The sequence below is a fragment of the Hermetia illucens genome, chromosome 3 (assembly GCF_905115235.1).
Source record: "Hermetia illucens chromosome 3, iHerIll2.2.curated.20191125, whole genome shotgun sequence".
In the NCBI taxonomy this organism is placed as follows: domain Eukaryota; kingdom Metazoa; phylum Arthropoda; class Insecta; order Diptera; family Stratiomyidae; genus Hermetia; species Hermetia illucens.
This window is the reverse complement of record NC_051851.1, coordinates 126,499,921-126,572,009: the sequence shown is the minus strand read 5'-3', so window position 1 is coordinate 126,572,009 and position 72,089 is coordinate 126,499,921. Positions and strand designations below refer to the sequence as shown.

At 41.8% G+C, this 72,089-nt stretch overlaps 3 protein-coding genes across 7 annotated transcripts; all 3 read left to right on the top strand.

Moving 5' to 3' along the window:
* The first annotated feature begins 7,615 nt into the window (after positions 1-7,615).
* On the top strand, positions 7,616-8,443 carry LOC119651200 (protein G12-like). The gene is made up of 2 exons (XM_038054642.1): positions 7,616-7,742; positions 7,810-8,443. Exons 1-2 carry the CDS (start codon positions 7,691-7,693, stop codon positions 8,394-8,396), a joined length of 639 nt encoding a protein of 212 aa, XP_037910570.1. The 5' UTR covers positions 7,616-7,690; the 3' UTR covers positions 8,397-8,443.
* Positions 8,444-13,081: 4,638 nt separating this feature from the next.
* LOC119651192 (protein G12-like) lies at positions 13,082-62,560 on the top strand. 5 transcript variants are annotated; one of them, XM_038054632.1, is made up of 2 exons: positions 13,082-13,198; positions 13,266-13,866. In XM_038054632.1, the coding sequence occupies exons 1-2, from the start codon at positions 13,147-13,149 to the stop codon at positions 13,850-13,852; spliced, it is 639 nt and encodes a 212-aa protein (XP_037910560.1). In that variant the 5' UTR covers positions 13,082-13,146; the 3' UTR covers positions 13,853-13,866. The 5 variants fall into 5 exon arrangements, with proteins under 5 accessions (XP_037910560.1, XP_037910561.1, XP_037910558.1 ...); XM_038054633.1 differs by lacking the exon at positions 13,266-13,866 and adding an exon at positions 61,931-62,560 and having other exon boundaries at positions 13,105-13,198; XM_038054630.1 differs by lacking the exons at positions 13,082-13,198; positions 13,266-13,866 and adding exons at positions 25,686-25,785; positions 25,854-26,489.
* On the top strand, positions 20,514-21,321 carry LOC119651199 (protein G12-like). The gene is made up of 2 exons (XM_038054641.1): positions 20,514-20,620; positions 20,688-21,321. Exons 1-2 carry the CDS (start codon positions 20,569-20,571, stop codon positions 21,272-21,274), a joined length of 639 nt encoding a protein of 212 aa, XP_037910569.1. The 5' UTR covers positions 20,514-20,568; the 3' UTR covers positions 21,275-21,321.
* Positions 62,561-72,089: the final 9,529 nt, after the last annotated feature.

Below are 72,089 nucleotides of genomic sequence, written 5' to 3'. Positions count from 1 at the left end.
TCCGAGTCTATATTGGCCCCCCTATATGTTCTGACATTCATCAAGGCTGAGACGTGGCGGCGTTCGATCAACACGTGGTCAATTTGGTTGAAAGTGGTCCCGTCTGGAGAGGCCCACGTATGTTTGTGGACCGCTTTGCGCGCAAACCAGGTACTTCCAACAACCATTTCGTATGACCCTGCTAATTGAATAGTCCGCAGTCCGTTATCATTTGTTTTTTCGTGTAAGCTATGGGAGCCAACGTATCGCCTGAATACGGGCTCCTTCCCTACTTGGCTGTTAAAATCCCCAAGTATGATTTTGATATCATATCTGGGACAGGCTTCGAGGGTTCTTTCTACTGCCTCGTAGAAGGTATCCTTCTTCGACTCTGCAGTCTCCTCTGTAGGGGCGTGAACGTTTATGAGGCTTACATTTCTAAACTTGCCTCGCAAGCGCAGAGTGCATAGCCGTTCGCTTATGCTTTCAAAGCCGATAACAGCAGGTTTCATTTTTTGGCTGACTAAGAAACCTACTCCGAGCACATGGTTTACTGGATGACCGCTGTAATATATGGTGTAGTGGTTCTTCTCCAGGAAACCGGTCCCTGTCCATCGCATCTCTTGCAACGCTGTTACATCAGCCCTATATTGGGACAGGGTATCGGCTAGCTGCTTATCAGCTTCATCTCTGTACAGGGAGCGCACGTTCCAAGAGAAAATGCGCAAATCGTTGTTCCTTTGTCGTTGCCGGGTCCGTCGTTTTAAAATCCGTCCTATCCGAGGCTCCTGCTGTGGCTTCGTAACATGCTGTTTTCCGGATGCGGATTATACAGTTATCAGTATAACACGAAATGGTTGCTGGAAGTACCTAGTTTAGGCGGAAAGCTGTCCACTCACAAATGTGGGCCTCTCCAGATGGAACTATTTTCACCCAAATTGACCACCTCCTGATCGGACGCCGCCACCTCTCAGTCTTGATGAATGTCAGAACATATAGGGGCCAATATAGACTCGGACCACAAACTCTTTGGCACAGTACTCAGAGCTCTAACTACTACACCACCTACAATCACCTCTCACAATCAGGTGAGAGTGAATACTGAAGCCATCCACAACACAGCCCTCTGCAACACCTATAAGACGGAAATGGATGTCGCAATAACAGCAGTCAACAGAAATCCAGAGATGAAGCAACAACAAATGATCTACAAAACCACCTGAAGAACGTAATCATTGATACGGCTCACGGAACGGCTGATTTGACGATGAATATAAGCTAGCTACGGAACGGAAGAATGTTGCACACCGAGTAATATTGCATTCCCAAAGAACGCGGGCACGCGTAGAGATTTACCACGGACTTCGTCGAGCGGAGAAGTGACTTTATCAATATCATCGTGATCATTCGCGGCGCAACAACCGGTATCCGGTCTAGGCCTACCTTAATAAGGAACTCCAGACATCCTGGTTTTGCGCCGAGGTCCACCAATTCGATATCCCTAAGGCTGTCTAGCGTCCTGACATTCGCCATCGCTCCATCTTAGGCAGGTTCTGCTTCCTCTTCTTTTCCTACCATATATATTGCCCTTATAGACTTTCCCTGCTGGATCATCCTCATCTATACGGATTAAGTGACCCGCCCACCGTAACGGATTGAGCCGGATTTTATCCACAATCTGACGGTCATCGTATCGCTCATAGCTGTCGTCGTTATGTAGGCTACGGAATCGTCCATTCTCATGTAGGGTGCCAAAAATTCTTCCAAGGATTCTTCTCTCGAACGCGGCCAAGAGTTCGCAATTTTTCTTGTTAAGAACTCAAGTCTCCGACGAATACATAAGGCCTGGCAAGATCATTGTATTGTACAGTAAGAGCTTTGACCCTATGGTGAGACGTTTCGAGCGGAGCAGTTTTTGTAAGCTGAAATAGGCTCTGTTCGCTCCCAACAACCGTGCGCGGAGTTCATCATCGTAACTGTTATCGGTTGTGATTTTCGACTCTAGATAGGAGAAATTATTAACGATCACAAAGTTGTATTCTCCTATCTTTCTTCTTCTCGTTTGACCAGTGCGGTTTGATGTTGTTAATTGGCTGGTTTTCGGTACTGACATTGCCACCATATACTCTGTCAAGTTAGCAGGATGAAGCCTTACACACCTCAATGCTTATCATCGAGACAAGTATTGAGGTTGAGTATTTCGATGATCTGCTCATCAACAAAAATATCGGCGGGTCGGCGGTCCCGCCAACTGGAGACGACGAATAAATGCTGCCAACCCCAAGTGTAGAAGAAACAGTCTGTACAACTCATCGGCTTAAAAAACATTACAGCCGAATTGGTTAACTATGGTGGCGACCTGTATAGACCGAATGCTGTTGAGCAGCCAGCCGATACCCTGTCCCAATATAAGGCTTATGTAACAGCGTCACAAAGGATGCGATGGACAGGGACCGGTTTCCTGGAGAAGAGCCGCTACACCATATATTATAGCATCCAGTAAACTATGTGCTCGGACTAGGTTTCTTAGTCACCCAAAAAATGAAACCTGCTGTTATCGGCTTTTAAAATATAAGCGAAAGGATATGCACTCTACGTTTGCGAGGCAATTTTAGAAATATAAGCCTCATAAACGTTCGCGCCCCTACAGAGGAGACTGCAAAATCGGAGAAGGATACCTTCTACGAGGCAGTTGAGCGGACCGTCGAAGCCTGTCCCAAGTATGATATCAAAATCATACTTGAAGATTTCAACAGTCAAGAAGGAATGGAACCCGTATTCAGATCCAGTAGCTTACATAGGGATACTAACGATAACGGATTGCACAGTTAGCAGACGGGGGGCCTTTCCAGACGGGACCACCTTCAACCAAATTGACGACATGCTGACTGAACGCTGCCACCTCTCAGCCTTGATGAATGTCAGAATTTGTAGCCGGGCAAATATATACTCGGACCACTATCTTGTTGGTATGGTGCTCCGAGCTTGAATTACGACGCCACCTACAATCCCCTTTGACAATCAGGTGAGAATAAATACTGAAGCCATCCACAACACAGTCCTCCGCAACACCTATAAGGGGGAAATGGATGCCGCAATAACCGCAGTCAACAGAAATCCTGGAGATGAAGCATCAACAAATAATTTTCACAATCACCTGAAGAATGTTATCATAAATACGGCCAGAAAGTGCTTGGCCCCAGCCGCAAGAAAAGTCGGAACGGCTGGTTTGACGATGAATGTAAGCTAGCAACGGAACGGAAGAATGCTGCATACCGCCAAGTCTGTGAAGTAGAAAAGTACAGGTAGCAACCGCAACAGGCGCGGAAGTTTCACCAACAAGTCACCAGGATGAAGCCTTATACACCACGATGCTTATCTTGCCGAAACAAAGAGGGAAATCTGATTACCGACAGAATGGGTATGTTAGAGCGATGGGTTGAGTACTTTGATGTGCTACTGGACAACCAGAACATCGGCGAGTTGGAGGTCCCGCCAACTGAAGACGACGGACAAATACTGCTACCACCAAGTATGGGAGAAACAGTCCGTGCAATTCGTCGGCTTAAAAATCATAAGTCGCCAGGAGTTGATGGAATTACAGCCCAATTAGTTGAATATGGAAGCGACCAGTTACACCAAGTGGTTCATCAACTTGTGCTCAAGCTATGGGACAGCGAATCAATGCCTGACGACTGGCAACGGGGCATTATCTGTTTCATACATAAAAAGGGGAATATCACATAATGCGGCAATTATAGAGGTATCACGTTGCTGAGTACCATCTATAAGATATTCTCATCTATCTCGCTAGGCCGGATAGCCCCATACGCCCAGAACATCACTGGTCCATACCAAAGAGGCTTCAGTCCAGGGAAATCAGCAACAGATCAGATTTTCTCTCTGCGGCAAGCAAAAAAGATTGCGAACTCCTGGCCGCGTTCGAGAGAAGATGGATGGACGATTCCGTTGCCCAAATAATGACGAAATCTATGAGCGACACCATGACCGTCTGTTCGCGGATAAAATCCGGGTGAACAGGTTGCGGTGGGCGAGTCACTTAATCCGTATGGATGAAGATGATCCAGGCCGGAAAGTCTATAAGGGCAATATCTATGGGATGAAAAGAAGACGAGGCAGACCCTGCCTGAGATGGAGTGAAGGCGTAGATCAGCATGGCAGACAGCTTTAGGGATATCGGCGGAAAACCGGAGTGTCTACAGATCCTTATTAAAGCAGGCCTAGACCGGATACCGGTTATTGTGCCGTTGATGTGACAGCTGGATTGTCTCGAAACTTTCCAGAATTGAGTCTCATATTGTCATGAAACATTTTGAACTAGAATGAATTTAAGGGGGATTTTCGGATTTTTAAATTTCTAAATTATGGTAATATGTTATTACTGACTCTATTTGAGGAGGAATCAGCGTATTCTTTGCATAGATTAGGGAATAAAAGTAATGATAACCGTTGGGGCGTCATTCCAATTGGGTCAGGGAATTGAAGCGTACTTTATTCAAGGCCGCAACGGTAGACTACAGGAGCGCAGTAACCTATAAGAGGCAATGTGGTTAGATTTTACTCAGGTTCGCAATTACAGCTGAGTCGGGTGGTAGTCGATATCGTCACGGTACAATTCGCACGGCCACCAGTAAGATTTGAACCGCGAACTTCTGCTCTGACCACTAAGCCATCGGGACGCTAATTGTTATTAAGGAATAAAAGGATATTTTAGCGACTGAGTCCCAACCATAGACTGCAAACAACCCAGACCTCAACCCTATTGAAAAGGAAACTAATAAGAAAAAACAATTATCTGAAACATGTCTTCTCGAATGCAAACTGTTCTAAAGGCAAATTGCGGTTATACCAGCGAATAAGGACTGAAATGAAATCAAAACAAGTCGGGATATCGGAAGCTCGTCGTTCAGGTGTAAAGGTTTTATGTTCATCTTATGTGGAGAACTCTCAGTCCACATGTTTCCATTCTTCATAGCTAAACATGCAAAATATGTCTTCATTTATTGCCAAACTTCAAAATATGGAGATATGACATACAAAAACAAACAAACATTGTCTATTGCCCTGTGCTATTGCATATACAGGGTGCGGCAGCATAACTTCCTTTTTTCAAAACTCAATAAAAACTATTGTATACATCGGAAAATATTTATTTATTTTTTATAATGTAGGTACATGTCTAAAGTTTTTATTTACATTGTTTTGAAGATCAAATCTGTTAGGTGACGTCCCCCATTCTCCATACATTGCGTAAACCGATTTCTGGCGTTTGTCATGACTCTTGTTAGCATAGCAGGTGATATGTTGGCAATTTCTTCTTGGATATTGGTCTTCAAATCTTGTAGGCTTCTTGGACGGTTCACATAAACACGGGATTTCAAAAAACCCCATAGAAAAAAATCACAAGGGGACAGATCGGGAGAGCGTGCCGGCCATTCCAAATCGCTTCTAATTGAGATAAGGCGCTCTGGAAAGTGTTCCCTCAAAACAGCCATCGACGCTCTTGAAGTGTGCGCTGTTGCACTGTCTTGTTGGAACCAAGTGTCCCCCAAATCCAAATTTTCTAGCCGTGGGGAAAAAAATTCTGTAGCATGTTTACATACCGGTCCGAATTCACTGTCACTGTAACCTGATTTTCCTCAAAAAACCAGAGACCAATAATTCCAGCTGAGGAAATTGCACACCACACTGTGACTTTGGGTGAATGCAAAGGCTTTTGATGCAATTCTCGAGGGTTGGTGTCAGCCCAGTAGCGCATGTTTTGTTTGTTAAATTAAAGCGATTCTGAAATGCACGCTCTGTTGCAATAACCGAACATCCGCTTGAAAAGTAAACCTCAACGGCAAAGGCACGCTCCTCACTATTCCAACGCATGGTGGCGACTGAACCGTGTCGGGACAAAACTTTACAGTATCCCCTCTTGAACGAGACCACTAGCGCTCCGCTATGACATCAACTAACTGAGTGGCGCGCATTTTAAAAAAGGAAGTTATGCTGCCGCACCCTGTACTTGCACATATATAAATTAATTTAACGCATCTCCACATATTTCTACTTTATCCCATACTTAAATTAAATACCGCTGGTGCTTACATATGCGCATGCCCATCTTATTTTACACTACTCGCAAATTTCATTAGCACATACAAATGCATACAGACGTCGATCTGCAGTAGTTGATACTGATATACAAATAGCTAAAACTAACTACCGCTAACAAATTTTGTACTTTTAAGATCAACTTAAGGAAGGTTCTTGGGTAAATTTCTAAAATATGATGATATACAATAATTAACTTTATTTCTGCAGATATCAGAACGGGTTGTATTTTACGGCCTAGATTACATATATAGTAAATGCACCGTTGTGAATTTTTCAGATTTTTCAGTAGGATAGGTTCTGAGAACGGCCTGTTTCACTTTTTGGGGCACACATTTTTAGTGTGTTTCACTTAATATCGAAAATAAGACCAGTTTCGATAAATGTCAATCGAGTCCTTTCATTTGATATCCCACAAAACAATATTTGGTGAAAAAAAATTTACACCACTTTTCGCATGTATGAGGAGCCCCCTTAATCCTAATGCAAAATGATGCCACTTGCTGCATGTAAAGGGACATACAAACCACATGTTCTCGCCAAATTTCGTGTCAATCGAGTCAACCATTCCCGAGCAAATCGGATGTGACAGACAGACGGGAAGACAGACAGTGTACCGCTTTCAATGAGGTTTTTTGTGAAACAAAAACCTTATTAAAAAGAAATAACGAAAGGTTGAAGTAAAATAGGCTCCACATAAACATGTGTTTCTTTCAGTTTTTCACATTAGTCTTAGTTTTAGTTTTAGCTTACAAAAATCTCTTTTTGAAAAGTAATTATTGTATTCTGAATCCCCTTCAGTCTGCACCCCGTGAGTCCCTATTTGTAACCAGCTAAGATCCGCCCGTGAAAGGACTAATCAGGACCTTCCACTTAACATCACATGGAGCTAAAAAAAATTACGCCGTCTCCTCTATATACTCTAAACGTCGCACTGTTCATAGCCCCTATTTGTCCACGAAATTCCGATAGAATCGATGTAAGGGCTTTGAGAAAATTTTGGGTGGCAGACAAACAGTAAATTAATTTTAATAATACTTTAAAAATTTTGAATTGGTACCAAACTCTCCAAAGGACAGATAATTTTATCCATTGCTGAAGAAAATATCAGGTATACAATATTTCAAAGTTTTTTATTGGAATAAAACTTTTTTTTCCAGAACAAAGGATGATAGCCAACTTCAATATATATATCAAACATATATCTCAACTATCCGCAACCATTTACGTATTTTCTATATTACTACTTGATTTTGTCTTTTTCCTGTTCGACTGTAACTTTGATTTGCTCAACAAAAATTGGCCTAAACTAAGCTTAAAATACTCGATAAGCCGTGGTTTATGCGGACTCCAAACTCTCTTAACGCACTCAGAGTACAACAACAATTAAGAAATGATCTCAAGGATTAATCTGTCATTATTGTTTTCTCCTCTATATTACAATCTGAAGTGAATGAATTTGAGATTTACGAGTCTCTAATGATTACGATCATAATAATAGATAAGATATTTATTCAGGAAATTCACCTATAAATATCGAGTATTGTACCAGCATCATTCAGTTTCAATTTGAAAAGCGAATTGAGCAAACATGAAGGTCCTTGCTTTGGTTTTGGCTGCTGTTGCCCTCTGCTCCGCCGCCCGTAAGTTTCCCTTCACGACGCACAAGCTCATTACAAATAATACAAATCAATTTTCGTTTCCTAACAGCCCGTGAGGAGGGTCCAGGATGCCGTGCTCCAAATGGTGGTGGTCTTGTTCCAGTCCTCGAAGAATTCATTGATATGATTCCACTTGATCAAGTCTTGGAAATCCTTTTGACCGCCATCACCTCTGACCCAGAAGTTCAAACCGTAATGGAGTACCTCTCAGGAGAAGAATTCCACGGAATCCTTCTCAGTATCAAGAACGATCCTGAATTCAATGATTTGATCTCCTTCTGTTGTCAAGAATTGTACATTGATGCTGCCTACTACATCAACTTCGTTCTCGGTATCCTCGGATTCCCTGAAATCCGTTCAGACCGTGCCTACCGCGCTGGAGGATTGAAGGGTATGTTGGATGAAATCCTTGCCCTTGTCCCACTCGATGCTTTGGAATCCCTCCTTAACGAGAAGTTGGCCACCGACTACTACCTCCAATTGGCTTTCAAGAAAATCAACTCTGATGAATTCGGTGCCGTCATTGAACGCCTCCAAGCCAACGTTGCCTACGTCGACATGAAGGACCGTCTCCGTGGTTATGGAGTTGATGTTGATGGAATTATTGACTTCATTAACAAGATCTTCCACCGTTAAATGTTGTAGCTCAAAGAATTAATTAAAATAAACGCTTATTAAATAAATACCCTGGTCTAATATATTCAATGCTCTATAGAATGCCAAATACTCTTGTATTTTCAGAATAGATAGAATGAAAATTGATTTCTAGCGGGATGACACCATTGTTCTATAATTTGTGGTGCTACAACAATGATTTTATAAAATTCTTGGAAACAGAAGTAACAAATTAAAGAAAGAAAAATAAGGAACGGACAAGGTGATGTATAGCAAAAACTCAATGGTTTCAAGAAATGCGAATTTATTAATGGAGAACTCAAAGCGGCAACTAAAGGAATTCTACTAATACTCACTTGGTATACCAGAGTGAGTTCAAAGATGTAGCTTCTCCTGCAGTGTCATATCCTCAATAACCTTGAGGCAACAGTATTTATACCGTGGTATACAGCGGAACCCTCTGTCGAACCTCATTGATAACGTATTGGAAACGAACGAAGAAAAGTGTACTTTAATATTCGGTAGTGTGACTTAGATGATACATATATAGTTGCGCTCCAAAAAGCCGACAATAACTATCCCTCAGTGTAGGTGCTTCTGAGCTGCTCGCCACTGTTATCTGACGAGTATTCTTAACGTTTTATGTAAAACAAAAGCTTATTAAAGCCGAGTTAGGGGGTTTTGCAGTCAATTACTAAAAACTGTAGTAATATAATATTATTAGTTTTCTTTGAACATATATCAAATATTTGGGAGCCTAGGCATCATATAGTGACAGCCTATTGATTTTTCAGATTTTTTGGGTTGGGTAGTATCTGAGAATAGGTCCGCCCAAGAAATTATTACTTTTGACCCTCACTCCCCACCTTTCCAACAAATGTCAATGGCTTCGGAAGGTACTAACTGAGACCTTTCATTTGATATCCCACATGGGTGAAAAACAATTCACAGCCCCCTTTTGCACGTATTGGTTTCCCCTTAAATTTGACGTAGAAGGATGTAACTCACTGTATGCGTCAGCATTCACAGTTCCCACCTTTCCACTAAATGTGGTGTCAATCGCTATAACCGTCTCCGAGAAAAATGCGTGAGGCAGACAGACAGACAGACAGACAGTAAACCGAGTTTAACAAGGTTTTGTTTTACACAAAACTTTAAAATAGGCAACTGTTGCTATACTTATCCTAATAAAGACGCGTTTTTCTCGAAAACACATTTTTCCTATTGGTGAGGAGCACAACTAAAATTCTGTTGAAATTTTTAAACATTATTCTTCGGATCAGTAGCAAGTATAGGGAATAAGAAAATGTTTGAATTTTCAGATCGAGATTACTACAAATGAAAATATTCCTCTCACCAGCCACCGACAATTTTCTAACAAAGTTAACTTTGACCACAGAAAACACATAAAAACGATTATCAAATTCGTCAATTGGAAATTTTGTATCATAATTCAAGGCCCCAATAATAATATATAAAAAGAAAGGCAAAGTTACATTTTTTATTCCAAAACCTTAGCCCCCATACTTGTAGGAACCAAACGAGTACACGAATCAAAATAACTAAAACCAAACAAGCGATATCCCGTACCGCACACAAACTGGCCAACCAGGTGGTAAAGTGGTACTTGCGTTATCTAAAGGCCTGAATCCAAAAGAGAGCCTTAAGAAAGGCCAGGAGAGACCTAAGTCCCTAAACTATCTTTATCCGATCCAAGAAAGCAGAGAACAGCTAAGATCAGCTCACACCACGGGAATCTCCGAGACCATAGAGGTGGAAAAGACTGGAGCAAGCAGAGCAGTCTTCCTGCTCCCTAGACCTTAGGGTGGACAGCAATGTGCAGAAAAGTACCATGTCGGAGTAAGAGGATGATACTCTGATAGTGGAGAAGAGCTCCAATCGCCAGCGCAGGTATACCTCCACCACGCAAAAGCTACAACTGGGGTAATTGCAAGGGCAAGTTTGAAGGATAACATTGCAATAGTTCTGGCTCAAGAGTCTTGTGTGTACCGGGGACAGATTCATGGTCTACCAGAAGGAAGTATACAGGTAATTTGGGACTCCTCTTGCGAAAAACCAAGAGCTTGCATCATTCTTAAACGGATGACGGAACAGGAAATCAGCCAGAATAGGAATAGAGGTGTGAAAACTCTTCAACCGGGCAAAACTAGCCAGAGACTCGCAGCGGTACAAAAAAGCAATGATTAAGTATAGCAACGAAATCGGGGGAACAAAACGGAAGTATGTGAAGGGATCAAATAAACAACGGAAGCAACCAGCCTATAGAAAGCCATAGCCAACGGCAGGGCAATTTCTTTTGTCCTTCTGAAGCAGGAAGATCGAACATTTACCGAGAATAAAGACGACAGAGAACAGCTTCACAGAACTCAATTTCCGGGGGTTTACCCTAAGCCGGAAGGCGACAACATTCTACTTAACACACCAGCGACAAACAAAAGAGGAAGAAAGGTGAAATGGAAATTAACAAAAGACGTATGCTTGGAAGCTAGATTAAGGAAGACAGTGCGAACTTAACACTGAAATCACCTGGAGCAGATGGCATCTTCCCAGCACTGCATCACAGAGGCCTAGAAATAACCTTAAAGGCTCTTCAATGGGTGATAACGGGCAGCATGGCGGTAGATAGCAGCAAAGACAACTATATTAGAACTAACGTTCTAATGCGCAATCCCCTACATCAGGTGAAACAACAAACAGAGGTCAAATATTTTTGAATTACACTAGACCAAAAATCACTCTGGAAGACACATGTCGGAAACATTTGTCGAAAGCTAGGAAGCCTCTGATGACAGTCGAAAGCTAGGCAGCCTCTGATGGTAGGTCCACAGCATGAAAACTTGGAGTTGCACCCCGAAGATACTACCTTGCACATACACTGCAGTAGTAAGGCCAATGATTACCTATGGAGCGGTAATTTGGGCAGAAACAAATGAACTTAGCACAATAGCCAGGAAGTAACACAAACTGTAAAGTCTGGCTTCCGCGAGTGTCAGAGGGGCAATGACGACACGCCCAACGGTATCACTGAGGGTCCATCTGGGATTAACACCTTTCCATCTGTACACACAAATGTAGAGGAGGGTAATCTTCAGGATGACTGGGAGTATCAATGAGGTGGGGAAGAAAGATTGATGTTCTTTCTAGGCGGAATGCCGAATTATTGATAGTTGATGTGTGATGCGAGCGCAATGCTGACCACATTGCCTCCTACAGTGTACTGTAGTGTATCGTTATGGTCTTGAATGAAGTGCTCTAACACACTAAAAGGCCCTGATCCAATATGGATTGTTGCGCCAACGGTTATTATTATGTGTGATAGTGTGATGACAACGAGGTTTCACTTCGACAAGAAATTTGAAACACGTTGGAATAACTTAAACCAACAGCTGACTACCTGGTACCCTGACGGATCCGTCACAGTACACAGAGCGGGCACGAGGATTATTAGTCCAGGGAAAACATACTTGGAACCAATGGATAAGCACACTAGCATATTCCAGCCGGAAATATGCGCAATAGACAGATGTACCTCCTTCAACGCCGAAAGGAGCACAATATTGCTCTTCTGACCAACAGCGAAGCGGCCATCAAGGCACTTAGGTCCTACTAGGTGAACTCTATAGTTATGTGGGACTCCGTGGGTTTCCAGAAGAGGGCAGGGACGCCACTGCACCGCCCAGAGCCCTTCTGTGGAATCGGAAACGAGTTCATAGCTGTGACATTAGAAAATGAAGGAGAACGGCTGACGGAACTGTACTCGGCGAGCGTATCAGTAATGGAGAACGCCAGGCAGCTCATGGAGAGACGAACCTAAGCAGAAGTGTTTAAAAAATATTTCATTTTTCGCCACTTTTTCACCTTTAAAAACATGATATCATCCCAAACTTTTTAACTGGCGCATTACTTTTTGATTTAGAATCCCCGCAAATGTGAAAAACGGCATTTTGAGAAAACAAATTGATTGTTGCAGAAGGGACTGATACCAAGTACTTATAAATGTTATTTACATAGCGCTACAAGATTACGTAAGGACATAAAGCGACTACCTCCTAGGTGGTGGATAATTGCTCGCTTCTACCCCTATAAAATCTGGAGGACCATGAATTTCTGTTTAAAATTTCTCCAGCGTATATTATTGGTAAATGATCTGAAAATCTCCGTGTAACGTGTAAGGAAAGTTTTTCACACAAGATGAACACCAAACTTTTGCCATATACCCAACGCGTCCAGCTTTTGGTATTCTGACTTGAAAAATATGAGAATTTTATCCAATGCTTGGTGCTCAAAGTTGACAATCTCATTGAAATTTCATTTTTTCCTAGGAGGAAGGGCGGTAGCCTACGGCAATGTGGACAACTCGAACCAGTTAGATCAGTTCAGATCAATTCATTTTTTGTCTGTGCTACATTCCTTATTGACTTTTCTTTTTCCTCTTCGATTGTAATTTTTTTGTTTTGCTTTTTGCTTTTCAACAGAATCTGGCTTAAGCTGAGCTAAATATACTCGAAAAGCCGTGGTTTATGTGAACTCAAAACTATTTTAACAACAATAATCTCATCTCAAAGATTAATCTGTCATTAATTTTAACCCCCCTATATTTCAATATGGGGTGTATAAATTTGGGATTTACGAGTATCTATGATTACGATCATAATAATAGATAAGATATTTATTCAGGAAATTCACCTATAAATATCGAGTATTGTACCAGCATCATTCAGTTTCAATTTGAAAAGCGAATTGAGCAAACATGAAGGTCCTTGCTTTGGTTTTGGCTGCTGTTGCCCTCTGCTCTGCCGCCCGTAAGTTTCCCTTCACGACGCACAAGCTCATTACAAATAATACAAATCAATTTTCGTTTCCTTACAGCCCGTGAGGAGGGTCCAGGATGCCGTGCCCCAAATGGTGGTGGTCTTGTTCCAGTCCTCGAAGAATTCATTGATATGATTCCACTTGATCAAGTCTTGGAAATCCTTTTGACCGCCATCACCTCTGACCCAGAAGTTCAAATCGTAATGGAGTACCTCTCAGGAGAAGAATTCCACGGAATCCTTCTCAGTATCAAGAACGATCCTGAATTCAATGGTTTGATCTCCTTCTGTTGTCAAGAATTGTACATCGATGCTGCCTACTACATCAACTTCGTTCTCGGTATCCTCGGATTCCCTGAAATCCGTTCAGACCGTGCCTACCGCGCTGGAGGATTGAAGGGTATGTTGGATGAAATACTTGCCCTTGTCCCACTCGATGCTTTGGAATCCCTCCTTAACGAGAAGTTGGCCACCGACTACTACCTCCAATTGGCTTTCAAGAAAATCAACTCTGATGAATTCGGTGCCGTCATTGAACGCCTCCAAGCCAACGTTGCCTACGTCGACATGAAGGACCGTCTCCGTGGTTATGGAGTTGATGTTGATGGAATTATTGACTTCATTAACAAGATCTTCCACCGCTAAATGTTGTAGCTCAACGAATCAATTAAAATAAACGCTTATTAAAGAAATACCCTGGTCTAATATATTCAATGCTCTATAGAAAGTCAAGTGCTCTTGTATTTCCATAATAGATACAATAAAAATTGATCTCTAGCGGAATGACACCATTGCTCTATGATTTGTGGTCCTAAAACAACGATTTTTGCAAATTCTTCGAAACAGAAGTAATAAGTTATAGAAAGAAAAATAAGGAACGGACAAGGTGATGTATAGCAAAAACTCAATGGTTTCAGTAAATGCGAATTTATTAATGGAGAATTCAAATCGACAACTAAAGGAATTCTACTAATACCCACCTGGTATACCAGCGTGAGTTCAAAGATGTAGCTTCTCTTGAAGTGTCATATCCTCAATAACCTTGAGGCAACAGTATTCATACCGTGGTATACACTCTGTCGAACCTCATTCATAACGTATTGGAAACGAACGAAGAAAAGCGTACCTTATTATTCGGTAGTCTGACTTAGCTGATACATATATAGTTGCGCTCCAAAAAGCCGACAATAACTTTACCTCAGTGTAGGTGCTTCTGAGCTGCTTGTCACTGTTATCTTACGAGTATTCTTAAGGTTTTGTGTAAAACAAAACATTAAGAATACTCTATTAAAGCCGATTTAGGGGGTTTTGCAGTCAATTACTAAAAACTGTAGTAATATAATATTATTAGCTTTCTTTGAACATATATCAGATATTTCGGAGTCTAGGCACTATATAGTGGCAGTTTCTTTAATTTTTTCAGATATTTTGAGTTAGGTAAGATCTGAGAATAGGTCCGTTCAAAAAATTATTAGTTTTGACCACCACTCCCCACCTTTCCAACAAATGTCAATGGCTTCGGAAAGTACTAACTGAGACCATTCATTTGATATCCCACATGATTATATTTGGTGAAAAAAATGTACAGCCCCCTTTTGCACGTATGGGTTTCTCCTTAAATTTGACGTAGAAGGGTGGCGCAGCGGGGTTAACAACATTAGGAATTCTGCAAGGAACCCATGCTGGAGTTGGTGATCTGAAGGATGCTCTGGTGTCCGAATACCTGCGACGTGTAAAGCTGGTGCTGAAATCGCATCTCTCGGGGAAGAATAAAATAAGCGCGTTGATTGTATTCACTATGCCTTCTTTGGCTTATGCATTCGGAATATTGCCGTGGACGAAGACTGATCTGGAAAACGTTCAGCGGCGGATACGGACAACTATGTGCAAATTCCGAATGCATCATCCAATGTCTGCCGTGGAGCGGATGAACCTGCCTCGTGACATCGTAGGTAGGGGCGTGGTTGACGTGTCGGCACAACATCATCACCAAGTCGCCTCGCTGCACGCTTATTTTTACAGCAAAGAGCAGGCGAGTCCCTTGCATGCGGCTGTCTGGAAGGCAGACTGTGGACTGACTCCACTTAACTTGAAGGATCGATCTTTCAATCCTCTGAGTGGGGTGAAGTCAGACCAAGAGCGGATCGATGAATGGAAGTCGAAGGCAATGCACCGTAACCTCGTGAATTGTCTTTGGCAGCCATTTGTCGATTTGCGTTTGTCGTACAGATGGCTGCGTGCTGGGGAGCTCTTTCCTCAGATGGAAGGGTTCAAGTATGCCATTTAAGACGGCGTGGTCGCCACCGGAGCTTATAAAAAGCTCATCATGAAAGAACGGGTGCAGAATGACCAGTGCAGAATGTGTGGTTCGGCGTTAGAAACGGTGGACTATCTCATTTCTGGCTGTACTGTTATAGCACCGGTGCAATACATCACCAGGCATTATGGTGTATGTATGGTTATCCATCAAAACCTTGCATACAAGCATGGGCTGATTACGGGAACATGTCCGGTTTACCGATATGAGCCGGAAGCAGTACTTCATAGTTCTGCTTACAGCATATATCGGGACCGGCAAGTTCTGACTGACCGCCATACTCTAAATAACAACTCTACATAATAACGCGTATATTATTGATGTTGCTATCGAACAGAAATACGTGGAGAAGAGGGTGAAATATGCACCACTCGTTCGGGAAATCAAAGAAATTTGGCGCCTCGAGCGGGTGGTTGTAGTTCCCCACAGCTACAGGTATTCTACCTAAATCCCTCATGGCTTCCCTTGATTTCCTGGGACTTTCGCACAGTCTGGTTCAAACCATGCGGAAGTACACCATTCTGCATACATGCTCGATGTTGCGACGGATTCTCCCATTAACCTACCACCGGCCACCACTATCAGCGCCCCTTTAGCTTTTAAGTAGGTAGGATCGTCCGAGCCTAAATGCTTGGCACTTAGTGCTAATATTAGGTACAATCCGGCATTTGCCCAGATTGTGATAACTCGGAAATAATAACTAATATTATAAATACTTAAAACTTAAATTTTTCCTTCGGTGGTCAGTCAGCTGGTTGTTGAGTTTGTTTCGCCTAACTGGCTACAGTCGATTTGCTGTGAAATTATATGATACCGACGACCGGACAGTCGCTGTTAGTTCGTGTTCTCAACGCCGCTTACGACACACAAGATTTCAAGCACAAATTGGGTGAAAATATACAAATATCACCGGGAAGGTAGTAGACTTCTGCAAAAAAAAATGCAGACACCAGCGTGCAATGCCGTTAGGCAGAGCCTCGAATTCGAGGAAGGGGCAACGAAAATGTCCGCCGGTGGTACTTTGAAAGTTTGGGCAGTAGTTGCAGCTTTTCCTTACTCTATTCGGGCGATCACGTCGAGGTCACCACTTTCGAGAGAATCTTGAGCTCCTCGAAGACTTACGGGAGTCTTCAATGCAACTCGCTCGAGGAAATCTTGAACTTTCCGCACGATTTCAATGCAACTCGCTCGACGGGAACATCTGAGACCATAGAGGTGGAAAAGACTTTCTACTCTCCTACTTTCTAGGCCTTACGGTGGACAGCAATGTGGAGGAAAGTGCCAAGTCCTGAATTTATTCTTAGCAATAAGTTAGAAATATATAGCATAGGGAACACTCCCCTCCCCAGCATTAAACCATAGGCACTATGTTAGACATAACTCTAGGGAATACTGTGATGAAAGGGCTGGTCAGGATTTGGAGTGTGTCGCATGAGCCCTCTATGTCGGATCACAAAATAATGAGATTCGGTATTGAAGGCAGATACGAAATAAAAAGAATAATAAGGAATCCTAAGAGAACGAATTGGGAATCTTAGGCAACGCGCCTGAACAACAACATGGAACGAAGAGACGGTTCTCCTTCTCACTGACGCATTTGAGGCCAGCTGTTTCCCTAAGGCTGCGAAGCTATCAAGGGATGTACCCTGATGGAACAGGAACCCAGCCAGAATGGGAATAGAGGTGCGAAAACTCTTCAATCGGGAAAAACAGACCGGAGACTGGTACAAAAAGGCACTGACTACGTATAGCAACGTGATCAGGGGAACAAAATGTAACAGCTTCAGCGAAGTGTGTGAAAGGATCAAATAAACAAGAGAAGCAACCACGACATAAAAAGAGGTAGCCAACGGCAGGGCAATATTTTTAGTCATTCTGAAGCAGAAAGATCGAACATTTACTGAGAATAAGGCGGACAGAGAACATTTGCTTCTCAGAACTCAATTTCCGGGGTCTTAGCCAACGGCAGAAGGCGACATGGAAATTAGCAAAAGAGGTACGCTCGGAAGCTAGGGTAAGGAAGACAGTGCGAACTTAAACCTGAAATCACCTAGCATCTTCCCTTAATGGCTCTTCTATGGGTGATAACGGGCAGCATGGTGGTAGATAGCAGCATAGACAACTATATTAGAACTAACGTTCTAATGCGCAATCCCCTACATCAGGTGAAACAACAAACAGAGGTCAAATATCTTTGAATTACACTAGATCAAAAATCACTCTGGAAGACACATGTCGGAAACACTTATCGAAAGCTAGGAAGCCTCTGATGACTTGTAAGTCCACAGCATGAAAACTTGGGGTTGCACCCCGAAGATATTACTTTGCACATACACTGCAGTAGTAAGGCCAATGATTACCTGTGGAACGGTAATTTGGGCAGAAAGAAGTGAACTCAGCACAACAGCCAGGAAGTGACACAAACTCTAAAGTCCGGCTTCCGTGTGTTTCAGTGAGGTAATAGCGACATGCCCAACGGTATGACTGAGGGTCCACCTGGGATTAACTCCTTTCCATCTGTACCCACAAATGTAGGCAAGGAGGGTAATCTTCAGGGTGGCTGGGAGTATCAATAAGGTGAGGAGCTGCCTAAATCGAAGCAAGATTGATATTGTTTCTAGGCGGAATGACGAATTATTAATAGCAAGGGATAAGATGATAACGAGGTTTCACTTCGACAAGAAATTTGAAACACGTTAGAATAACTTAAGCCAACAGCTGACTATCTGGTACCCTGACGGATCCGTCACAGTACACAGAGCGGGCACGAGGATTATGAGTCCAGGGAAAACGTACTTGGAACCCATGGATAAGCACACTAGCATCTTCAGGCGGAAATATGTGCAATAGACAGATGTACCTCCTTCAACGCCGAAAGGGGCACAATATTGCTATTCTAACCGACAGCCAAGCGGCGATCAAGGTACTTAGGTTCAACCAGGTGAACTCTACAGTTGTGTGGGATTCTGCGTGTTTACGGCTATATTGAAATAGAGGGCAACCAGGTAGCAGACGAAACTGCCCAGAGACCTTCTGTCGAATCGGAAACGGGAAAGCTATGACATTAGAAAATGAAGGAACTATACTCTGCGAGCGTATCAGTAATGGAGAACGCCATGGAGCTCATGGAGGGACACGAATCTAAGCAGAAGTGTTTAACAAATATTTCATTTTCGCCATTTTTTCACCTTTAAAAACATGATATCATCCCAAACTTGTGGTAATTTTATAAGAATTCAAGCTTCCAAATGTCTTAATTGGTGCATTACTTTTTGATATAGAATTCCCACAAATATGCAAAATATCATTTTGAGAAACCGCGTTTAAAAAAATGGTTTGAAGGGTCGCCTTTTGGATATGAACACATTTACCAGTCTTAATTACAAACAAGACACAGGTACAACAAATGCAAACGCAGTTGCAGAAAGGACGGATGCCAAGTAATTATAAATACCATACCAGAATATGAACCTCAATGCAATTGAAAATAATCAAATTACCGAAATTTTCAAAGTGATAAAAAAATATTTCGATTTTTAACATTTTTTCACATATTACGCAAACGAGCCACCCTTAACAATAAGTTTTCATTTCAGAAGATAATTACGACACAATTACAATATAATACAAATACAATTAATTACGAACAAAATATGTACAGTTACCAAAACGGGGGGGGGGGCCTCAACTATTTATAACTACACTATTCACATAGCGCTACAAGATTTCGAAAGGACATAAAATTGTTTATTGTTCATAGTTCCTATATGCCCAAAAAATTCTGTTAGGATCGATGTAAAGATTTCCGAGAAAACTTCGCGTGGCAAACAGTAAATTAATTTTAACAAGGTTTTATATTACAAAATACCTTAACAATTGTGAATTAGAAGACCAAAAACACTTTTAAGGTCTTGTATAAAACAAAAAGAGTTGAATCATTTCGTCTCGGGTTTAGGATGGGAGGTTACCTATATTTGCGAAAGAGGTGGGCACATTTTTTTTAAAAAATATGCAGTGATCTTACTTCAGATATTTGGTGAAACACGGGGGATTGAGGATTCAAAATGTGTGCCCAAGAAAGTTAAGCAGGTCTCGTTCTCAGAACCTATCCAATCGAAAAATCTAAAAGAAAATCGGTGATCCATCTATACAAAATCTATGCCTCAAAGTACCTCCATAATTTTGAAAAGTTGATAGGCAATCCGACCATTATTACCAACAAAGTAATCGAGGACCAAACATTTTGAATTTCAGGTGAATTTATTACACTCTAAGATGTGTATGACGCCATCATCACACATATAAAGTGAACTTATATGAAAGACGAAGTTGGAGTTCGGAGACATATCAAGGAAAACTTTGATTTTTTAGCTGTAGGGAAAAACGTGGAAAGAAAGTTTTTCACACAAGATGAACACCAAACTTTTACCATATATCCAAAGCGTCCAGCTTTCGGTATTCCGACTTGAAAAATATGAGAATTTTATCCAATGCTCGGCGAGAGAACAAACTACAGTATTTTATGGAGAAGAATACTTAGTATGCTATATTTTGATGCTGAAAGTTGACACACTTCATTTCTTTCTAGGAGGAAGTGCGGTAGCCTCCGGCAACCAGTCAGATCAGTTTAGATCAATTCATTTCGAAAGGTTGGCAAATCTGTATTTCTCTAACATTCAAACCGTTTTTGTATTTGCTACACTCCTAATTGACTTTTCTTTTTCCTCTTCGACTGTAATTTTTTTGTTTTGCTTTTTGCTTTTCAACAGAATCTGGCTTAAGCTGAGCTAAATATACTCGAAAAGCCGTGTTTTATGTGAAGTCAAAACTATTTTAACAACAATAATCTCATCTCAAAGATTAATCTGTCATTAATTTTAACCCCCCTATATTTCAATATGGGGTGTATAAATTTGGGATTTACGAGTATCTATGATTACGATCATAATAATAGATAAGATATTTATTCAGGAAATTCACCTATAAATATCGAGTATTGTACCAGCATCATTCAGTTTCAATTTGAAAAGCGAATTGAGCAAACATGAAGGTCCTGGCTTTGGTTTTGGCTGCTGTTGCCCTCTGCTCTGCGGCCCGTAAGTTTCCCTTCACGACGCACAAGCTCATTACAAATAATACAAATCAATTTTCGTTTCCTTACAGCCCGTGAGGAGGGTCCAGGATGCCGTGCTCCAAATGGTGGTGGTCTTGTTCCAGTCCTCGAAGAATTCATTGATATGATTCCACTTGATCAAGTCTTGGAAATCCTTTTGACCGCCATCACCTCTGACCCAGAAGTTCAAACCGTAATGGAGTACCTCTCAGGAGAAGAATTCCACGGAATTCTTCTCAGTATCAAGAACGATCCTGAATTCAATGGTTTGATCTCCTTCTGTTGTCAAGAATTGTACATCGATGCTGCCTACTACATCAACTTCGTTCTCGGTATCCTCGGATTCCCTGAAATCCGTTCAGACCGTGCCTACCGCGCTGGAGGATTGAAGGGTATGTTGGATGAAATCCTTGCCCTTGTCCCACTCGATGCTTTGGAATCCCTCCTTAACGAGAAGTTGGCCACCGACTACTACCTCCAATTGGCATTCAAGAAGATCAACTCTGATGAATTCGGTGCCGTCATTGAACGTCTCCAAGCCAATGTTGCCTACGTCGACATGAAGGATCGTCTCCGTGGTTATGGAGTTGATGTTGATGGAATTATTGACTTCATTAACAAGATCTTCCACCGTTAAATGTTGTAGCTCAAAAAATTAATTAAAATAAATGCTAATTAAATAAATATGCTGGTCTAATATATTGAGTGCCTCATAGAAAGCCAAGTTCTCTTGCGTTTTCATACTAAACAGGATAAATATTCATGCCTGATGGAAGCCATTGCTTCTATAATTTGTAGTCCCGATAAGACCACTTAGCTAGAATGACAGTCGACAATTTGAAATGCGAAGATTTGCTTTGAAACCCAGAAAAACACTATAGGATTAAATCGCCAATATAAAATTCGAATCGTTTGAGTTGAGTCTGATGAAAGTAATCACATTGGCTCAAATAGCGTTACTAAAAACAGGTTGTGGAATCCTGTACTAGAAATACCTTTAAATCCTTAGTAGTTTGGTAGACAGTTCCTCTGCGCTGCGAAACTTTGGGAAAGAGTCTTACTCTCTTCATGAGTATGTAAGTTAGCAATGCACATCCGGTCAAACGAGCGCATCCGCAAAGTACGAGTAGACTCACTCCATCAGTAAAATACACCGACACATTTCCTCACAATGGGGAAAATGCAATCTGCCGACTAAGAACACACAGGACAATAAACAACATCAAACCGGAAGGTATTTGCTTTTTTTTTCGTCGCGAACAGAAAGTTAACTGGCGTCCGAGCAGGGACTGTTCATAACGTTTGTACATCGGGAGTGTTAATTGCCGTGATTTACGTATTAATAGAAACGCGACGTCGGAATTAAACACAAATGATCAACCAAGTCACTAACCTGATAACGGAAGAAGGAAGTGGCCGCCCAGCGGCTCAGGAGAAGCAAAAAGGACAGCGAGGGATGACTAGCCTCTAGCCGCCCCTTCGATACGAATGTTCCACGACCCGAGCATGCTAGCGACGCCATACATTGTTACCCAAATGTAAGTAAGCCATTTTTATTTTCCCTAAATTTTATTTTCTTGAATATTGGATTTAAAGTGTTTAGTGTTTGTGTTGTTGTTATTCCGTGTTTCGATTCACATTAAAGGGCAGTGATAGCGCGCTCGTTGGAAATGCGCGAAAAATTCGCCAATTCATTTGCCTACCAATTCGGATCATTTTTTAATATCGAAACCTCATGTTTTTTTTTGTGAATATCTAAACTTTTAAATATCTAAATTGAATTTATTTCCAATCATGTCGAATCCATCAAATCTAATCCGACCTGCCAAATTGGGTGATGCTGCCGTTAGTACCGCCTTTACGTCTAACGCAAGTAACGAAGGCCCGAACGGGTATCCAAATGGCGAACTCGTCTCAAGGATAACGAACATCGCGTGAGATGCGTTAAGTATCCAAGGACATGCGCTATTTAATTCGCTCATGAATTCTGCATTGGCTAACAATGAAGGCAATGACGTGCCAATCAACGTCAGAGCAGTTAGGGCAGTATCCGACATGGACAGAATCCCGGCTGACGTGAGGAGCCTTGGGGAGTTCTCAGGACATTCCGGAGAATTTAACTCAAGGAAGAAAAGTGTGGAGCGTATTCTAAGGATTTACCAGCACCTCAAGGGAACGCCCAAGTATTATGGAATACTTTCCGTAATACGCAACAAAATTGTCAGCTAAGTAGATATGGCGCTTGATTCGTATAACAGACCCCTAAACTCGGAGCGAATCGCGATTATATTTGTCGCTGCATTATGCCGACAAAAAGAATATCGATACTCTGGAATACAGAATGTCTATCCTCGTCCAAGGTCAGGACACTATACCCGAATTTTATTAAGCAGTCTTCCATCAATTGATCCTTAATTAACTAGGTTCTATGGACCTGAGCCAAGATGCTCTAAACGCAATGACTCAGTCATACAGGGCAAAGGTCCTAGATATGTTTGTTAGGGGACTGGAAGGCAACCTACCAAAACTCTTGAGTATACACGATCCGGCCGATCTGCCACAGGCCCTTACCTACTGTAAGGGACAAATTCATGAAATTTGGCCAGGCTAAAATAATCGCGTCCAAGTCCGCTGGAGATATAAGGCTACCTTTATTCGACTTGCTTTTCTTCTTTTGCATCCCGGAGAGGATTGTCATCGAAAATGAGGGTTTTCTTAGGTCAGCTTGGATAAGATCTCTTATGGAGAATGAACTAAAAATCTCTGTCTACATACCATCGTCATCAACGACGCAATAACCGGTATCCGATCTAGGCCTGCCTTAATAACGAACTGCAGGCATCCCGATTTTGTGCCGAGGTCCTCCAATTCGATATGCCTAAAAGCTATCTGGCGTCCTGACTTACGCCATCGCTCCATCTTAGGCAGGGTCTGCCTCGTCTTCTTTTCCTACCATAGATATTGCCCTTATAGACTTTCCGGGCTGGATCATCCTCATCCATACGGATTAAATGACCCGCCCACCGTAACCTATTCAGCTGGATTTTATCCACAACCTGACGGTTATGGTATCGCTCTTAGATCTCGTCGTTATGTAGGCTACGGAATCGTCCATCCTCATGTAGGGGGCCGAACATTCTTCGGACGATTCTTCTCTCGAACGCGGCCAAGAGTTTGCGATTTTTCTTACTAAGTACCCGAGGAATATATGAGCACTGGCAGAATCATTGTCATGTACAGTAAGAGCTTTGACCCTATGGTGAGACGTCTCGAGCGGAACAGTTTTTGTAAGCTGAAATACGCTCTGTTGGCTTCCAACAACTGTGCGCGGATTTCGTCATCGTAGATGTTATCTGTTGTGATTTTCAACCCTAGATATGATGCAGTACACACTTATACGACTTTTTTTTGCAACAGCGCACATTAGGGTTAATTTAGCTAAATTTTACGCGGTCTCGGCAATTAAGCACAACGTCTTCAATGACAGCTGCAATAAGAGCCTTTAGTTCCCTACCCTGCGAGGATTTGGTTTTATATCCTGCAAGACAGTCAGATCTTATGATGCCCTTTCGGGACATGACGAAAAACCTCATTTGCGGCCGAGGGAAAAGCCCTGTTGATAGTGGACCAGCGTCCATTAATAGTGTCGGGGGAGCTAACCAAGATGTCTGTCGCCTGTGGAGCAGCAGTGTGTACTCACTGTCCAACAGTAGCCAGGTCCTGTGAGCGAATCTTATTAAGCCTCGCGAATCGAAACTACCCGTAAGCGAAGGTAGATGACCAACAAGTGACGATCTCTATTGAAACTGATCTCAGCAGTCTCTTCAGAATACACCTCCTTAATCTGGTGTCGATGATGATGTCGTAGATCTGAAGAGATATATCTAGCAGATCAGTTCAGACCCGACGTTATGGCAGGCCCCGTGTTCGAAGAATGTGATCTTTCGGAAATCTCACCCGAACTGCATTAAGTTGCTCATAGAAAGAAGGAAGCTGCCTTTTCCTTTATATCCGAATTCTCGGTTGGTGCGAAACAATGCGCTATTGAGATGCTTCTCACCCATGACCGAAATCTAGCAACGGCACTTAGGCTTGCCAGAATGCAATAGCGTAATGCCGCAAAAGACAAAGAGGCCATAGTCTAAATCGCTGAAATTCTCGCTGAAGTTGAAGCAAGCAAGCATGCCGGGGGGGGGGCTTAAATGGCGTCCTTGAGAAGTGGTCGCACATTTTGAAATCCAATCATAAACCGCTGACAAAAGCAAAAGGTCGTAACGGAAATATCGGTCCAGTCGGTCTCGATCCCTTTCAGTCAGCTTTCGTTACAAGTAGGGAATTGAGTGAATTCTATAGCCCCAAACTCACATGATGAATATACTTGAATCATATTATCTTACTAGAGCGAGTAAATTATTCTATTAAAATTGAAGGAGGTGAAGAATGAAAAGGTCATAATTTTTCAACCATCGGAGTTAAGAATTTTTGGTGGTGGTTATTTATTAGATGGGAACCACATACGCACATTCCGTTTTATTCAGTTTAGATCTAATTTCCAGAGAAAAGATAATGGTGACAATCTCCGCATGTACGACAGTTACAATTGCAAAAAAAACATCTACACCAGCACTTCATTTTGGAAACTACTGTATCGATAATTGTCCATGTACACAGCCTATTCCAAGGTAGATGACTGAAACCGGCTATACCATTTTAAATCCATTCATTCCGAAAACCTGGCAAATATATTTCTATTTTCGTAATTTCTATATTTCTAATTGCCATTCCTTTTTTTGTGTTTAACGGGAATTCAATCAAATTAAGCCTTCAATATTCGAAATCCGTGATTTATTTGAACTCAAGACCATTTTACTGCATTCAGACCACAATAACAATGAGGAAATGATTGCAAGGATTAATCTGTCATTAATTTTAACCCCCCTATATTTCAATCAGAGGTGCATAATTGGAGACTTAGGAGTAGCTATGATTACGATTATAATAATAGATAAGATATTTACTTAGTAAATTTCGCCTATAAATAGCGAGTACTGCACCAGCATCATTCAGTTTCAATTTGAAAACCGAATTCAGCAAACATGAAGGTCCTTGCTTTGGTTTTGGCTGCTGTTGCACTTTGCTCCGCCGCCCGTAAGTTTCCCTTGATGTTCGCGCAAGCACAATCCAAATAATACAAATCAATATTCGTTTCCTTATAGCCCGTGAGGAGGGTCCAGGATGCCGTGCCCCAAATGGTGGTGGTCTTGTTCCAGTCCTCGAAGAATTCATTGATATGATTCCACTTGATCAAGTCTTGGAAATCCTTTTGACCGCCATCACCTCTGACCCAGAAGTTCAAACCGTAATGGAGTACCTCTCAGGAGAAGAATTCCACGGAATCCTTCTCAGTATCAAAAACGATCCTGAATTCAATGGTTTGATCTCCTTCTGTTGTCAAGAATTGTACCTCGATGCTGCCTACTACATCAACTTCGTCCTCGGTATCCTCGGATTCCCTGAAATCCGTTCAGACCGCGCTTACCGTGCTGGTGGATTGAAGGGTATGTTGGATGAAATCCTTGCCCTTGTCCCACTCGATGCTTTGGAATCCCTCCTTAACGAGAAATTGGCCACCGACTACTACCTCCAATTGGCTTTCAAGAAGATCAACTCTGATGAATTCGGTGCCGTCATTGAACGTCTCCAAGCCAATGTTGCCTACGTCGACATGAAGGACCGTCTCCGTGGTTATGGAGTTGATGTTGATGGAATTATTGACTTCATTAACAAGATCTTCCACCGTTAAATGTTGTTGCTCAAAGAATTTGGTAAAATAAACGCTAATTAAATAAAAACGCTGGTATAATGTATTCATTAATTATAAGAATAATCGTTGGCGCAACAATCCAATTGAATTAGGGCCTTGGAGCATGTAGAGCACTTTATTCAAGACCGTAATGATAGACTACAGGATTATAGTAGCCTATCGGAGGCAATGTGGTCAGAATTGCGCTCTTCCGAGATTACTACCTTGATTTGGCTCAGGTAGTCATTCACAATTGAGCCGACTGGTATCCGACGTCAAATCATCCAATAAACCAAGTTCTCAGAGTAGGTTTCTAGGTCAGTCAAAAAAATTTAACCTGCTGGTATTGGCTTTGAAAACATAAGCGAAAGGTTATGCACTCTGCGTTTGCGAGGCAAATTTAGAAATATAGTATAAGCCTCTTTAACGTCCGCGCCCCTACAGAGGAGACTGTAGAGTCGGAGAAGGACACCTTCTATAAGTCAGCAGACGTTTGAAGCCTGTCCCAAATATGATAACAAAATCACACTTCAAGCTTTAAACAGTTAAAAAGCTTATATTATAGGAACATATAGTGGGACCAATACCAATACTCGGATCACTATCTCGTTCGCATAGTGATCCGGGCTCGACTTACAGTACCGGCTGGAATCCATCCACAGCAAACAATTATAAGGGTGAAATGGATGCCACGATAATCGCAGCTAACAGAGGGCCTGGAGATGAAACATCAGTAAATGAACTTGATAGCTACCTGACAACATACTTGCCCCAGTCGGAAAAAATTAGGAACGGCTGGTTCATCATTGAGTGTCAGCTAGCAACGGAACAGAGGAATGCATACCGGGCAATGTTGCAATCTCAAAAAACGCGGGCACGTACAGAGACCTATCACGAACTGTGTGGAGTGGAGAAATGACTCCACAGACAGAAAAGAGAAGCCTGGAAGAACCAATAGGTCTGTAAATTAGAGAGGCACAGAAAGCAGCCGTATCAGGCGCGGAAGTTTTAACAACAAGTCAGCACGATGAAAATCTAGTCACGATGCACATCCTGTCGGGGCAAAGAGGTGTGGGCATATTGGAGCGATCAGTTGAATACTTAGGTGAATTGCTCAACAACAAAAATATCGGTGAGTTGGAGGTCCCGCCAACTGAAGACGACAGACAAATACTATCACCACCAGACATGGACAAACCAGTCTATGCAATTCATCGGCTTAAAAATCATAAGTCACAGTACAGAAGAACAGGAACCAGATTTATTTGGAGGCCTAGATTTCGTACTCGTCACTACTGTGATTTTTTTCAGATTTTTCGGTTGGAAAGGTTCAGAGAATGAAACCTTTTACACTTTTTGGGGTCATATTTTGAGGCACCACTCCCTTATGCTTCCCACGATATCAAATATGGGACCAGTTTCGAAAAGTATTAATTGAGCCCTTTCATTTAATATCACATACGACCCCCTTAAACTTAACACAAAACGGCGCCACTGCTGTATGTAAAGGGAACAACGGACCACACGCTCTCACCGATTTTCATGACAACCGGTCTAGCCGTTTCCGAATAAATCGGGTGTGACAGACTGACAGAGAGGTCAACCATTGATGCCACCAAAATAGTTAGTGGCTTGGCCGAAAATGCATTCACAGAAAGGGTTGTAACAGCAAATATTGTGTGGTGGTGACCCTGGATGCGAGGAATGCATTCAACTTGGCCAGTTGCAACCTCATACGAAAGTCTCTGGCGACGATTGGTGTTTCCACGTACCTCGCCGCTATTATCGATAGCTACATGCGAGAGCGGACAGAATACCGATGATCGACCGGGCTTGGTTAGAGAGTGCTGGACTGGAACTCGCGGAGAGAAAGACCAAACGCCGAAGAGAAATTACATCTGCATTTGAATCGGGAATCGTATGATCACTTCCAAGCCGGCCACCAAATACTTGGGGGTGATGATAGACGAAAAACTCAATTTTAAGCAGCACATAAAGCATACTTGCGAAAAAGCATCTACCACCAGTATGGCTCTAACAAAGATGATGACGAACGTAGGAAGACCGCGGCATACTTGCAAGCTGCTCATAGCCAGGGTGGTGAGTTCAATCATGCTGTATGCAGTCCCAGTTTGGTGAAAAACGCCGCGTATTCTACGCAATGCATATAAACTGAGTACGGTTTACAGAAGAACAGCCTTAAGGGTGTGCTGTGCTTTCAGGACCGTTTCAGAAGATGCAGCTTTCGTCATCTAGGGAATGATGCCGATTTCCATCCTGGCAACCGAAATGATGAACATTTATAACACCAGGTCCATTTCTCCGTTGGACCTACAGGTTGATCCATTCCATCGGGGACTGGCTGGAGAGAAAGCATGGGGAGATCAATTATAATCTCATCCGGTTTCTCACCGGCCATGGCGGATACCGTCAATACTTGTACAGGTTTAAGTTGGACACCTCACCTAATTGTCCAAATTGCGACGGGATCCCAGAGGACCCAGCGCACGTATTCAGGTGCACGAAGAATGGAGGAACCTAAAGGAAACTCTAGATGAAGTGCTATTACCAGAAAATTTTGTACGGAGAATGATAGCTTGCCAGGATGCGAAAAGCAGAAGAAGTGAGGAAGGTGCGGTTACGAATACCGCGACTCGAAGAAAGGAGACCTAGCTAAAGTAAGCCCCGTAGTTCCACGGGGTAGGGGGGAGTCGGGGGCGGTTTTAGTGCGTAAAAATCCCACACTCTGACGTGCCCACGTCGGAGTCTTTTCAAGATTTCCATCTCCAAGGAAAATAAAAAAAGAGCAGACGGACAGGGAGACATCGAACCGGTTCTAATAAGGTTTTATTTCACACAAAACAAAAGGGGATATCACGCAGTTTCATTATAGAGGTATCACGTTGTTGAGTACCATCAATAAGCTATCTTGCTAGGCCGGATAGTCCAATACTGAACATTATCGGCTAATACGAAGGGCGCTTGACTCTAGCTAAATCAGCAGCAGATCAGATTTCCTCGCTAGAACCAGCGAGGATCAGCCAGGGTAGGACTTTACGCGACCATGAGCGAAAAGGTATCCCGACGAAATTGCTTACACGCACTAGGCTGACCCTACCCAATGTGCGAGGCCAGAAAAAAGCGGCAGGATCTCTCTCCAGACCATTCAAGAATAACAAGGGTCTAAGACAAAGGGCATGACAGAGCCATGCGTCCTCTTTAACCCTTGGAAAAAGTGATCCGCGATCACCGCGAGTCACCACCATCTTCTAGTCCAAGCAACTACTAGGTTATACTGGCGATGTTGAAAAGCGAGAACCAACAGCATGAAATGGCACTGATCAAATAAAAACAATAAAGATAGAGAGACTGTTGAAAATTTCTACTAGCTAGAGTCGAAAATCACAACCGACCGTCTCGTTGTAGATAAAATCTGGCTCAATAGATTGGGATGGGTGGGTTGCTTAATCCATATGGGTGAGTATGATCCAGCCCGGAAAGTCTATAGCGGCATAATCTAGGGTAGAAAAACAAGACAAGGAAAATTCTGTCCCATTTGGAGTGATGGCGTAGGACAGCACGACAAACAGCTTTTAGGGGTATCCATTTGGTGGAGCTCGTCACTATTCCCTTCCTGAAGGATGCTTTATTGGTTTCATCTTGATACGTTTCTTTGAAGGTTTGCTTATCGTAAGCTTTTGCAGATCAACCTGAAATTTTTTTTCAATTTCAAACATGCTACCGCGTTGCTTTGTAGTTCCATCCGTAGTACAAAGGAAATGGTCTGGTGATCACTGTGAGTATAGCTCTCTCGCACCGGGGCATATGATGCATCAGTGCAAGGCTTACAAAAAAGGCCTAAATGGTAGTGGTCGGATCTATAATTGGAGAAGATCCTCTTCTGATTGATGATTATGATGATATGATATGATATGATTTAAGTGGTGTAAAGGCGGCGATCTTTTTTTTAGAAATTTTGATCCCTCTTATAGCTAAAGGGTTGAGAAATTGTAAAAAAATTAGTATTTTTTACTTAGCATTACGTGAGAAATCGCTTGACATACAATCTGTCGTGTCGTGTTGAAACACCCTGCATATCCTACTACACTGACTCGATCCAGTTCGATCAATTGAAATTCATTCGTTCCGAAATATTGGCAAATACTTATATGAATATCTCGAATATCATAACCTTTCTTTTTCTTAATTGAAACTTGAATTAATTCTATTGAAATTCCATTAAACAAAGCTTCAAATATTCGAAAAGCCTTGATTTATGCGAATTCAAAATCATTTTAACGTGCTCAGAGAGCGAAAATCAAGAAATGATCTCAAGGATTAATTTGTCATTAATTTTATACCTCCTATATTTTAAGCAGGAGTATATGAATTTTGAACTTACGAGTGCATTGCGATCATGCTAATCGATAAGATATTTATTCATTATATGTCTCCTATAAATATCGAGTACTGCAGTCGCATTTTTCAGTTTCAATTTGAAAAGTGAATTGAGCAAGCATGATGGTCATCGCTTCAGTCTTGGCAGACGTTGCACTTTGACCCGGCCCCCCTGAGTTTCAGTTTACACCCTTAACACTTATCTCAAATAAAAAATATTCGTTTCCCTATAACTCGTGAGGAGGGTCCAGGATGCCGTGCCCCAAATGGTGGCGATCTCGCTCCAGTCCTCGATTTGGTCCCACTTGATCAAATCTTAGAAATCCTTTTGACCGCCATCACCTCTGATGCAGAAGTCCAAATCGTGATGGAGTCTCTCTCAGGACAAGAATTTCATGGAACCCATCTCAGTATCAAGAACGATCCTGAATTTGATTTGATTGGTTTGATTGCTTTCTCTTGCCAAGCATTGTACCTCGATGCTGCCTACTACATCAACTTCGGCCTCGGTATCCTCGGATTCCCTGAAATTCGTTCAGACCGTGCTTACCGTGCTGGTGGATTGAACGGCATGTTGGACGAAATCCTCGCCCTTATTCCACTCGATGCTTGTGAAGCCCTGACGGCTTTTCGCAAACTGAGAGTAGACTCCTCCGTATGTTCTTCGAACTTGGAGTGTGACTTCAAGACAGGGTTGATTTCCCCAATTCGATGTCACTTCATCAAGACCGTTACACTATATGTAGATGTTTTTGGGCACGCACTGCGCTTTTAACTTGAGTGCGAAAATCATCAATTCTGTCCACACCGGAACTTTTCAGCTCGAGACCCCCTTTTTTGATTCTGTTCACATTTCCGTTCAAATCTTTAACGTCGGGATCAGCTTTGCTCTTTTTGAGTATCTCCGGGTGGGATAAACTGCTCATGCTGGAGATAATAATTGCCTCTGGGTAAATTGAATTTACTTTCCTTTTCGCGTTTTTGTTGATAACTTTAGTCCATTCAGTGTTTTCTTTCTCCTTGCGTTTCGCTACGCTGGCCGACGTTCGGAATTGGACCATGTGTTTTCCCCCTTTTGGACTTTTAGTTCTGCTTTTCAGAAGTGCCTGCATTCCCTTATTCCTCTTAAGGAATTACTAATTCCCTAAAAAGTTCCGCATCCTTTCTGTAATCTCTTATTGGTAATGGCAGTATGGTCAGGTGTTATTTAAATGACCTGTGGCGCTGTTGGAACAGGAAGTTCCGGCTTCTCCTTAAAATTTCTTTCTTCCTCCTGCGATCTGATTACCATATTCCTTAAGGCTAAGTGAACGTTGTGCTTGTCTTTTACAAACTTTGACAGCTCAACTAATTTTGTCGCAAGCTGTTTGAATGGTCATTTTTCCGGATCAGGCCTCACAATGAGCCTCGACAGGATTACTCCTTTTATATGCTTCTCCAGCTTTGATTTGTATTGACTTTCGCTGTACTTTCCATTATGGTCTTTGGGATTCATTCATGCAAAAGAGGGGTGCAAAATTTGTTTTCACCAAATGTTGTCATGTGGAGTATCAAATGAAATATCTGGGTTATTACTAGTCGAAATTTTGACATTTGATGCAAAGCATGTTGACACTGATGTAGGGGATTACACATTAGAGCGTTAGTTCTAACATGTCCTCTATGACCTTCTCCACCATTTTGAGTACAAACGATTTTAGGCAAATTGGTCTGGAAGATTTAGAGAATTTTTACCAGCTTTCAGAATAAAGACCACTTTTGCCCGCCTCCATGCCCTTGGTATATATCCTAAGGCTGTGCTGCCCCGTTCCACCCTTAGAAGAGATTCTAGGATGGCCTCTCTTACCCTAGCTTCCTAGAATACCTCTTTAGCTTGTTTCCAGTTCTTCTTTCTTCCCCTGTTGTTCGTTGTTGGGGTGTCAGGCAGAATGTTGCTGTTGTGGACCCCGAGAAATGAGTGTCTTCCTAATTCTCGGTCAATATCCAATCCGGGTCCCAGACCCATCTTTGGCTTTGTATAGCCTGCTTCCTTTTGTGGTTTGTTCCGGCTGCAAAATCACCATCTTTGCATCACTAATATCATAATAACTCAAAAACTACGACCGATAAAGCCTTGGAATAAACTCTGAATGGTAACTAGGGCTTCATTATAGAATACAAAAGTTTACTTGTGAAAATAGAGTAAACCGTGTAGATGGAATATCTTTTTGCCAAAATGGTGTTTTTTCCCCAAAAAAAGTTAGAGGAGTTTAAGGGGGTTATCCCGTTTGAAGGCCGTTTTTTCTTGGCTTTTTTTAGAATTTTTTTGTGAAGAACTGGATAAAGATACAAATACGAATTCTTCACCACAGATTTATTAATATCTTGAGTGTGCATAGTAATTACAGCCCGATCGCATAGCTCCTTATTGAAATACAGAGCAATTTATACACCCATCTCCAAAAAAAATGTGTTTTTCTGCTGCCACGCTAGAGGGCGCTGAGATCATCCTAAAGAAAAACCATAAACGACATTTTAACGTACAGAATTAACTACAGTCCGCAAACTAGGATTATTAAAAAATATTAAAAACAAAATTTTTGGTTGTTTTTTGTGAATTTTGTTTTTTTTTTCACGGCTTCTTCAATGAATCAAAAAAAAATACTGAACGAAACGCAATTATCCTAGTTTGCGGACCTGAGTCCTGAAAATTTCAAAGAATTTCGTTGGATAAGTTTTGCGCTATGATGGCAGCCGATTTTCAGTTAACTTTTCTCGAATTTTATATTTTCTATGTTATTTTTGTTAGTTTTGTAAAATTAAAATTAGTAAAAAATTTGTTAAAATTTGAGAAATTTGGGATTCACGGCAAAATTTGGTGTAGTAAAGTACAATTTTTGTATTTGAGAAACCTAGACTTACTTATTCTATTTTCACAAATATTTTCCATTGAAGTCCTGCGTACAAGTGAACGTTTATTCCAACGCGCTAGCCATCATAATCATTGAGTTGTTATGATTTAAGTGGCGTAAAGGCGGCGATCTTTTTTTAGAAATTTTGATCCCTCTTATAGCTAAAGGGTTGAGAAATTGTAAAAAAATTAGTATTTTTTACTTAGCATTACGTGAGAAATCGCTTGACATACAATCTGTCGTGTCGTGTTGAAACACCCTGCATATCCTACTACACTGACTCGATCCAGTTCGATCAATTGAAATTCATTCGTTCCGAAATATTGGCAAATACTTATATGAATATCTCGAATATCATAACCATTTACATATTTTCAATATTTCCAATTACTTTTCCTTTCTTTTTCTTAATTGAAACTTGAATTAATTCTATTGAAATTCCATTAAACAAAGCTTCAAATATTCGAAAAGCCTTGATTTATGCGAATTCAAAATCATTTTAACGTGCTCAGAGAGCGAAAATCAAGAAATGATCTCAAGGATTAATTTGTCATTAATTTTATACCTCCTATATTTTAAGCAGGAGTATATGAATTTTGAACTTACGAGTGCATTGCGACCATGCTAATCGATAAGATATTTATTCATTATATCTCTCCTATAAATATCGAGTACTGCAGTCGCATTTTTCAGTTTCAATTTGAAAAGTGAATTGAGCAAGCATGATGGTCATCGCTTCAGTCTTGGCAGACGTTGCACTTTGACCCGGCCCCCCTGAGTTTCAGTTTACACCCTTAACACTTATCTCAAATAAAAAATATTCGTTTCCCTATAACTCGTGAGGAGGGTCCAGGATGCCGTACCCCAAATGGTGGCGATCTCGCTCCAGTCCTCGATTTGGTCCCACTTGATCAAATCTTAGAAATCCTTTTGACCGCCATCACCTCTGATGCAGAAGTCCAAATCGTGATGGAGTCTCTCTCAGGACAAGAATTTCATGGAACCCATCTCAGTATCAAGAACGATCCTGAATTTGATTTGATTGGTTTGATTGCTTTCCCTTGCCAAGCATTGTACCTCGATGCTGCCTACTACATCAACTTCGGCCTCGGTATCCTCGGATTCCCTGAAATTCGTTCAGACCGTGCTTACCGCGCTGGTGGATTGAACGGCATGTTGGACGAAATCCTCGCCCTTATTCCACTCGATGTTTGTGAAGCCCTCCTTGACGAGAAGTTGACCACCAACTATTACCTCCAATTGGCTTTCAAAAAGATTATCTCTGATGAATTCGGTGACATCATTGAACGTCTCCAAGCTAACGTTTCTTACATCGACATGAAGGATCGTCTCCGTGGTTTGGGAGTTGATGTTGAATTATTGATTTCATTAACAAGGTTGTCCGGATAGTTGAGTGGTTAGAGCGCAAGGCTGTCATACGAAAGGTCGCGGTTCAAATTTCGCTGGTGGCAGTGGGATTCGTATCGTGATTTGACGTCGGGCACCAGTCGACTCAGCTGTGAATGAGTACCTGAGTCAAATCAGGATAATAATCTCGGTCGAGCGCAATGCTGACCACACTGCCTCCTAGTGTACCGTTACGGTCTTGAATGAAGTGCTCTAACACACTTCAAGGCCCTGATCCAACATGGATTGTTGCGCCAACGATTATTATTATTATTATTATTAACAAGATCTTCTACCATTAAATGTTATAGCTCAAATTACTAAGCAAAATAAATTTTAACAAGATAAATATGCTGGTCTAATGTGTACATTGTTTCATAGAAAGTCTAGTCGTCTTGCATTGGAATAACAGACAGAATAAACACCCATCTCGAGTGGGACAACAACATTGCTTTCATCATTTGTAGTTGCGGTAATATAACAATGCTACATAATTAAATCCTACATTTGATTGGCTAATTTACAGTCTTATTGTAGGCTTGGCTAAATGAAATTATTTGTTCTTGAAAATCGAACTTCTGAAACTTTTATCAACACTTTCGTAGAAAAAAATATTGATAAGAAACCGATGTGGTGATAAATACTGGAAATTTAGTTCCAGCTCCAAGAGATACGAATTCATAAATGAAAAATTCACATCAACTAATGGATATCTATTATGATATTAATCACCTGGTGGTTCAGGGCGGGAAGTAAGTCCAAAAATTTAATATTTTAGTGTCATCCACGCCAACAACCTTGAAAATACTACAAATAATCGACTTTCTCTATATAAAGTCGGCCATAAAATTACTCCCAGAAGAGCTCAGAGAAACATGAGAAAAAGCACTTCAAACACTCCAGTGGGCCGAGAAAATGTATATCACGAATGGGCAAAATAATTTTCACATAAGAAAACTCGACTTAAATATACGCATACAAACAAAATCGAAAATACCCCTGAAGCGCCGGGCTTTCGGTTTCCCACCTTGTTTCTCATAGAATACGGTCATGTGGTCTATCAAATGAAAGGAGTCAACTACTACTTATCGAAAATGATCTTATTTCTGATATTGCGTGAAATGCGGGTGTATCATAGTGATGCATCTATTCGAAATCTAGGCCTCAAAAGACACCCTATTACGATATCTACTCAAATAAAGTTAATAATATTAAATTACCATATTTTACAAACTAACCGGAAAATCCTCCTTAAGTTGATTCTAGAAGTACAAAACTTATACATCAGTATAAGTTATAATATTAGACATAGTTTTGAAAAGTTTGAAGGCACTCCAACTATTACTAACAAAGCCATAGAGATTAAACATTTTCTATTTGACGTGAATTTATTGCACTCTAAGGCATATATGACGTCATCATCATATAAAGTGAATTCATATGAATGGCGGAGTTGCAGTTTGGAGACATGTTAAGGAATATTTGGAATTTTTAGGTTTATTCGAGTTGGAAAATGTGCATAGAAAGTTTCTCACACAAGATGAACACAAACCGGTATACCCGAAGCGTTCAACTTCTGGTATTCCGACTTGTTAGCTTGATTGTTGAGAGGCTTGTAAGGTTTATCTTTGAAGTTCGAAATATTCATTACCATTTTCACCAAAATTCATCATTATTTTTTAGGTTAGAATCTAGAGACGAATTAACGCGAATAGCCTATTAGCTCGAGGTTGGGCTGATATTCATTCATTTTTAACTTACGATATGAAATTTGCGAAACATGTCCTCTTTTCATAGTATTGATCATTAAAAAATATAAATGCTCTGTGTTTTCCTGACTCTTGTCAATTGGTGAAATTTTGAAATACTCCCCTAAAACTCCTCATCGTGGATGACGAGTTTTATCGTTAACATTCTTGGCCAGATCTTTGAAAGGATTGCGAACACTTGAAAGTTCTTTCGCTGTGAGCTACAATTAGAATGCCGCCCATATTTAAGGGCTCGCAGAAACATGAAGAACGTCTTTACCATGCCTGCGGTAACTCAGGAGTAATGTGTCGGGGTCTACGATAGAATCGTGGATAATGAAGCTCCCCGTTTAGATATCATCACCCATATAATCTTAAGCTTGCTCTTAAGATCAGACACGACTAGTTAGCAGTATATCTGAGACAGGCATGTTTAAAGAAGTTTTCTACGTTCAGTGGAAGAGGCAGAAAGCGGCCATAGCTTTATCAGCAACTGAGAGTCCTATCATCTTACCGATTTGGATTTGACACGACAGAAAAGATGATACAGGGGGTCATTTATATAGAGTACACCTAGCAAATCGACGTACAGTTTGATTTTCGCCAACCATAGCTGCCACCATAGACGTGGGATTAAAGCTGACCCGCGACGCGAAATTTTCTAGTAAATTTTGTAGGAATACCGCAAGCTTGGCGTCTCGTGTATAAAGGTTTTATGCTCATCTAATGTGAAGCATTCTCACTGTTTATAACTTTGGTAATAATAGTTAGATTGCGTTCAAGCTTTTCATAATTGTGTCCTATCATATCGCCTATACTGAAGTTGACCTCCTAGGATGAACTTAGGAGGTGTTTTCCGGCAAATGTCTAAAATATGGTAATATGTTCACTTTATTTGTGCAATTATCTGAATAGGAAGTATTTTGAGGCCTCGATTTGATATAAACGCACCAATGTGAATTTGTTCAGAGATTTTCGGTAGAATAGGTTCTGAGAACAGAAGCTGGTTCACTTTCCAATATCAAAAATATCAGTTTCGAAAAGTAGTAATCAAGCCTTTTCATTTAATACCCCACATGACAATGTTTGGTGAAAACAAAACGTACACCCCTCTTTCGCATATATGGGGCCGCCCTTAATCCCAGTATAAATTTGTGCAACTCATTGCATGCACATATTCTTATCAAATTTCATGACAATCGATTCAACCATTTCCGAGTAAATCGTGTGACAGATAGGCAAAAGGGCAGCAGACACTGAATACATTTTAATAAGGCTATAAAACATTAAAAATTCGTCCAATTCGGCAAGCGGTGAGTTGGTGAAAAAGTTATTTGCTAAAACGGGTCTCCCTATTTTCTTCATAAAGTTAGTTAAAAGTTTTCCTTATGAAAGTACCCTTTATTACCATACCAAGGGGGAACTAAACACCATTGGGGCTAAGTGGTCCTCAGCCGTAGAACATGATGTTTAATGGAATCCTCTTTATCCCGTGACAAAGAAGGCCTCAGTATGGCAATTTTCCAATGATTTTGCTGTGAACGCAAAATAATCAAACCACCAGTTCCATAGAAATTTAGCTAAAGATAGCCAAGCTTGATCTAATGGAACAAAAGACGGAAGGGTTCCTGATTATCAACCATAGGAAAAGGTATATGATTAATATTCGGCTTGGTGGCCACTTCATCACTTTACAGCGGATTATCAAGTATTTGGGGATGATGACTGACGCGAGGAACAATTTCAAGGGATATCTGAACAATTCCAGTGAGAAAGTTTGAAATACCAGCGTATCATCAACATGGATTATGACCAACATTCAAAGTCCGAAATACTGTTGCAGATTTTCTATGGTCGGAGTGGTTTGCTCCATTCTATTATACGCAGCACAGGTTTCGAGGAAGTATTAACTTGCGGGAGTAATCGTATGGCAAGCATTACCAACAGCTTAGTGATGTTAAGGGGTACGGCGTCTTGAGGGCAAATTCAAGCAAGCACGTATGATTGCAGGAATGGTCCCAATATATTTACTGGTTAGTGAGTTGCGCTGCTTATACGGGTGAAGAAGAATGACCCTAATTGAAAAGGATATAGAATACCGAAGAGGTGCAATACGGTATTCACTGAAGAGCTTTTCAGAGATTATTCGTAAAATTACCCAAAAATTAAAACAAAAACGGACCCTCCGTATCCGATCGATCTGAATGTTCTGACAAGGGAATTAAAAAGAATACATATTATCTTAAATGGCAGAAATTTCTTTGTAGCTGTGGTAGGAAGCCGCTGCTCCTGACCAGAAATCCGCCTTATCTAATGTTAGAATCGCTAAAAAATTCAGGGCGGTGAGTAATCAGGAGATCATAATAACTCTTATCAGCAGACACTGAACCACGAAAATGATGTCGAAAGCCATGAGTCTCACGTTAATTTTTACTTTCTAATGAAAACAAAACATTCACTCTCTGTCAAACGCATTTTCCTCAAAAACGCTTACATCTATTGACCCAAAATTCGGTAGAAAGCTTATATGAAGCATCATATTGGAAATCCTACCACCATTAACAAAATTGCTTCTTTCGCGTCATATAAGCATTCTTTAAGGGATAAAATGTCAGTATCATATCGAATTAAATATACAGTACGAGCTACGAATAAATGGAACCCAAATATTCTTCCATAAAAAATTAACAAAACGTTTCATACTTTAAACGCCGCGCTTCCCGTTTTCAGGTAATACTTTATGCACCGTTTTCACGGGCTTTAAAATGTTTATCCTAATCCTCTTCCGAAATTTAAAAGCAATAGAATTAAAATATGAAGAATAAAAAGGAGAAGGATTCGCCCCATATCCTTTAACTGGATACCACAAGGGGTTGCAAGTATGCATCGACAAGCCCTTCTGCATAGCTGCGCTGAAGGGTACAGATACCCTGATGGACACTTTTGATAATTGAGGGACTCGATACATCAAGGGCTATGAACTACATGTAGGCACGCAGTTGTGTACAGCTGCTGTGCTTACATGCAAGTGGACCTGCGCGGCCACTTTCGTCAATTCGCATGGCTCTGCTTGCATGGTTGAGAAAAGTAAACTTAGATTCGTCGTTTAATGAACCCTAATATTCATTAAATGCGTGGAAAAAGTGACATTGGCTGTGATAATTCACTATGTCTTACGTATATATGAGCCCGTTTGGAAAACACAATGGTAGAGTTACAATAATCAGTCGCTAATACGGTCACTACTTTCATGTTGTGCAATTAACCTATTGTGACAGAAAGTCTTCTATGAGCTGGATGTAGAAAATTTAATGAAAATATTTCTGTCTGACGTAAAGGGATAGATGCAAGGTACAGAATCCGATAGCATCGAGACTTAAATTCTTTGTTCCTGAAACGTATGGACTTATAATATTTACAGAGTTTCCTCCAATTTAAGTGAGACATAAGAAGGTGAAACTAGCCCTGATTATTAGCCTAGTTTAATTAACAAATATTACTATTTGTAAATTTGGATAAGATTGATACAACTCTGCGCAGGAACGAATATAAACCCGTGGGAAAGAACCGCGAAATTCAAAAGTCCACAAATCAACTGTTCCGTTCATCTTCGCAAGACTATTCAAGGGTTACTCCCTCATGAACCATGAGGATTGCTTCCAGAGACCTTTGGACGGAATAGTAAAAAGGGAAATGCTCCTGGAGATTTGTAGCAGAATTGGACCAACAAAGCCTTTACGCTGTTTATTAAATCGAGGCCGGACATATTTGTGGAGCAGCTCGAGTCAATTACGGTACAGATCATGTTCCCTCTGTTATGGAAATTCCAAAAGTTTGTGATATTCTCTGAAGTTGGTAAGTCCTCTGGTGTCATAGAGACTCACATATTTTTGGACACTATTGGTAAAATGGTGATACGAATAATCTACTTAGAGACTTATCACACTAACAATTTCCTTTACACAGAGCCAGGTCAACCACTGATGCCATCAAATTAATCGAAAATACAATAAGTGGAGTATTAAAGTAGTGTCAGCAATGATTATTCTGGATGTGCGAAACGCATTCAGTCCACTCAATTAGAACCTAATACGGTAGTTTTGGGAGCATTCTGGGAAAAAAAATTTTAATCAAACGGATGATATTCGACAAAATTTCGACCAGCTTCTGCAACATGTTGGCTCAACGCCGCATGGTACAGGTCTGGCAGAAATGGTGGGTTATGACGAGTTCCGAAACCCATATACCCCGACACATGTAGCCTAGCATTGTTGTGGGAAAAAATGATACCATGTCTGATGACTAATGTTGGCTGCTTTCCTAATGTGTCTATTGTGTCTATTGTTTCACCGGGAAATATGTTCTGTTGCTTGATCGGCGTCAAACCATTGAGCAGATCGGCGAGTATCGTCCAGGATCTGCCTTTTATCACACGTAATAGTTCCATCCACAAATGGATTCATTTCGATTGGCGCAAGTGAAGAAGTGCATACTTCCAATCGTCATATCTCATGCTACTTCACCAATTGATGTTTAACCCGCTATTTTTTCATTTTTCCGCTCGAATCCTGATATCGGGAAATAGTAATGATTATCAATTGCTAGTTGAGGTGGTCCACGCGGCTGATTTTTAAGACCCATATCTCCTGATCGAAAGTTTTTAAATCAACTGCTCATTCATTAGCTGCTCTTTCTTCAAATCCCATATTAATATACCTTCACACCTTCACAAAACATTGGAAGGGTTACTGGGAGGAGTGAATCCAGTTCTTACAATGCCTTCCGATTCACGTGTTTCCATACATCTATTTGGTAGAAGATATGAAGTTGCCTTGAAGCGTAGAGAGAACTGGGAAGTCCCAGAGAAATGCGTGGCGGAATATACGGAAGTCTTCTACACCTGTGGCTCAAAAACAGAAGAAGGTTCTGGAGCCGGAGTTTACCTCTCGAATAAAAATAAGAAGTGGGCTTTTCCTTTGGGACAATATACAATAGTTTTTCAAGCCGAAATTTATGCGATCCTAAGGGCGACAAACTAGGTGATTGACGAGAGGTTGAAGGGTAGGCCCATCGCAATCTGCATTGATAGTCAAGCTGCACAGAGGGCGTTGAGTAGTCCTTTCGAACTCTATTTCTAAATTGAGTACGGTGGAACTAGTCTGGGTACCTGGTCACTGTGGCGTAGAGGGAAATGCAATCTCGGATGCTTTAGCGAAAAAGGGGTCAATATCCCCTAAGCTGGAACCGGAACCAGCAATTGGAGTATCAGTAGCATTGGCTAAGTCTGTTTTCGAAAACTGGGAACAAACTTCCTATAATGACAGGTGGCAGAAACTAAATGCGGCTCGACACACCAAACTTTAAACCAAGTTGGCCCGGGTATGGCATCAGGCATCAGATCTTTGGTGCCGATGTTCTCCAGTTGCGACGAGTAGCATCACATCCACTAACGGAAATTATGCGATACGTCGACGAATCCGGAATATTCCGATAGACGGGGTGGTGAGTAAAATGGACCAACACGGCCTGAGTGCTCAAAAGCTGTAGCTTCTCCCCCACCATACACACAAAATACTTTTTCAAAACCTATTCAACCGAAAATTCTGAAAAAATTCACAATGGTGCTTTTATATGAAATCTAGCCCTCAAAAGAGATCCCGTTCAGATAACTGCACAAATGAAGTTAATAATACTATATTATCATATTTGAGAAATTTACACGAAAACTCCCCATTAAGTTCATCCTAAAAAGTCAAAATTTTGTAGCGATATAGGCAATAATATAGGACACAATTCTGGAAAGTTTGAACTCAATTTAATTATTAATTAAGTTATAGAAGATCAAGGTTTCGCTTTTCACGTAAATTAATTGCTATCTAAGTCGCGTATGATGTTATAACCACATAAAGGGAACTTGTATAAACGGCGGTTTACATGAAGACATTTCAGTTTTCCTTTCTTAGCTTTTTGTAGTTGTTTGTATATCACGTTTGTATATCAAGTGTCCGGATAGCTGAGCGGTTAGAGCGCAAGGCTATCGTACGGAAGGTCGCGGTTCAAATCTCACTGGTGGCAGTGGAATTTGTATCGTGATTTGACGTCGGATACCAGTCGACTCAGCTGTGAATGAGTACCTGAGTCAAATCAGGGTAATAATCTCGGGCGAGCGCAATGCTGACCACATTGCCTCCTAGTGTACCGTTACGGTCTTGAATGAAGTACTCTAACACACTTCAAGGCCCTGATCCAACATGGATTGTTGCGCCAACGATTATTATTATTATTGTATATCACTATCAATTACTGGAGACATGAATATGTACGTGCTAATGAAGTTTGCGGGTAATGTACAATAAGATGGACATGTGTGTACGGTAGTACCAGCGGTGACTACGGTGCGATAAGAATTTTCTTGTTACTCGCATGCACTTGTTCGTAATTATATTTATTGGTTTTATTGTTGAAGGATGATTGAAGGGTCGACTATTGTCTATTGCTACTCTTTTAATGACACATTACAATCAGAAAGTATTACACCACAGAAAACTTAGCATTTGCTATTTTAGTATGTTGTCATCTTATTACATCATGAGCCTACCTTTCCATTTTTATTGCTTTAACAAAAAAAGAATCAACGAAGAAACTTTAAAATCTTACTAACTTTATTGAGCACAATATTCACACCAATTGACGAGGACCTTAGAACACCTTTCAGCTTACCACCGTAGTTTTTACGGATCATTTTTGAAATTCAGGTCTCCAGTTTTCTACATGTTGACGCTTTTCGTAAATAATTATTGATTTATCATTATAGCGTGAAATCATTTAATCGGCCATAAAAGCAAAGTAGAAAACTCTGCCATACTGTAGCTGGCAGTAAGGATTAAGGGGGTCATCCCGTGTGTCGGATCCCCGGAATCAACAATTTTTTTTGGCATCAAGTATATCTAGATATTGTGTAGGATACACGGGGAAAGTGATTTTTTGATATTCGGAGTCGTTCGGAAATTATAATGTTAAACACGTGATAAGTCACATGCCAGATTATGTCGATCGCCGTAATAAAGCTCGTATTTATCAGTCCGAATGACGTTCGAATGACTTCGCTAAAGCGACAAGAATTGAAGCTGTGTTTCTTGAAGAAACTTAAGGTTTATGGACTAGGTATAGCAGATTTATGATCGGTTAAGATTTTATGGCTAACAATCACATTCTACGCATTTAGCGTTTTTCGAAAAACTGCCTATTGAAAATCTGCTGCCACCATAACCCAAAATTTATCCAACGAAATTCTTTGAAATTTTCACGACTTATTCAGAACATAATCCTACGTTCCGCACTTTAAAATGCCGTTTACATTTTTTCTTAAGCGCCCACTATCGCGGCAACAGAAAAACACCTTATTTTGGAGATGTGTGTATAAATTGCTCTGTATTTCAATAACGAACTATGCGCTCGGGCTGGAAAAGTTACTATGTACGCTCAAGATATCAATAAATAATTGGGGAAAAATTCGTGTCTGCAACTTTATCTAGTTCTTCACAAAAAAAGTTCTAAAAAAAGCCAAAAAGATTGCCTTCACACGGGAATGACCCCCTTACGGAAGTGGATAACGACACATTATTTTCCTGAATAACCACAGGATGAACAGAAATGACAAGAAATACGTTTTTTTGATAAATAGTATGATAGCGTGCGTCGATAGTTATAGCAGTTCTGGGGATTTGCGTTTAGATGCTGGAGTGTCACGGTCATTTCTTGACACTTTCTGGTCATAAGGTTCAGCTCTGCACTAATGGTTGGCAAAAGTCAAAGTCCCATAGTCTTTTACTTCTCGTCAGCTCTTCCGTACTTTGGACTTGTTATCAATGGCACTTTCAGCATATTGCAATTGAAGTCTACAGGTCACGTGCTGATTGTAAGCTAAATCCGCAAAGTGCATGCATTCAATTCAGCTTCTGTTTCCATAACGTCATCGTACTTATCTTACATGAGAAAATACGGTCTGATAGCTAAAAATAAGAAAAATAAGATACATTTTATGGCGTCAATCCTGTTAAGCCTGGTATAATAAGTGGCTATTGAGCATTTGCGATAAGAATTGAATTGAAATTGAATATGGGAGGTCGCAATAAAATATTTCCACGGGAGAAATTTTAATTAATCCCTTAATTCTGATAAGCTTTTTGCATTTTTTTTAAAGTAACAGTCATCTGTGTTATCAATATCAAAGTTTTCATTATCTGATATTTATTTCAAATTATCGGAGTCTTAATCCCAGGTTTTTTTCCTAAAATGTTCATTGGGGACCGCGTGCGACAACTGATTACGGGATGCAGATTTTCTTGTACATGCTTGAAGGAAAATAACTGACGCAGTCTCCTGTGATTTATTGCGATTTCTTTAGGAAATTATTAGACTTATGGAATTTGTTTTGAACTTTATTCTTAGATTTAAAGTATACAAGTTTGGTCATCTAATCTGCAAAAAGTAAGTTGGAGCTTAGACAAAGGTAGATAAAGAAAGTCGGTGAATCGTCGGTAGATGTAAAATAAAGAATAATAAGCAATAAAAAACTGTTTGGTCAAAGCTCAAACTTATTCTCTGACTTCATTCTTGCTTTGTGCAAGATAGACAAACAAACTAAGATTAAACTAAAGCTAGCAAAATATTTGACAGTGGAAAACTCCGTAGTAAATGCAAAAAGTTTCTACAAATGTTATAATTTGCATTGAAAGTACGAAGGTTCTGGAAAATATCGGGTTGGAATTGGGTGTGATGCTATTTTATATTTATTAATTTCAATATAAAAAACTTCATTTTGTGTAAGAGCAGATACTGAGTACGTTTGGGCAACTTTTACTGAGCAAAAGGACATAACCTGGTGCACGCCATAACACGCAATACCGATAGTAATGAATTTTGGATTTTTGTAAACGTTATGTTTGTATTTAATATCCAAGAAGTGCCAAATTCTTTTACTACTACACCTGGCCTCGCTGCACATAGAACCGACAATGGAAACTTATTCTATATACTCGTATGCAATCTCCAAAAAAATTGTTTGTACAGTTAATTTTCTGGGAAAAGCATGATAAAAATAACAGTTCATTGGAGATGAAATAGTTCATGAATATGATAATAAATTTTAAACGCAAAAAAAAAAAAAAATGTTCTGATGGTGTCATTTATCGTAAAAAGTATTGTTAGCTCAATTTTTCGTATAAAACTAACAAACAGAAACGCAAAAAGTAGGCGCTTCAAGTACGAAAAATTTTTAAGTGGAGTGTGGAGTGGATCCAAAGTCAACATTGGAACACTGTAAGAACACTAACCAACAAAGACCACTGCTCAAAAAGCAGCGACAAGCAAAAGCACGTCTGAGATCAATATACTAGACGTCAAGAAGTAGGCAGGTCTCTGTGACGCAGGTACTAAATGGCCTCTGCGTTATTTGAAGGAAGGCCTGAAACCAGAAGAGGATAGACGAAAGCAATCTTTATCGGAGCCAAGAAAGCGGGGAGCAGCGGAGATTAACTTGCATGAGGGGAATGATCCCAAAACATCCAAACATGAACCCAAGAGGGGAAAAAACCGTGATGAGTCAGAAATGAAGTATAAATCAGGAAGTCCGCCATTAGCAATGTTAATCAAATGCCCTTGACCATATTTGATTGGCCATACTGCCAAAAATGTTTAGCGGCCAAATACTCACTCGTGAGGAGTAGGAAACTATCGAAGACCTTGTCGTCACGCATATGTGTAAGGGATGGACTGCAAAACTTGTGTTCATCGGGATACGCTTTCGACCAAGTGGTGCGACGAGGGAAGCTGCAGAGTGGCTTAGGACCATAGTTCCTAGATTTTCAAACTAGGAAGGAGCAGAACTGTCAACATATGCTGCGGATCATATATTAGGATCATACTTTGTGATATTATTTCTCTCGAAAGCCGCAACAATAGAGACCGAAGATCTCATAGATCTGCTACGCGATTATGGAGAGTCTTCAGGAGCAAAGTGGAGGGCAATCGGGGTAGATGTCCGATCCCTGTGGGCAATCAAACATCGTTTTTGACATATCAATTATCGATTTGACAACATACCTGTGGACAAAGCCTAGGAAAGACACCTCGAAGGAGGCACCGCAAAACATACCGAGGTCCCCGAAGAGATCTCGTAAGCCATAGAGGCGAAAAAGACTGGATCAGTGAGAGAAGTAGATCTGCTTCCCAGGAAGAGCAAATACTGTACTCAGGAGCCTAGGTATACTAGGAGCAGATTCGCGGTCTGCAAGGAAGAAGCATACATGTAATTTGGGACTCCTCTTGTGAAAAACCAAAAGCTGGCGTAATTCTTAAATATAATTTAAAATATATATGTCAGAATCTCACCGGAAGACGGGGGAAGCACTCGACAGGCAGTGGTGGCATCGGACTGCTTCCCAAAAAATGGCATCCGGGTTCCACCGGAGCTAGTTGCTAAACTGGTGGAGTCAATCGAAGAGGTGAGTACTTTTTGAATTTATTCTTAGCAATAAGTTAGAAATATATAACTTATTGAACACTCCAACATTTGTGACTAGCACTAGACATAACAAAATTGGAGGGTGTCGGATGAGTCCTCTATGTCTGATCACAGAATAATCAAATTCGATATTGAAGGCAATTTCGAAATGAAAAGAATAATAAGGAATCCCAGGAGAACGGATTGGGATTCCTATCCAACACAATTCAGCAACAACATGGCTCATCTTCAAGGGGGCGGTCACATCAGGAGCGAACTGGAACTAGAAACAGTGGGGGAAAACCTCAACACAGTCGTCATTGAGCCATATGAGGGCAGTCGTCCGCCTGGGACAGTTAAGTCATCAAGGGATGTACCATGGTGAAGTAAGAACCTAGCCAGAATGAGGGCAGAGGTACGAAAATTCTTCAACCGGGCAAAACAAACCGGAGAGTAGCCGAGGTACAAAAATGCACTGACTGCGTAATACAACGAGATCAGGGAAGCAAAACGGAACAGCTTCAGGGTATTTTGTGAAGGGATCGAACAAACCACAGGATCAACCAGGCTTTATAAAACTGTAGCCAAAGACGGGGCAATATCTTCTGTCTATTTGAAGAAGGAGGATGGGACATTTACCGAGAATGAGGAGGACACAGTATACTTGCTTTTCCGCACTCATTTCCCGGGGTATGCTCGAAAGCTAGGGTAAGGGAGCAGTGGGAACTTTTAAATTGCTGGAATCACCCGGAGTAAATGGCATCTTCCCAGCACTAATCCAGAGACACCTAGAAATCATCTTGGAGTCTTTTCTGAAGTTGGTAAGAGGCGGCATAACCTTGGGATATTGCAAAGGGTGTTCTTTAATACCTGGAGGCTTGTCGACTGGAGCGAGTAGCTGGTACAACTGTGGCTCGACGCCCAGAGCAGCGATGAACGCTCTAGCTCTGGCCAGCTGAGGCGTAGAGGATAAGAGCAGGAGCGAGCAGATAAAAAGCTGTAGCTCGGCTTTCTGTACAGCGAAAGGTGCTGTAGCACAGTCCTGGATAATTCTATTAATCCCTTGAGAAGCTCAAAAGCTGTCCTCCGATTCCAGAGCAGAAAATAATCAACGCTATAGCTCAGGTGGGAATGTAACTTTATTTGTTGAAATGCCTTCTTAAATATAATTTACTTAGCTAATTTTTTAACTGGCTAAAGTTATATATTTAGATTATAAATTTTTGAGTGGGTATTTACATATTTTCAACTGCATGGATCATTGTGCATTTCCATTATTTTGTGGAATCATATTCCAGTACCTCTGTTGCAAATATTTAGTCCAAGGTTAAGTTTCACTTTAATTGAAAGGACGATGAGGATGGAATATGAGCCGCATGTTCATGATCGCTTACTACTTTTTGCTACTCACTATAATGGTTCATGAATTGTTTGTTATTATATTACGACAATATATACCAAGGACATAGAGGTAGCCAAAAGCGGTCTTTACTCCAAAAGTGGATAAAAAGGTTCATTTTCACCCTAAATCTTTCAAACCAATTTGCCTAACATTGTTTGTACTCAAAACGGTGGAGAAGGTCAGAGACAATTATAATAGAACTACCGTTCTAAAGCGTAATCCCCTACATCAGTAGGTGGCAGGATGGTCAACTGAAACTGCTCTGTATCAACTGACGGATGTACTACGGAATGCCATAGAAACAAAAGAGATAGCACTGTGTGCGTTTTTGGATATCGAAGGAGCATTCGGCATCGCACACAGAGATACAAGATGACTCAAGGTTGTCCACGGAACGGGGTACTATCGCCGCTTATGTGGAGTATGGTAGTGGATGAACTCCTGGATGAACTAACAAATACTGGAATACAGGTCCAGGATTACACTAACGGCATTGTTTTAATCTGTAGGGGCGAATATGAGGACACGCTAAGTGCTAGAATTCAAACTAGATGAGGGGTTACTAGTGTCTCGTGCAGGGAGACGGGGCTGCATATCAATCCAGCCAAAATCATCATAGTACCATTCACTAGGGACCATAAGCTTGATAGCTTGAGAGTCATAAGGTTACATGACATGGATGTGAACTCAGCACACAAGTCAGGGAGTTACACAAACCCCAAAAGCTGGTTTGCGTGGAAGTCAATGGGGCAATGAAGCATGTCCAACGACATCTCTGGGACTAACCCCTCTCCATCTGCACATACAGATGCAGCTTAGGAAGGCAATCATCAGGATGGCCGGAAGCATGAAAGAGGCGGTGAGTTGTCTAAATCGAAGGAAAGTTGAAATTCTCTTTAGGCGATACCCCGAATTATTGATACCAAGGGATACCATGAGAACTAGGTGTCACTTCGATAAGAAGTTTGAAACAGGCGAACTGGGAGAGCGTAGCTATGAAATACGTCTTAAACCAGCAACTGATTACTTAGTACACTGACGGAATGCTGACAGCAGAGGTAGCGAGTGTCAGGGTCATTTGTCGAAGGCAAAAATATTTGGAGCCAATGGGTAAGCACACCAGCATATAGCAGACGGAAATGTACGCCATGGACAAATGTGCTTCCTTTTAATCTCCAAAGGAACCCAGGGAGCAGAACATTGCTATTCTGACTGGCAGCCAAGCGGCGATCAAGACATTTAAGTCCAACCAGGTGAATTCTAATCTGGTATGGGAATGCCTTGAGAGAATGAATACGTCTGGATACCTTGGATTCCAGGCCATATTGGGTTGGAAGGCAATGAAGCAGTGGACGAACTAGGTGAGAAGGGAGCAACAACGCAGCAACGACCAGAACCCAGCTGTGGAATCGGAAGCGGGTTTCTGGCTATGACATTAAGAAGTGAGGAGGAACGACTGAGGGAATTATACTGCGCGAGCCTACTTCAAATGGAGCAATCTAGGGTGCTTATTGGGGTATACCAACCCAAGCGCACAAAAGACTGCTTAAACGTCAACAAGAAGAACCTCCGAATCATAGTGGGAATTCTCCCTGGTCACTACCGGCTAAACTAGCAGCAAGAGAAGCTAAGGATATCTACGGACACTGCCTGCAGGCTCTGTGCTGAGTTTGTTGAAACCTCTATACACGCGCTGCGAAGGTATCCGGCACCTGTGGAAAGTAAGTCGAGGCACGTGGGAAAATACTTAATACCAAATACATTTGAACTTTGGAAGCAGGGAATATACTAAAATTCCTAGCGGTTATTGAGATACTGTAATTAATAAGTACACTATAATCAGTGAAAAGGGAACAGTAGTTTTTTAAGGATGGGGTACGAATTCCCCCTGACAGAATAATAATATTAAGAGTGGATACTGTACGACGAATAAAAAACAACAGTGAATTGTAGAATCAGAATAAATAAAAACAGTTGATTTATTCCTAAAACGAGAGATGTACGTACGTATGAATTTACTTGCATATAAGCATTTCGAGTACCAGTTGTGTCCATATTCATCATCATTTTTTGCCTATGTTTATTTCTCTAAATATTAAATTTCACCCAGGAACCCTTTAATTACTATAAAATAATTTAACCAGGCATCGGAGTTTGGGTGATAATAATACCCTTCCATTGCGAATTGCCCGTAGCGTAGTAATGCACTTCAGTTCCCCAAAGACTTCCTGAGATATCCGTACTCTTCTTCTCCTTCTCTATTCTTCTGCGCTAAGTGACCTTTGGCGACCCACTCGTCAGTCATCTTGGGGGAGAGGATTCCACTGCATAACCTAGTCAGCAATGCAATTGCCGCCCCTTCTAAATGTGTGACCTTTCCAATGCTACTTCCGCCTTCCGATCACAGTGAATACGGGTGCGAACAAGGTCTTCGTTTGAGATAGTGTCAGCCCAGCGCACTCCGATGACACGAGGCAGACAGATATTAGCGGAAGCTTGGAGCTTTTGGATAACAATGGAGTTCACTTTCCATATGCTACTCCCATACAGCAACAGAAGGAACACTAGCACAGAACAGTCTCAACTTGATCTTGGTGTTAAGATAACTGCATTTCTAGATTTTAGACAGGCAACGAAAGCGGATTTAGTGCTGTTAATCCGTTGGGCAAAATCCAGTTGGGCGACACCGCTGCCAGAAAGCAGGCTTCCTAGATATAGAAGTTGATCGGCGTCTTTGATGCTGTGCTCTTTAACGCAGGTAGGGAAAGTGCGATGACCCATCAGACTGGTTCTGTTGGTGTTTACCTTCAGTCCAACTCTATTTTCTTTGTCAATCAAGCTTTCGAAGTATTCTTTGATACATTCCAAGACTATTTTTGCTATTTTCTCTGCAACAGCAGAGAACACGCAGATACTCCTCCAATTGCCACACTGAAAACCGATGCTCTTTTTTGGGATTTTAATGATCATCCCCTTCTTCCACTCTTTCGGAAAGGTCTCGGATTCTGAGGATTTCTGTACGAGTGGAAGCAGCAGATCAGCAGTAGCTGCAGGTTCAGCGATAAATAACTCTACGGGGAGACCAAGACAAGACAAGAGAGATGACAATGATTTCAGGAATGTATATCGCATCACGAAAAAGCTTGCATGGGGTCGCAAATTTTTCTTCTCTTTCCCGATGATAAACAACTAAGGAGGTGAAATTAATGCTTCACCACGGTTCTTAACTCGTATCGCATTCAGGGAAGTTTTTCCCCTTATGGACGAAATGACTAGTTACTGCAACATGCGAATACAAAGTGTTCCTCCAAGCATAATAGAAATCATTTCTGTCATCAATGCATTCAACCGGAATAAAGCGGTTAGGGTTCACAAGACAAACCTAACCGCTTTACTCCGTTTTTCTGCTTGGAGGAACACTTTATATTCGTATTGTGCGTTAGCTAGTCATTTCATTCATAAGAGGAAGAACTTTCCTGAATGTGATACGAGTTAAGAACCGTGATGCGATATACATTCCTGAAATCATTGCCGTCTCTCTTGTCACGGCATGCCTCACGCTGAACATTTCGGGTTTTCGCTCGGTATTGAAGTTCGAGCGCGTCACACCCGCCATCACTTGCGGTGGTCAGTACAACCGTCAATTCCTTCCCCTCATTAATCCGTTTTCACGATTCCGCAGTTAGCTTAATCCTAATCTTCCGCCGACAACCTGTGTAACAGCCAAGAAAAGAGCATTTTTAATGGTGGTTCAATGCGTCTTGATATTCTCAGGCGAGTTACTCAGTATATCCGTCGTCTGACTAGACAGATAGCACTCCCACTCTCGAACGGCAACTGGATCATACAAGCGGTCGATGTTTAACTTAGCGGGTGGCAGCCCTGCGAGAAATGGTGGACGCAATACGCAAGCGAACCTAAGTAATCATTAAGTGGGATTCCCTTTCGAGGCCGATGTCTGCGTCCTTCTTGATATGCGCATCTAGCAGACAATTCCTAAATCTACTGCCGATCGCGAAGCGGTCGAGAAATCTCTCGTATGCTGTCGGTCAGTTGAAACCCAACTGGCTTATGGAAGGCTCTGTTCCTAAACAACGTGTCACCAATGACGAGACGGTAGAAGCAGCAATTCGGTCGATATATTACAGTATTAATCGGTGATGTTGAGTGTGTGATGCGATATCACATCGAATACTTAGCTTTTCATTTGTCTTAGGTATGTACTTTGCAATCCCCGGAAGATATCCTGTAAACCATCTGTCTTATTCACTTTTGAAGACGATTTCTCGTACTATTCTATTCTCCCTTGAATTCAACGCGCTGTTGTATCCCATCCCTTCCTAAATATACAATCTAATCTGATAAATGGTGGGATACAATCAGATCGTGAACTTTGGGTTTGTTGGTGTTTATTTTCAGTCGGAGTCAATTCGATTCCTTCTCTGAGTGCTGATTGGGACAGGCTCTTACTAAGTAAGAGGGGGAGCAGATATGATGAGTATAGTCGAGATATTTGAGGAAAGATGCATCGTCTATTGAACTACATTCTCCAGCCAAGAAGAGAGCATGAAGAACGGCACCGACAAGGGGAAGAACAAGTACCAGTGACAAGATGCAACCCCGGCGGGTTCCGTTTTAAACTTCCAGCTCCTATGAAATTTTACATCGATGCAGCATGTGACATTCTGTGCAGTAAATTATCGCCCTGATAACGACAATTAGTTTCTCCGGAATGCCCCCTCCCCAACCACGTGTAGAATATTTCAGAAACACTGTTGGTCATGCTGGAAAAGTAGCAGATGGAGTGGTAATCTAAATCCTGCCCACTGTTATACAGTAATCCGCAGATCACCTCTAGCTGTCGCGCTAAAGACCTGTTCCCTTCATCAGAATCTTATCAATTATTGCCTTCCTCCATTCGCTGACACAATTTCAGGTTGCCAAGATTAACGAAAGAGTGAAAGTAGCCACTCCGCCACTTCCTGCTGCATCCACAGAAATGCCATCAAGCCCGGCGATTGAAGCATATTGATGACTTCTTTTCAAAATCAAGCATTTTATGGATAATTCCTCACAAGGTTTTACTGAAATTACGAAACTCACCAAGGGTCCAGAACTTTGCAGCTGATTTTTTCGTATAAATCCATCAACCAACTGTTTGTTTTACACAACAGCCTGTGAGTCATTACATCTCAATTATGTAGATGTTTTTCAATAAGTTCGTCTCCGAGCGTATATCTGGATAGTCAGCTTGAGGTTTTCACGCGACTACCTACAGAGAGTCGTGCTTTAACCAATCTTACTCATTTAGCTGACCGAATGCCACCCTGAACGTCGCCATGAATATAGCCTCCTTTAACTTAGTAGAAGATGATGTGCGTGGGTTAAGCTCTGACAAAGATCACAGCTATATCTGAGCTAGACCTAAAGGTTTTATACATCACTTCCGTTGCAGTATTATGCCAGATTGCACAAATGATACTAATAAACTGCTCCCCTTGTGTCTGCTTTCCATTTCCACACCCGACGACCTACGCATTGAGGTCACTGGCAATCACCTTTGGATTCCATTCGGTTCCGTCGAAAACCAGGTTAGATTATGTCATACTTAGTGAGTCATATCAGCATATACCGCTTATCTTCGTCTAACAAAGTCACTGGCCGGCGAACTCATTATGCATTGAATGGCTTATCACCATATCGCCGTCACTCCAAATTGTCTTTATAGGATTTACTTACCATATTACCTAATATCAGTTGAATTTCGTAAGTGTCTTGTGCAGACACATCTTCACAGATCCAGTTTTTCCAGATTGAGGTTTACTTGAATTCGCACAAGGTGGCATTTGCTACTTCCAGCAATATACTTGCTATCCTCTCCATTTACCCATAACTTCTGCATCAATCGTTTGTGAAGTATTTGAAGCACCGATTTAGCGAGTGACCCGTTAGACAGCAAACAACCAATCAAATACAAACAACTAGCAGCCAACAACTTCTACGCTGCTTAAAATTGGTAGCTGAATTATGACTGTTTCGTTGGACATAGTTCGCCGAGGATTCTCTGCTCTCAATTGCGGCTCCAAAAACGCATAAGTTATAAATTATAATATAATAAAGGTAACATGCATTTTCTAAATCCTCCAAGAGGGTCCCAGGTCCGTATGAACAAGAAGCCCAACATGGCTGCGTAACACTCAGGCGTTTCAGAGAGTAAGTATCAATAATAATTGTTTTGAATAGCAGAAATGCAGCAAATCTTTACTTCGCTGTGGCGCTGACATCGAGTTCAAAAAGGATCATTATCTGATGTCGCTTACCTTCGCTTGCGTAATGCGTCCCCCACCTTTGCATGGTTGACTAAATGATCCAGTTGTCGTTCGACAGCGGGAGGGTTATCTTCCCGATTAAACAGCAGATATGCTGCTTAACTTGTCTAAAAATATCTATGAAGTGGTCGGCCATGCGCCAAAGGAGCGTTATAAAATCTGCCTGATTGCGGAATCGTGGAAACGGATCGATGAACAGAAAGGATTGAAGGTTCTATTGACCGCTTCAAGTGATTATAAGAGGCAATTGTACTAGTCAGAGCGTCGGAAGTTGCCGCAGAACGCAATGATTTCAGAAGGGCGTACCCAATCACGAAAGAAGAGAATAAAAGACGTTAACAGCAGCAGGGTTGTATCTTGACACCGATATTATTTCTTCTTACGATCGGTGACGTTCTTCACGCTGCCTTGTCCGGAGGATGTGGACGATGACATCCTTCCTCAAACACGTCAATGACATCTGTTTGCTCTCTCACCGAGCAATGGATCCTGACAATGGCTTTTGGAAAGAGAGCCACATACGGTTGGACTGAAGGCAAACATTAACACCTGGGTCACTATATCCTCCCTATATACATTAATGTCCACAACATCGAAAGCATTAATTGGTTTATCTGGACGCACTATCAGCACTCAATCCGCCTTCGTTGCCCTGTCTAAAAGCTGGAAATGCAGTTACCTCAACATAAAGATCAATTTGGGACTAGGAACGCTAGAACAGTGTTCTCTTAGTGTAGCTTTATGAGAGTAGCACACGAAAGGTGACCCTCATTGTCACTCAACGGCTCCAAAACATCGTCAATACCTGTCCACGACGAATCATGGGAGTACGCTGGCCTGATACTATTACTAGCGAAGAACCTGATCGGCACTCAAGCCTGGCAGCCGTAGTCATGTGATCGGAAAGAGGAAAGGTGGCAGTAGAGAGGTCACATATTAAAGAAAGGCTGCAATTGCATTTCTGGTTACGCCATATAGTGGAATCCACTGTATCAAGATGGCCGACGAATGGGTCGCCCCAAAAGCACTTAACGTAGAACGGTGGGTAAGGAGTGCAGTCGTCTCGGAAAGTGGGGAGGGGAGCATTTCAAGCAACCGCGGACAATGGTGCGTAGGTGCCGTTGGAGTAAATGATAATTACTCCGCTAACAGCTCCGCTGTGAGGCAAGGATTAAGAATTAATTTAAAACATTACTTGCTCGTCGCAAAAGGCGACTAAGAGGAAGAGAAAGAGGCATTAATTTATTGTATTACCTGCTCATCGCAAAAGACGACTAAAAGAGATAGAAATTTGTGGGCTTCCATCATGCACATTTGGGATTTTCCCCTGCTATAGAAACGTCATTTATTCATACTTTATATAAGCCAAGCTCTAACGATAACGTTATCGCCTTTTCCACCTTTAGATTTAATTTCAGCATTACAGGTTGAACATTTTGGGATTAAGCGAGATTTCATTGTTGGATTTTCAAAAGCACTGCTCGCTTTCTTGCGGGCACTGCGCTATTGTAGTCCGGAAACCCTGAGAGGAAGTAACCGTGCATCCGGTGTTGTATTAAAGCTAATGCCAACCGCAAAGCGCCATCATTTCTTGTTAGACTTCTATTCGAGTATGAGGAGCATTTCAGTGTCAGTGTTACGTACTAAACAGAGTCTTCTGGGCTAGAAAGGAAGGAGATTTTCTATAAGAAATCGAATGCAGTTCAGGAGCGGCTTCCTAAAGGTGACATTGTGTTCGTGATCGGTGATGGCAATGCGCAGGTGGGCTCTGACAACTCATGAACGAACGTAAGAAGCATGATTTTCACGACCAAAACAATAATGGTCAGTTCAAAACGACGTCACAGAACTGGTATATGAATGGGCCCTTTCTCAGAGAATGGAAAAGTCTTCAAAGCAAAAGTTGGAGAGGTATTTGCGTGATACCTGCTATAGGAAAGATAACAGCCAAAATAATCCAAGAGGGCATCAACGAATATCCCGAAAAATACATCGATAGAGATCAAGCTGATTTTTGCATTGAATCGTCCTGCACTGACCATATCAATACCCTTTGCGAGGGTATGTGAGTTAATACCTATACTACCCTTTTAAGGTCAGAGGGTCCGACCAACTGGTCCTCCAGGCTGTGAGGAAGACACAACAGGAGCTTCGGACTGGACGGATAGCACAACGACGAACCCGCAACGACAACGGAATAATGGGTTCCGCATTTTCTCATGGAACGTGCGTTCTCTGTACAGAGATGAAGCTGCAGCTATCCGATACCCTATCCTAACATAGGGCTGACGTAACAGCATTGCAGGAGATGCGTTGGACAGGGGCCGGTTTCCTGGAGAAGAATCAGTACACCATATATTATAGCGGCCATCCAGTAAACCATTTGCTCAGAGTAGGTTTTTTAGTCAGCCAAAAAATTAAATCTGCTGTTATCGGCTTTGAAAGCATAAGCGAACGGCTATGCACTCTGCGTTTGCGAGACAAAATTTACAAATATAACTCTCTTTAACATTCGCGCCCCTAAAGAGGCGACTGCAGAGTCGGCGAAGGATACCTTCTATGAGGCAGTAGAACGAACCCTTGAAGCCTGTCCCAAGTATGATATCAAAATCAAACTTGGGGATTTTAACAGCCAAGTAGGGACGGAGCCCGTATTCAGGCAATACGTTGGCTCTCATAGCTTACACCAAAATACAAATGATAACAGACTGCGGATTATTCAATTAGTACTGTCACACGCAATGGTTATTGGAAGTACCTAGTTTGCGCGGAAAGCGGTCCACAAACATACATGGGCCTGTTAAGACGGGACCACTTTCAACCAAATAGAGCACTTGAATGCCGCTACCTCTCAGCCTTGATGAATGTCAGAACATATAGCAGCGCAAATATAGACTCGGATCACTATCTCGTTGGCATGGTGCTCCAAGCTCGAACAACACCACCCGGAATCCCCTCTGACAATCAGGTGAGAGTTAACACCGAAGCCATCCAGAACACAGCCCTCCGCAACACTATAAGAGGAAAATGGATGCCGCAATAACCGCAGTCAACAGATATGCTGGAGATGAAGCATTAACAAATGATCTTCACAATCACCTGAAGAACGTTATCATAAATACGGCCACAAACATACTTGGCCCCAGCAGCAAAAAGAGTCGGAACGGCTTGTTTGACGATGAATGCAACCTAGCAACGGAACGGAAGAATGCTGCATACCAAGTAATGTTGCATTCTCAACGGACGCGGGCACGCGGAGACTTATCACGAACTCCGGCGAGCGGAGAAGCGACTTCACAGCCGCAAAAAGGAAGCCTGGGAGAACCAACAGGTCGAGACAAAGAGGGAAACTTGATTTCCAACAGAATGGGCATATTAGAGCGACAGGTTGAGTACTTTGATGAACTACTGAAAAACTAGAACATCAGCGAGTTGTAGGTCCCGCCAACTGAAGACCACGGACAAATATTGCCACCACCAGGTACAGTTCAACGGCTCTAAAATCATAAGTCGCCAGGAGCCGATGGAATTACAGCCACTAATTACATCAAGTGGTTCATCAACTTATGCTCAAGGTGTGGGAGAGCGAATCGATGCCTGACGACTGGCAAAGAGGCACTATCTACCTCATACATAAAAAGTGTGATATCACACAATGTAGCAATTATAGAGGTATCACGTTGATGAGCACCATCTATAAGATATTATCCGCTATCTTACTAGGCCGGATAGCCCCATACGCCGAGAAGATCATTGAACCATACCAAAGAGGCTTCACTCCAGGCAAATCAGCAACAGATCAGATTTTCTCTGTGCGGCAAGCGATGGAAAAACTGTTGGAGTATGGACATCAGTCGTACCATCTTTTCATCGACTGTAAAGCCGCCTGTGATAGCGTAGCCAGGGTAAAACTGTACAAGGTCATGAGAGAATTCAGTATTCCGACGAAATTGGTAAGACTGACTAGACTGACCCTGACCAATGCGCGCGGTCAGATAAAAGCAGCAGGATCACTCTCAAGACCATTCGGCATCAACAACGGTCTACGACAAGGGGATGCCCTATTACTCTTTAACCTGGCCCTGGAGAAAGTGATCCGTGAGGCTGTGGTAAATGCAAGGGGTACGATCCTCTTCCAGATGGAGCAGACGGCGACCGGCGCGAGACCTTGGGTTGCACATCAATGAAGGCAAAACAGAGTATATGGTGGCAACATCAGCACCAAAAACCAACCAAACAACAACATCAAACCGCACTGGTCAAACGGGAAGAATAAAGAAAGGAGATTACAACTTTGACACCGTTGATAATTTCTCCTATCTAGGTTCAAAAATCAGGGAGTTCGCCCACGGTTGTTGGCAGCCACTAGAGCCTATTTCAGCTTACAAAAACTGTTCCGCGCGAAACGTCTCACCATAGGGTGAAAGCCCTTACTGTAAAAAACAATGACCCTGCAGTCCCCTCATGTATTGCTCGGAGACTTGGGTTCTGAGAAAGCAGAATTACGAACTCTTGGCCGCGTTCGAGACAAGAATCCTCCGAAGAATTTTCCATCCCCTATGTGAGGATGGACGATCCCGCACCCTACATAATGACGAAATCTATGAGCGGCTCAATAGGTTACGACGGGCGGATCACTTAATCCGTATGGATGAAGATGATGGTCTATAAGGGCAATATCTATGGTAGGAAAAGAAGACGAGGCAGACCCTGCTTGAGATGGAGCGATGGCGTAGGTCAGGACACCAGACAGCTTTTAGGGATATCGAGTTGGTGGACCTCGGCGCAAAACCGGGAGGTCTGGAGTTCCTTATTAAGTCAGGCTTAGACCGGTTGTTGCGCCGTTGATGATGATGATGATGTGAGTTGCAACATCCACTTCATCATCCTGCCTTGTCCGAAGGGCGTGATGAGCTTCAACGGAAGACAACACAATCATTCAAGAATCCTCAACTACGCAGTGGACATATGTTTTCTCCCTAGGCAGATGACATGTGTTTTCTCTCTGACAGAGTTATGTATGTTGGTCAAATGGCTGCGGATCTGGAAAGAGTAGCAAGTAGAGTCGGACTAAAAATGAATATTAATAAAACCAAGATTGCCAGTCCGACTGGTCCTTGTAATCTCCCTATTCGGAGTAATGAGTAAAACATTGAAGACTTGACCAATTTATACCCTCTCGAAAAGTTTGTTTCTGCCGAAGCTATCTCCATACCCAGATCAAGTTGGACTGTTCTGTGTTAAGGTCCTTTCTGTATAGCTGTATGGGTATAGCACATGGAAGGTGACCACCATGATATGTCGTCGGGGTACGCTGGCCTGGTCGAATTTCAAATGAAGTTTCTCGTCGGCGGACAGGCCATTTGCCCGTGGACCCGTAAGTCAAAAGGCGGAAGTGGTATGGTTCCATGCAGTGGAATCAACCACCCCAAGATGGGCGATGAATAGGTGACCCCAAGTATGTGGTCCTGCGCAGAGTAATAGAGGAGGAATGCAAGGACGTTGGAAAGTGCTGGATGAAGCAAAAGTCGACTTCACCATAGGCACGGGCTATGACAAACTGAATGGTGATAGGCAACCATGTAAAAGCAAAAATGCTGTTTCCAATTTGCAATATTGCTGTCTGCACAGACATGATTCTAATGAGAAGTACAGAATTTGCTAAATTGTGGTACAGTTGGGTATTTAATAATTTTAGGAACAGGGACAGTGGAATAAGTCGAACATTTGTACAGGGACAATGGACAGGAACATTTGCAACTTGCGTGTAGACGGAATATTTCAGTAAACTACACCTAGGTGCCAGGGACTGCATCGTGAATTTTCTACCAATTTCGAGTTACTGCGCTGTTAATGCGAACCTGCTGAAGTAATAATATTAAACTCTGGAAACGCCTCTGCGGCAGGCAGAATCATACCTCTGGACATCATGGCGGTTACCCGTTCACCGCTCTACGGTTAGCGAGTTTACAATCCATTGACAAAGTTGGACTTCTATCGGATATCTACAAACTGCCTCGACTTACTTTTGCTTTCTAATGGCGGATCTTATACATGATAAATTGATAGCTTCCTCAGTTCACACAATCACAACGCTCTTGTACTTGTATCACCCACTGCCAGTGAAGTTGCAGTGACCTTTATGCATGCAAATTGAACCCATCCATTTCTCATCTTCCCACAAATGACCAGGAATCGACCATGACGGCATAAAATTCGATAATAACAAAAGTTGTTTCTTGCCTACACCAAACAATGTTCACCAATAATGCAAGTTCAACCGTACTCGATATAATAAGTGCGTTATCAAAAGTATAGTATTTATGTTTTTACTTCGCCGACGAGCAACGAAGCCACTATAAAAAATATTTTCACTACGCAAGATCTCGTGATCCTGGGGAGATTATCACGTCCAACAAAATATGACTTTTCTTTAAAAAAAAAAATGCAGCAGTTACAAGTGTGCACTCCGCGCCATAAAATCTCAAAATCAATATCTGTTAATTAAGTGTCGAATTAGTAAAATAGGGAGAGGGTGATTAAAGGTTTATTAGGAGTACAATTTAATACTAAGTAGTGATATTCTGATTGGGGTGCAGCAGAACGATAGATAAGATATTATTTAACTATAAATTGTTGCGTTTTGGACCACTGCAGCTCAGATTCAGCCAATATACCGAATTCAAACAATCATGAAGGTCCTTGCTTTGGTCTTAGCAGCCGTTGCACTTTGCTCCGCCGCCCGTAAGTTACCCTTCATGCCCGCAAATCTCATTCCAAATAATACAAATTGATATTCATTTCATTATAGCCCGTGAGGATGGTCCAGGATGCCGTGCCCCAAATGGTGGTGGTCTTGTTCCAGTCCTCGAAGAATTCCTTGATATGGTCCCACTTGACCAAATCTTGGAAATCCTTTTGACCGCCATCACCTCTGATCCAGAAGTCCAAACTGTGATGGAGTACCTCTCAGGAGAAGAATTCCATGGCATCCTTCTTAGTATTAAGAACGATCCTGAATTCGATGGTTTGATTGCCTTCTGTTGTCAGGAATTGTACCTCGATGCTGCCTACTACATCAACTTCCTCCTCGGTATCCTCGGATTCCCTGAAATCCGTTCAGACCGTGCCTACCGTGCTGGTGGATTGAATGGCATGTTGGACGAAATCCTTGCCCTTATCCCACTCGATGCTTTAGAAGCCCTCCTTAACGAGAAGTTGGCCACCGACTACTATCTCCAATTGGCCTTCAAAAAGATCAACTCTGATGAATTCGGTGCCGTCATTGAACGTCTCCAAGCCAACGTTGCCTACGTCGACATGAAGGATCGTCTCCGTGGTTTGGGAGTTGATGTTGATGGAATTATTGACTTCATTAACAAGATCTTCCAACGTTAAGTAACTTAAAGAGTTGAGCAAAATAAATGCTATTTGAATAAACTTTCTGGTATTCTGTATTCATTTTAATATAGAAAGCTCCAAAGGAAGTTACAATGTATTGTGAATCAGATATGCAGGTACTCTCCATAATGAGTATTTTAAGTGATCAGCATAATTTTGTTTTGCTTGGGAATAGGGTGCAGAAATCTTAATTTCAGGTTAATGAAAACGTCGTCTAATCTACTCTTTTTTTGAGAATTCGCTGTTTTCTTGAATTTTAACGTTCACGTTCTAAACGCTTCGAGTAGGAGAGCCTTGTGTTCTCTGTTTGTTTTTGCTAACTTTATTTGGATGAAGATCCGAATGGCATATATTTTCAGGCCTACACATTATATTCGTACATTGTTGTGATCTTTTCCAGATTTTTTAATTGGTTCTCTGGTAGCGGGAGCTGTTTCACTTTATGGTTCATCCATTTTCAGCCTTCAGTCCCCAAAATTTGATCCCATATTATAAATTAGACCAGTTTCGAAATGTACTAACTGGACAGCCCTCCCCGCCTGACATCTCAGATGCCCATCTTTGAATAAGACAAAAAATAATGCCACTCACTGCATGTCAACCACATATCTTTGCAAAAATTTCATCACCATGGCCTCAGGCGACAAACAGACACACGGATAGATAAACATTGAATCGACTTTAACAAAATCCTGCTTTACACAGAAACGCTAAAAGAGTTTGCAACTGATGTAAAATTGTAAAATGTAGATAGCAGCTATAAGGCCCCACATATCATTAACAGAATGCTGTATTCCATTTGAAAGCAATTACAGCGACTCTAGTCATTCGCAAGAGCAGACGTATCTCCAATATTTGTTATCAGAGCGACGTATGATGGCACAAACTGTCAAGTGCTGCACCAAGATAAATTTTCGGAGGAATTTCTGATCAAAATTAAATAAATTGAGAAATTGGTTTTCTTTTATCTCAAAACTATAGCTAGAATGGACGACACAGGGGTGGTTGACGCCTAGCAATTAAGAGTCAACAAAATTGAAAAGAACCCAATGAAGTTCCGGCAAAAAAAGCGGACACGTGAGCACCTACGCAGAAGCCAAGGAGCTGATTGGGCGTGCATATAGAAACTCCGTTGCTGATAGCTGCCCAGCCCACGTGAGAAGTACGACGGTCCAGATGCGTCTTTCAGTGACTTTGCGAAAGATTTCCTTATCGAAATCAGGGCAATCGACCTTGAAATTGCCACAGGGTACCCATAAGGAATTTCACAGGAACAAGCTCTTGAATTGCAAAATTTCCCACGGGCAGCATGAGACGATTTTGTATTTCGCCATGGAGCAATACAAAAGAACAGTGATGCAGGGTGACGTTTCTTATCATGGTGAAAATTCCAAGGAACAAGCCCATTCCGGAACCATCTTATCCAAAGTCATTTCAGTTCGTCGTTTGGCGGATCGAACTAGTTCAAAGGTTGCACCTAATCAAGAACAAGCGTCGAAGTGTCCGCAGGGAGAGTTTCGTCAATTGGAAGTATGATTCTTAGTTTGAAGGACGCATCAAATATTGAAACGAAAGTACCCGTACAGAACGAGTGATCTAACTGACTCCCAGGAAAAAGTTAGTAGATCTAATCACAGATTAGGCGTCACATGTCCCGGTATTTCTAGGATCCGATTTTCTACCAAACTTTTTTTTTATTGAAAGGTGTTGAAATCACAGAATTAATTTTTGGTAAAAAAATGGCTCTCTGGCTCTGCGGCGGTGTCTCTTGTAAAGATGCGGCCGCCTATATCGCCTCGAAGGAGTTGATCAAAGCTTAAGGTATTTTTGGGACATGCTGACGGACAAGAGTGAAGGCACTGAAATGGATGACGAGCGACGTGAATGCGTATTCTAATCGAAGCACTCTCAAGTTGAGGATGGGAGATATATTGTACCCATTTTCGAGGTGATCAAAGGACTGCTCAACGCCCTCAAGGGCTGTCACTGCAGATTACAATGCGCCTGCCTTCAACCACTCGTCAATCACCCAGTTTGCCGCCCTTAAGATCACATATATTTCAGCTTAAAAAATTGTTGCATATTGTGCCAAAGAAAAAGCCCATTCTCGTTTTTATTTGAGAGGTAGATTCCAGAGTCCTGCTCCGTTTTTGAACCATGAGTGTAGAACACTTCCACATATCCCGAACTGGATTCAGTACTCCCAATAACTGTTTCAATGCTCTGTGCCCCCACGTCCGTTGTTGCCCTATAGATCTAATCGAATTAGTCGATGAGCTTCTCTCGTTGGAGTGCTTTGAATGAATATATACAGTAGTATCCAGTAGTCTATGGGAGCAGCCTCTCGTTGCTTCTGCTGTTAGGTAGCGATCGACACCCACTTCAGCACACAACTATCTCTACGTTAGCATAGAATAGCTCCGCTTAGTTAAAATATCATCAACACCATGCGTTCTGGCGGCATCACAAAGTTTTGGGAAAGGCGCACAGTAAAACGCCCTTCAATGTCAACAAACACCCGCATTGTGTACTCACCCTCTAGAGTTGCACCCTTTATCTATGAAACCAAAGAATGAAGAGCAGACTCACAGGACTTCCCACACTAGTAAGGATGTTGGTTTTCATTAAATTTGTACGACCTAAGCGTCTTCCCAAGAATGTAACGCGCAACCAATCTCTCCAAACTTTTAACTTTTTTTAAGTCAAGCTGATTTGTCTGAAGTTCACTGGATTAGAATAGCCATCGCCTCGGTATAAAGACTATCTTCACATTCTGCCAAGAGGTTGGCTCATAGCCTAAAGTAAGACACGCTAGAGATATATTTCTTAACAACAGCTCTAAGGGATCCATACCTTGCTTAAGCATTGATTGATAGATGCCAGGTGCTTCGAAGTAGTCAAAGAACAGTATAGCAGCTCTCACCTTTTCATTGGTAACAACCGCTGCCGAAGTGTTCCCGTTCACCTTGTAACATTTGCGTGTTGAAGGGGTTGCGACAACCGTCAACTCATCCGCTTCCACTTATTTCACTAGTTCTCCCAGATGGTGTACTTCCAATAGGGTCTGCACTGATTTCAGTCTGGAGCTCAAGAAAATACCATCGGGTTTTCTAAGAGAGTCCAACTTAGCGGAAACTTAACGAGCCTCTTATATTCACGCTGCAAGTTCTGGAGTTTAACCCGTCTTCGCTCCTATTGCTTTTACAAGCACGGCTCAGAAGTCGCCTGGTTAATTTCCTGAGTTTTTGCAGTTCCCGGTTCCACCGAGGAACCTTTTTATCCGCTTTCCAGTGTGGGAATGCGTACCGAAGATGGTGCAATTTGCTCCATATTGTGTGAGTTGAAGACCATCATTGTTAATAGCTCTCAAAATGGAGATGATGCTCTACAATTTGCTGATATGATTGAATTTCAATCTGCCTAGAAAAAAGTGGTGTCCCATATGGTGACTTTCCCTGAGCACATTCAGACTCTTTTAGTCCAGTTCGAATACCAAGCTGAAACCCTGCACGTGTGTAGATTTGTCCTCCCTGGCATTCATGAACTTTACCCCCCAATGTCGGAAGTTCTTGCCCGGGTTCTATTCACCCAACATGCGGATGATGTCGCGATATCAGAGGATCGTTGCATCAACAAACGGCTCACTTCCAAAATTTATCGCAGTGTCACTCTCGACCTGCAAGCTTTACTATCCTGAGTGTTGACCGAATATAAAAGATAGCGAAAGGTGCCTCACGGTAATGGAGACAAAAATTTGTGTTGTGTTCGACTTGTGGCGCGATCGATATGGGGTTGCACTCATTGTGTAGAGATTGCGAAAAGGATGTCGTCGATCAGGGAGACTTATAATTCACACTGTCGAATTTGTTTTTAGGGATTGAGTAGTCTTAAGTCCGCCCATAAGTAAATCCGCCCATAGTTCGGACCAAAACTTCTTGTTTTCATTTTTGAACTTTGGCTGTTAAACCAAGAGTCCGTGGGCCATAAAGAATGGGAGCAAGTTGCTCTCCATTTGGTCCAATCTGATTAAATGGATGCGGACTTGGGACTCCTCAATCCCTAGAAAGAAATTATCTAGTTCCGGCCAAGCATCAGCAGGAATTTGTAAACTACGCTACATTTTTGGAAGGCCACCCTTTTTGAAGGGTGTACTACCAACTACTCCTCTTGCGGAGAGAGTCAGACAAGGCTATTGAATTCGGTTTCCGATTCTCAGATTTCCGGATGTCGTCCTCTGTGATGGAAAAATAGGAAATCAGATTTCCTCTCAGCCCAGGAATTACAGCAATTAGAAGTCACGGCTGTCAAGTGCCAGCAGATAAAGCTGTTGTGGAGGCAAATCGCGAGATTCAGACAGAGACAACCTCCAAAGAAACATGAATGGTTAAGTACGCTCAACCCCTTTGTGGAAAAAGAAAGTTGTCTTCACAGAGTGGAAGGATGAGTGGCCAATGCGCTGATTTCATTTGAGCAACGGCATTCTATCATTTTACCAGAATAGCATTCAGTAGATTCCTCCTGATTAAGCAGATCCACAAGAAGAATAATCATTACACAGTTGGGCATACCATGCCTACAATCCTGGAAACTTATTGTGTATATACCTGCTCTTGAGCAAAGAGTTAAGAAATGAATCAAAAAATATACCAAGTATATTCGGATGAAAAGTCTGTCAGTCTCCCCTATGAATTACAGCTGATTTTATAGCCGAAAACGCAGCGACTGATCTCTCCGAAGATTCGTCAGTCGACTGGGGCAAACGACACAAGTCTTTCTGGTACTGTGGTGGTACTGTCCTTTTTGCCTGATAACTTGACATCGTCGTCCATAGAGTGGATGTAAGAAACAAGGAGTATTTATTTGGATAACGTTTAAGTCAAACTATTATATTTGACATAAAATGTAAAACAGTCGCTAACAAAGTTAATCGGATTAGGCGAGCGCCAACCGTAGTCCCTATTGTCATCGAGGAGGTTGATGGAGGAGCTGAAATTAAGAATTTATTATTTACCGATGATTTTCGGCACGGAAATAGTGGTCTATATGGCTGTTCGAGATGACATGGTCAGTAAAAAAATAAAGAGGTTTCAGCATCAGCAGGCTGAAATTGCCTCTCTGCTACTAGGGCCAAATTCATGCCATTATGGGGCGAAAAAAATTAGCTATGATTAAATGGGAATTGTCCGAACTCTCTATGAAACTGCAGCCCTTGTAACAGGCATATTGATGAAGCATCAACAGATGAGTAATCTGCGTGGAATAGGAATTGAGGAATAAGAAAGATGGCTAAGCGAAGGGAAGCGCCGAGGTCAGGTCCGCCGACCCTGGAGCACCTCGAAAGTATCATCATCAGCGTGGGTGAAAGACAATCTGATCAATATTGAGTTTCTAATCGCGCTGGCTTATAAGGAGTGGTTCGCCCATGTAACAGTAGTTTCTATACACGATCATATGAATTTTACCTGGAATCTGGGATCAACTCTTTTCAAGGTTTGTTCATATTTTGAGGATGATGTACTTGAAATCCTACCCGAAATTTGAAAAGAAACTTTTTCCCACGGGATCGTCGTGTAAGCAGAAAATGGTAAAACCTATGCAGCGCGCTTAGAGTCATGGCCGTGTTCAGGGGCAGGTGAACGAAATCCCAATAGTTTTCTGTCACGATGCTAATCACCTTTAGACACTTGCCCGAAAACAAAATAATCGGGGACACCTCAACTAGTTCAATTATCTTTCTTTTCTGCCGAAGTAATAAGGTTCCTAAAAGTTATCTTGTTGCTAGAAGGCCGATTCACAGCTCTCACATTATTCTAAAAAGGCCTGATATTACAGATATCCTGAAATAAACACATTAAGTTTACTAAAAGTCGGGAAGCCGGAAGCTCGGTGTTTCAAGTATGAAAGGTTTTGTTTGTTTCTTTGGTGAGTATATTTGAGTGCATAACTATCGCCTTTGCACTGAGCCCGTTATGTGTATGGATTTATCATGTCAGGCTACTCACTTTCGACCCATCCCACTCCCCGTCTTTCCAACAAATGTCAAAAATAAAATCGGCATCAAAAAGTACACATCAAGACCTTTCATTCACCAAACATGACTATATTACTCACTACATGTCTGAGCGTTCACAGTTACCATTTTTTTCACTAAATTTTGTGTAAATCGGGATAGTCGTTTCCGAGAAAAGTGCGTGTGACAGACAGACAGACATTGAACCGATTTTAATAAGGATTTGTTTTGCATACAAAACCTTCAAAAAGGCTTTTGCTGAATTTCCGTTGCCATTAATTTACCTGGTAACCCCCTAAAATGGTGGTGAAAGGAAAGCATTAAAGCAATGACAAGAAGAACGCAAATAGCACGTAGCATGCCTGCAGTAACCAGTATGAATACGACCGCGGTAACCTGCGCCCCAAGTTTACCGAACTTCTATTCACACGACGCTGAGATTTGATTTAAAATAGTGAAGGCAAGCTTTGTGGGATATAGCATACAAGGCCCGCAATAGCAATATTTTTGGTTAAGGGAACAATTAATAAAGCAATTGTGTGCAAGTCAGGAGGAGAAAATTAGACAGCTGATGCAGAAATCCTCTCAGTTTCTCCATCACTTGAAGCCTCCCGACGGTACCGTGGTTCCAGAGCAGCTGATGTGAAGTCTGTGGTTAGGATGCCGATTATGGCGACGATTGATGGCCTGCTACTATAAACTGCAGCCGATGTAGCTGACAGGGTCGACGTGAGGCATAGCAGAACCAACGTCACATATACCAACATCTTCGCTTTCAGTGGCAGAAACCATTACCAATTCAACTCGCAAGCCGAATCACACACGTTAGGCAGCAGATCCGCTCCTTAAAGTCATTCAGATGAAGATGTCAACATTCTCGATCCATGACGCATACACGATCCAGCTCCAAAAATTTCGGCCCCAGGGTATGTTGGTACTATTGAAGATTCAGTTCTGAAGTCATCAAATGCACGAAAGCATACAATTGGACTTTGGAGAACGTGACTCTATTTCATTCCTTCATGACACCTGTTCACATACGACCGAGATAAGAAAGTATGCAGTTAGTTGGCTTCAAAAAACCGAAAAACCAACCCCTACTTCTCACAGGGTTGCTAAAACCCACAAAATCAACATCGACTGCTTGAATGATCCAATTGTCGCACGACAGCTGCTGATTCCACGGCAGATATGCTGCTTAACTCGTCTGAAAATATCCATGAACATTGGTCTACTATCAAAAATGATTTTTTACCCTGTGCAACACATCAATGAACGGAAAGGATTGAAAGTTCTATTGACCGCTACAAGTGATTACAGCGGAAGTTACCGCAGAACTCAACGATCTCAGAAAGGTGTACCACATTATGAAAGAACTTTCGATAGTCCTCTGAAGGACGTTAACAATCGAATGCTCATTTACGAAGTGAAGAAATGGAAAGAACACTTCACCACGGTTTTTAACCATATCATATCTGGTGAGTTCCCTCCGCGTGGGGCACCCCGGAGAAACTAATAGCTATTATCAGGGCGACATAGATGGCGCGAAATGTCCCGTGCTGCAGCAATACAAAATCTCGGAAATTTCGAGGTCAAAAGCGGAATCCGCCAGGGTTCTATCTTGACACCGATATTATTTCTTCTTGGGATCGGTGACGTTATCCACGTTGCCTTGTCCGGAGAACGTGGAAGAATTCAATGAACGATGACATCTTTCATCAAACACGTCGTTGACATCTGTTTGCTTTCTCACCGAGCAATGGATCTTGGCAATGGCTTTTGGAAAGAGAGCCACATACGGTTGGACTGAAGGCAAACATTAACCAAACCTGGATCACTATATCCTCCTTATATACATTAATGTCCAGAACATCGAAAGCATTAATTGGTTTATCTGGACGCACTATCAGCACTCAATCCGCCTTCGTTGCCCTGTCTAAAATCTGGAAATGCAGTTACCTCAACATAAAGATCAATTTGGGACTAGGAACGCTAGAACAGTGTTCTCTTTGTGTGGCTTTATGAGAGTAGCACACGAAAAGTGACTCTCATTGTCACTCAACGGCTCCAAAACATCGTCGATATCTGTCCACGACGAATCATCGGAGTACGCTGGCCTGACACTATTACTAGCGAAGAACCTGATCGGCACTCAGGCCTGGCAGCCGTACGTCATGTGATCGGAAAGCGGAAAGGTGGCAGTAGAGAGGACACATATTAAAGAAGGGCTGCAATTGCATTGCTGGTTACGCCATGTTGTGGCATCAACCCTCTCAAGATGGTCGACGAGAGGGTCGCCCCAAAAGTACTTAACGCAAAACGGTGGATAAAGAGTGCAGTCGTTTCGGGAAGTCGGGAGGGGAGCTCATTTCAAGTAACCGCGGACAATCGTGCGTAGGTGCCTTTGGGGCGCTATACCCAAGGAGTAAATGACAACCATATATATTTTTCCCGGCTATAGAAACGTCATTTATTCATCTATATATACAAAAGAAAGTGGTGTTAGTTACACTATTTATAACTCAAGAACGGATGAACGGATTTGGCTGAAAATTAGTGGAGAGGTAATTTAGAACCAGCAGACGGACATAGGATACGTTTTAACCCGTTCGACCAAGTTTCCGTCAAGTCACTATAAAACGTGGTATGACAAAAACGCATCTGACATGGAATAACAAAACGCAAATGACAGCTAAAATCGGTTTCCGGAAATGGAGCAGATTCTATACATTTTTTTACTTATGTCCTGAAATAATACACTAATAATAAACTTATTTGAGATAATTTTATGCCCACTTTGAATGCAACTATAATAGGAGATTATAAATTTCTACCATCTGGCTGGTTGGCAGCTTTCAATGAATGGTTTGAAGTATGTTGGTAATTTTGTATTGAAAAACGCAACAAGAAATTGATGGAGGAATAGCAACGCTGTAAGATAGGACAACGCCTGTCGGGTCAGCTAGTACTTTATATAAGCGAGGCTCTAACGATAACGTTATCGCCTTTTCCAACTTTGGATTTAACTACAGCATGACAGGTTGAACATTTTGGGATTAAGTGAGATTTTATTGTTGGATTTTCAAGAGCACTGCTCGCCTTCTTATGGCACTGCACTATTGTAGCCCGGAAACCATGAGAGGAAGTAACTGTGCATCCGGTGGTATATTAAAGCTAATGTCAACCGCAAAGCGCGATCATTTCTTGTTAGCCTTCTATTCGAGTATGAGGAGCATTTCAGGTGTTAGGCAGCAAAGAGAGTCTTCCGGGCTAGAAAGGAAGGAGATTTTCTATAAGAAATTGAATGCAGTTCAGGAGAGTCTTCCTAAAGGTGACATTGTGTTCGTGATCGGTGATGGCAATGAACAGGTGGGCTCTGACAGCTCATTACTCGAAAGTATGATGGGAAAGCATGATCTTCTTGACTATAACAATAATGCTCATTTCGAAAGGACGTCATGGAACTGGCATATGAATGAGACCTTTCCCAGAAAATGGAAGCAGGGTATTATTGATTCTGAAAAAGGTAGTTCGTCTTCAATGCAAAAGTTGGAGGGGT

Bases quoted from the DNA above. Each gene is read 5' to 3' on its own strand.
- LOC119651200 (XM_038054642.1), top strand. From the start codon at position 7,691: ATGAAGGTCCTTGCTTTGGTTTTGGCTGCTGTTGCCCTCTGCTCCGCC. The intron at 7,743-7,809 runs GTAAGTTTCCCT...GTTTCCTAACAG, and splicing joins TGCCCTCTGCTCCGCCGCCC to CCCGTGAGGAGGGTCCAGGA.
- LOC119651192 (XM_038054633.1), top strand. From the start codon at position 13,147: ATGAAGGTCCTTGCTTTGGTTTTGGCTGCTGTTGCCCTCTGCTCTGCC. The intron at 13,199-61,930 runs GTAAGTTTCCCT...ATTTCATTATAG, and splicing joins TGCCCTCTGCTCTGCCGCCC to CCCGTGAGGATGGTCCAGGA.
- LOC119651199 (XM_038054641.1), top strand. From the start codon at position 20,569: ATGAAGGTCCTGGCTTTGGTTTTGGCTGCTGTTGCCCTCTGCTCTGCG. The intron at 20,621-20,687 runs GTAAGTTTCCCT...GTTTCCTTACAG, and splicing joins TGCCCTCTGCTCTGCGGCCC to CCCGTGAGGAGGGTCCAGGA.